General features: G+C 43.5%; 1 protein-coding gene across 1 annotated transcript; it reads right to left on the bottom strand.

Moving 5' to 3' along the window:
- Positions 1–55,743: 55,743 nt before the first annotated feature.
- On the bottom strand, positions 55,744–71,137 carry LOC104270785 (mucin-5B-like). The gene is made up of 20 exons (XM_009865250.1): positions 70,982–71,137; positions 70,296–70,388; positions 69,382–69,623; positions 68,436–68,613; positions 67,862–68,112; positions 67,253–67,436; positions 66,526–66,718; positions 65,692–65,870; positions 65,147–65,216; positions 64,207–64,328; positions 63,813–63,844; positions 63,186–63,363; positions 61,972–62,076; positions 61,414–61,454; positions 60,750–60,872; positions 59,728–59,823; positions 58,500–58,628; positions 57,589–57,628; positions 56,773–56,896; positions 55,744–56,104 (listed from the first exon to the last, which is right to left on the bottom strand). Exons 2-20 carry the CDS (start codon positions 70,378–70,380, stop codon positions 55,924–55,926), a joined length of 2,553 nt encoding a protein of 850 aa, XP_009863552.1. The 5' UTR covers positions 70,381–70,388; positions 70,982–71,137; the 3' UTR covers positions 55,744–55,923.
- Between the last annotated feature and the right edge of the window lie 659 nt (positions 71,138–71,796).

Genomic DNA, 71,796 nt, shown 5'->3' with positions numbered 1-71,796 from the left:
GGACACAGGTGCTTGAGTACTTGGTTTTTGTGGCAAGGCACCTCTTGCTGCATGTAGGAACCGACAGTGCAAAGGGTTGGGAGGGGAGCTCTAATCCCCCACATGGTGAGGCAACAAGAAAGGGCACCTGAAGGCACATCAGTCCTGCACATCTCTTGCTGGAGGAGAAGAAAATTGTCCTGGTCACCAATAAGAACAAAGGAATACACAAAAGCTTAATGAAATTCTGTTTTCATATGAAAGCATAGAAATGCATTGTGTAGAAATCAATTTTTAATGTGAGTGATGGGGTGGAAGGAGGTTTTTTTGCAGAACTCCTAAAGTGTGTTTTCATCTACTGCTTGATTATTGACTCTAAACTAGCTAAAGCAAGGAAGGCAGTGTCCTGGACCAGCTGATGCTGGCTTTTTCTGCCAGCTCAGACCCTTTAGCTCCTTTGTGAAATTGTTTCCTATGACATTTGCTGTCTCATTTAATATCCCGTTTGATAAACTAGCTTTCCAGAGGTTTCTGACCACTGCACTAGCTCTGCAGCCAGCAAGGCAAGAAACTGTAACCTCTGAAAATCTGCCGTCTCTGAGACCATTGCTGAATTTTTTACAGAGAGTGACTTAGAGGAAATCCTGCTGGCAGTACTTAATGTGGCTTTTCATTGTGTAATAATTTAATACTTAAACATAAGATAAAGATATTTATAACTTAGATGATTTTTGGAAAGACTGGAAAAGTCTCTTTTGAAGGAAAAAAAAAAATAAAGGACTTGAAGAAGTAAAGTTTAATTAAACTTGAAAGTTGAACCTAGCAGAGTAACTATTGGCCAACTCAAATTTTTTATAAGTGGGCATAGATGCACTGACTTTGATTTACAAGCACATAGAACTAGCTTTGTGTTTAGTCTGCTCTGTAGAGGGGAATGATTATTATGTCAACATATAGACAATTTTAAAACTGGATATAATGCTTTAGGATGGATAGGAATTCTTTCCTTTATCCCAAGTTCAGTGGGTGTGCAAATCTAGCTATAGAAGACCTGCATTTTTAATGTGTGATCTCCCAAAACAGAGGTCCCTTAAATGAAATTTTGGAACAAATATTGTGCTACACTTCAGTCTCACTCTTAAGCCCTCTAAATGTTTAAGTTAAAGCAGGATTCTGTCAAGGATTCTATCAGGATTCTCTCAGGATTCTATCTATCATTCTTTACTGTCTATGCATGAAAATTAAATTTAAGCCGGTGAGTACACTGTGAGTTATTCCTACACCTGTGACAGTCCTGCAATCTTGTAATAGAGTTCTGGTACAAATTGTCAAGAAAAAAAAAAAGCAAAAAAACCCCATTAATTTAAGCTAATATTTGCATCAAATGTCATAGAAAGCTGTTGTTTGGAAGAACCTGGCTGGAAAAATTCTGTTCTGTTAAGAATGGAGGTAAATTCTTGGGTACTGTAAACCAGCCTTCTTCTGTTTATTTAAATCTTGCTCAGGAGTAAGTAGAAGAAGAGGGCTGGTTTACAGTACCTGAAAACAGTTAAAAAGTGCAAAAGTGCAAAAGCTAGAAAGTGTGGAAACAAGGTGTAGTGCAATTGTTCCCTGGAACATACACAGAGGACAACTCTTTGGGAAAATATTAGTGGAAAGATAAACAGATATTTATCCAGGTCCAACGAGGGTGGATGAGTGTGTGAAATGGGCTGATCTGCTCAGCCACCACGCACCTGCTCTCCTGGAGACATTGCTTCGACTGGAAGGAGCAAATGTGGGGCAGAAATGGCAAAGCACCCTGCCACAGCCCGTTTCTGCCAGGCTCATGGCATTGCATAAGACACTCATAAAAGGAGAAACACATGGAACTGCGTGCAAAATGAAAATACCCTGCGGGAAAAACGTCTACCCCCTCTGAACATTTGCCTCCAAGATGTTACTGTTAAGGCTGGGACTAGGTCAAGGAGGGAAATGAGCTGCACGTTACCCTCCAGTTATTTGTGTTCAGTCAGTCACCCACAGCTAATGTTTCTCCTTTTTTTTTTTTTTTACTCCATTCTGACAGACCTGAGCTAAACAAGACCTGTACCATCTGTAGAAACAGCTCCTCAGTGGGCATAAGGAGGTCCCGGAGGACATCCTTCGTGATGTATTCACTGTACCATTGAAGAGGCTCTCAACCAGCCCTCACACCAAATGACACTCTATTGCTGCTTCAACAGCCATGTCAACAGAGAGAAATGTTCAGAGTGAAGAATGGTCTGGATAATGACCTTTTTTTTATTAGTATTAGTGGTATTTTTTACAGTAATGCTCCTAAAAACATATTTGACAGTGCCACACAGATCACCAGTTCCCAACAAGTTTGCTGTGCCAAGAGAAAAGATGAAGTTTGGAGCAGAGAACAATCTCATTGTAGACACTTTTGGTCTTCCCAGTGCAGACTGGAAGGTTGATCCAGACATTGCTGCTACGGTTAGTTTGTGGAGGTCAGAGGAGCAGGGAGAGTGTTGGGCTGAGGGGCGATAGCCAGGACGGGGGATGGAAGGAGGAAGCAGTCGCTGGGTTGGAAGGAGTAAGAAGAAAGAGAAGAACTCAGCAGCAATGAAACAGTCTGGAAACTAGCTGCTTTTATACACATGTGAGAGAGGTGATGTGATTTAAGCGAGATAAAAAAAAAGATTTTTTTTTTTTGAGCATAATGGGATTCACTGATATGTCTTTAAACAGCTGACAGGTTAAAAAAAAAAGATTCAAAAGCTACAGTGAAAATTAAATTGCATGCTTTCCATGGAAGATTGCTTGAAGAGCGATGAACATGCGTATTCTTAGCGTGGTGCTTTTCATTTGTGGCCAACAGGTGAAAATCGTCTGGAGAAGCTCTGAATAGCTGAAAAGCTCTTGGATCATGCTGGGTGGCAATCTGAAACAGCAACTGGAACAGAACAGTCAGTTCAGGTAAAAGGGATAACAGCATGTGATTTTTTTTTTTTATTACTGTGTTAAAGACCTACAGGTTAGAACCCTATAATGCTGAGCACCACACGTGTAGAGTGAAAATTAATCCCTCCCTAGTGCGACTCACACTCTGAATAGATGTGGATACTGAGAAAGAGCAGTCATATAGCTTGTTCTTTGCCCTCACATAAATCTATGGTGGAATTCAGGAGGGACTGCAGATGTCCTAGTGTGATTACAGACACTAGTTTGCATAATTTCCCAGATTTCCTCTCCTACTTCATCCTTTACACGCTACAAAGGAGAAAAAATAAGAGTGTTAGGGAGGGTTTATGGTTAATTTCTAAAGTTTGCTGGATTACTGATACTTAAGCAGGTGTTACTCCAAATAATTCTTGCCCTTCACAATTACATATCTTTAAATATTTAAAAATTATAGATGTTTGGTTAACAATCAACTACGTTTCTTACTGGCTTAAGGCTCATATACACCTAGTTGCTCCTAGGCATAAGCTTTGCATACTAAGTTTATGTGTTCTTTTCTGGTGCCCAGTTACAGAGCCTATTTCTCCTTAAAAAAATAAATTAAAAAATAGGACATTTCAGAACAAAGCACACAGGGAAACGTTTACAGATCTCAGTATGCAATATACATCAAGAATTGGCACGTTTTTCCTCTCTTCCCTTGGCTTTCTTCATGGTCCCTAGATGGAACCTGAAGATATCTCTAAGCATTTCGCCTCCTAGTCTGGAATTTTTGTGACAGTAACTTCTTGCCTTGACAGAGTCACAGCACAGCTAACTTTGGTTCGGCACCTGCACTCAGCTCTTTCTTGTTCGCTGGTGACCAGCCAGCTCTGACAATATCTTTTAATGGTACAGAGTAATTACGAGAATGGCTCGCAAAGAAATAACTCATCTCCACATGTGCGCAGAGATACAATCAGAGGCCAGAAATGAACTGTGTCGGAGCCTTGCTCTGCTCAGTGGCTTCCTGAAACAACCTTATATAACTTCTAGGAAAAAGTAAGAATCCCTACTCCATGTCAACACAGGTTTTTATCTTCCCATTAGTCCTGCGCGTATACCGATGGGTGGTGGATCATGGGCAGATCTCTGGGAGGAAGCTGAGCTTTTGCAAGTGGTTTGGTCCTTTGGAATTTGCTAATCACCCCTCCCCAAGTAATGCTCTGTGGGACAAAAAGATGTAACACTCCTCAGTTAACCTGTGTCTGAAATCCTTGTGATTTCGTAGTTGCACTTCTCAAAATTAGAGTTTTCTAGCCAGCAGCTCCTCCCAAAATTCAAATAGGGGATAAAGCAGTTTTATCTTTCCAAGGGGATGCAGGGCTCTGCTGCATCTCTGGGCAGAGAAGCAGAAGCAACACAGTACAACCTAGCTCAGAAGAGATATGAAGCCATAGCAGCATGGATATTTCACAGATAATTATAATGGCATGTGGTACAGAGAAAAAATGTGTCAGCTTTTTCTGAGAAACAGGTGAACTGTTTTTAGAATATAATAAAATAAAAACAAACTCATTTCCCTTTGAGACACTGATATGTCAAAGCAGAGAACTCATATCCTCCATCTGACCAATAAAAATGTTAGCAGTAGGTGGGAAAGTACTTTCCTTTGAAGAGAAGACAAAGAAAATATTCAAAAAGTAGAGTACATATATGAAATCCATAAATGTTATGATAAGGGCTTGGGATAAGTGTGTGTATATTAAAAAAAAGCAAGCCGGAAGCTCATAATAACAAAAAGGGACTTTCAAGGAAGAGGGGAAAAAAAAATTAGTTAGCATCAGCTGAGAAAATATCAAGCAGAAACTTGTCTGGTTTAAAATAAATTGGAAAAAGAAATGAATAATTTTTAAAAGGAAAAATATGGGTAGAAGAAAGAAAAAGGAGTGGAAAAAAAAAGTAGAATTATAGTTTAATTTGAAATAGATTCCTTTGGGATCAAAACTTAGAGAAGTGACCTGTGAAAGACATTATCTTCATATTAACAGGAATCAGAGAAAAACTAAAAGCAAATGTATAAAAACAACATACAGGAGTAAAGATGATGGTTATGATAATTTTTCTTTTGCAGACTTGCAAAATCTCCCATTCTTCCACCCGACATATTTTTTTTTTAACTTTTTTTTTTTCATATTCTGCAAATACATGCAAGTGCTTCTCCAAATCCCCGCTACCGGTAGCTCTGATGGTAGTGCATAAAAATGATGGTAGCATAAAAATGGACTTGGTTGCCCACTTGGAATTTACATGTCTCAACCTGCTGCTCAGTTCACGTGCAGCGTTTCAGTATCCTTGTTCCTGCCAAATTCCTTGGCTTTGCTTCTGGGGTAGAGCAGGTGTTGCTCAGGGAAGCAGTTAGACTGAGAGCATCTCTGGAAGTCCCCTTTATGGATCGAAAAGAATGAATATTCACAGCCAAGTCCAAAGAGATTTTCCCTCCCCATCAGTGGGATATGCCACACTTGCAGCAGGGCATGAAATCAGATACTTATTTCCTCTGAAGCTAGGAAACCCCACCATTTACTGTCTGAAAATGGAGGTGAACACGGAACCAGGAACCTCAAAGGAACTTAAACTCTCCCATTGACTGGAAGATGCTGATTTAATGACTCAACGGAAACTTGGCTTCCTTGACAGCTTAGTAAGGTAGGAGCTAGAGCTCATTTTCCAGGCATGACAGAAAAATGTGTAATCCTTTGTTCACCTCTGTGACACTTTCCCCTTAGAGTTCTGCTCGCTTTAAAGTAGGAAGCACTGCTGTAAGAAAATTCATGCAGTAGTAAATATGCGTAAGGGGTGTCAAATTAGCATCTTCAGTACATTCTTCTCTCTGACCTTTCAGATGTTTATGAAAGTGAGAACTGAAGAAAAGCAATTTCTCTTGTGTTTTTTATTTTTATTTTGGTTTCCTTTGGAATTGTTTTGTGGAGTGGTATTTTTGTTATTTTTTTGCTTAAGCTCGAAAAAGCTGTTTTTAAGACTAATTCTGATGAGAAGTTTTTTCATTACATTCTTCTACCTAGAGAAGAAGAAGAAGTAGAATTCCTTCCTGCTCTGTCATTTATTTCATGTCTTTCTATCTTGTCTCTGTCCTAGAGTTGATATTACTGTGAAAAGTCTGTGGTAAATCACCAGGGTGAGGAAGGAGCTTAAGCTCTTTGAAATGAATGTAGTCAAATTTATGTTACACCCTCTGATAACAACAAATTTAACATGCAAACCATCACAGACACACACACATGCAGCTAATCCGCTTATTTGCAGACTAGATCAAATATTGACAGAAGAAACCTGTGGGTAATAACCCACCACACTGATGGCAGATTGCAGCCCTAACTAGAGCTTGTGTGTGAAAAATCCTTGATGTATGGGGCTTAGCTCCACTTTTTTCCCAGCTGTGTAATGTCAATATGCATAATAAATGGGTATAATAAAATGTATACTTCTTCTGTGTTAAATTTCATCAAGTCAAAGGAGTGATCTTCCTGGGTCAGGTGTTAGAAGCTGCTTCTGAATGCTGCTTTAATGGTGTTTGCTACCCAATGGTAATACCAGGTATAGCTGTGTTACCTGCTCCAGTCAGATTTTAGTTGGGCTGAATGATCTCATGGGAGTGCCTCTCTCCACTCTTAGCAGAGTAGCACCAAGAAACTAAGTTCTGGGTTTAAGTGACTCTGTTAAATGCATTTTTCACCTCCTCTGTGGGATTCCTTATTTCATTTTGGACAGGATGCCGTGGGCTAGGTGTGAGAGGTTTTGTTGGACCAGTGGAAGCCAGGATGCGTGTGAAATCTCTGCTGTTAACTGCTTTGTGGAGAACAACCTGTTTGGTTTTATAGATGCTAGAGGTTTTGATGCGATACCTAGGGTAGAAATAGCTTATGTTTTGGAGCTACTACTATTGCATTTTTGCTATACAGAGAAGTTGATGTGATAATGTTTTTGAAATGGCAATGTTCATATGGTATTTGTAAGGTATTTTGGGGGAAAAGATGGAAAAAAAACAGATAGAAGGATGCAAATTCTTAGGCTAGACAACTCTCTCTTTGGTTGGGAGCAGCTTGGATACTTGCAAGTTCCTAAATTACTAATAATATCTTCCAGCTTTCACTCTGAATTTTCATCCTGGAGCTCCACAAAGAAGGATGTTGAGTCTGAGATGGCCCTGTATCACCATAGTTCAACAGAGGAGAAAACAGAAACTATCTTGTTATTTTTAGAAGAGGAACATTCTGCCAGGATGATCTTGCTAAAAAGATGTTTCTAGCAACTAGTCCACTCCAAAAAAAATAAAAAAAGAAGCAACTCTTCCCCTCTATCCTTTTCACCCCCAGCCGAAGGAAGCAGCTTGCCATCTGCTTGCTTGGAAGGCTCACTCTTTGCCTGCAAAGAACCTTAATGGCAAAGCCAGCAAGCAAAGACATTGCAGGTTGGTTCCCTCCCATATGTATTTTCACTTTTTTTTTTCAGCCAGACTTGGAGTGAATGTTTCTACCAAGGACATAGTACATTTTTCTTTTCTTCAAATCAGGAAGGTATGTCTGCTTTTTAATACATCTCTAATTGTGTTCCATAACTTGGTGAAGTGAAGCTAAATTTATACCTTTTGTAAATCAACTTTTCTACCTGTTTGGGTGGATGTGAAGGCTTCTGTCCTCCTGATGCCATTGACCTAGGAGTGCTAAAGGAAGTCTGTGAAAGAAAGTCTTCCCTTATCACTTGGCGTTTCTGACTTGCTAATCTGATTTCAAAGAAAAATTGTTTATGGGAGTTCCTGGTTCAGATCCTCTTCATTGTTGAAGTTGATGTCGAAGCACGTGCGACAGTAACCGGATGAGCAAGTCAAGCTCGCTGAGTTAAGACTGAGATATGCTAACAATTCACTGATTTAGCAGTGCTTGGATGCCGGTTAATAACCAGAGAAGTATCAACCCACTGAAAGTTACTGAGTCAGACACTCTTTTTCCTGTACTGGTGCCAAACCCCAAGTCTGGGTGATGTTCCAACTCAACAGATCTCGCTGCCAATGATTATATTTATCTGATGCCCCTGGCTAGATGAACTGATAAAAAAACCACCCTGCATTTTCCCCTCTGACACCCCCTGCTCCACACACACACACTTTACTTCCTATTGCTCCTTACATGGTTTTATTGCCCACACTGTCTGTCTCTTGCAGCACAGTCTGACCAAGCAAGTGATGTGGTGAAAGGGGAATGCGACTCAAGGCTACGTTTTACGTGCTCGTTCAGCCTCTTCCTGGTAGCAAGTGTGGAGTATCAGCACTAACAGTCTGCAGTCAGACACGTTAGAGAGAATACCTGCTTGGGGAAAGCGTGTGAAGGGGAGCAAGCTACATGGTACTGTTCACGGGATCAAATAGTACAGTGAGAAATAAGGTGATGAGTCCACCACCCTTTGGACAGAACAGCTAGCATTTTCCAGATGTTTTTCTTGTGCCCTAAATCAAGCTTTCAGTTGAGTCTTTTGAAGTCTGTATTCCTGACAACAATAGAATCATAGAATCGTAAAATTGTCAGGGTTGGAAGGGACCTTAAAGATCCTCTAGTTCCAACCCTGTATTACAAGAAATAGACATCTGTGGTCATAAAAAGATAAAGTTTTCATGAGTTTTCTTTTTTTTATTATTATTTAACCAGCCATATAAAATCATCTTCCTAAAGTATCAGCTTGACTTGGTCAAGGAACAGAGGCCTCAGGAAAGTCAATAATAGGACTTTGACTTATTCTTCTTTACTGCAAAGTAGCAAAGGCTTCACCTTCATGATGCTTTTAGGCTCTCTGTCCAAGCATTCAGTAAGAATCTCTATGTTAACACCCTTGGGCATGCCCACCAAGAGAAAGCCTCCATCACTCAGGGTTAGCAGGGAGGCAGAAATCTTTCGAGACACTACAAGATTGAGTTCTGCGTGGCTGGTGCCAGCACCTGGAGCCCACGGGGTTGGTCGGTCTCCTTGTCTGTGCCCATGGCAGTAGGCCACATTCCTTTTCGGTAGCACTGGCTATACATTAATTCCTTGTAGCGAAAAAAAAAAGAAAAAGTGTCCCTGGAGGTGGGCCGCTTGTATCCTGTTGGCACGCTCCACGCTCATGGTTGTTCCTATTTGGCTCCATTCCCTTGGAAGAAATGAGGAACAGCTGTGCAGCAAGTACATGATGCCCATAGTGCTCACGCTTCCTCCTCTACCAGCAAGGGCCGAGCTACACAGCCTGGCTAGACGTAGTGCTGGAGTCAATTCTCCTCGTGTACACAGCCACACGACAGCACCTGAGGGCTGCCAGAGCTGGTGGGCAGGCTGGAGATGCCCCATAGCTGGCACGATACTTCCATGGCTGCCAATGTTGCCAGAGGGGCTTGTGAGTAAGGACTTGACTCAGCCATCTCTCAGGCAGCAACCCCACAGAGGGAAAAAAAAAATAAGCTGTTTTTGTCTGAAAACAGTTCCAGTTTTCTACCAAAATATCAACAAATTTTGGTTACTCTAATTCCATTATTAAAAGTATAAACGTTTCATAAACATTTCAACCCTTTTCTGCTGATTATTCTAAACTTGATTACATGTGGGGTTGTTTCTTTATCGATTTTTCCATTTGCCACTTATCAGCACTTTCAAAAGGAAAGGGAAACTCCTTCTGTGTCACATCACCATGCCAACATTGAGCAAGACAGTAACAGGATTTAAACCTAGAAGTACAGGAGAAAATATGAAAGTAAAAGAACAACTGTTATATTTGTCCTAAAGAGAAGGGCTTCTTCAAAGTGAAAGGAAGGATCAAAAATCTGAGAATGTGAAACACTCCAGATAATATTTTCTAAAAAATGGAAAATCATAAGCTAATATGAGATGCCAGATTTTAGCTGTATGGTTGTTACAGAGGAGAGTGAAGTCAGTTTGTACACAGAAACACCATACTATGCCTTCACAGCTGAGGACATAATCTAAACCATCTCTGACTGCAAAGCTTGATTTACTCTGATGCAGACTGGCCACATCCATGTTGAGAAGTTCTTGAGCTGTATTTCCTCTAGGGCTTATGTGAGGCTTCTGTGGAACTAAAATATAATTATTCCAACTCAATACATTCTATGATCCTATGATTCTAAGATCTTACGATTCTGTGTTTGGGTCTTTTTCAGTCTAAAGTGCACAAATCAATGAGAGAGGAGAGGGATGTCTTAAACAAACACTTGAGTTGTGAATCCTGGGCCTGGGACTAGGGCATGTATACTTGCCAATGTATATTTTCAACATTTCTCTTTTTTTCCCCATTGAATTTTTTGGCAGACTGCCCACCTGCCAACTTCTGTTGGCCTGCAGAGCCCTATTAGTCTTCAGGCTGAGCTGCAATAAAGGACTTTACAAATCCATGGGTGGATTTCGTCCAGGTGACAAACACATTTAACCATTAAACACAGTGTTTCTCTGCCTGGAAATCCCCGTTTCTTTTTGGTCCAAGTGCGAGCAACACAAAAATGAGATTCCAGAGATTCTTACAACAGCTTGTGGCTCTGAAGCACTGTTAGTAAAGAAACATACCCTGCTTTACTCAAAAAATGTTGGGTAGTTTTCATTATATAGTGCCTGAGATGTGAGGAAGAAAATGGGGGAATATTTTGTAAGATCCAGTTTGCTTTACAGTGCACATACCTGTAGATGTGTTTTTCTGGTAAAACTTACCAGCTTAGCCACACCTCTGGTTCCAAATGAGCAGTTCTCATTCCCAGTCATTTACTGTGACTGTTTCTTAGCTTAAGTTTCCTTTAACTTACCTGCAAGCTGACCTGAAAAAAAGAGGAAATTATTTTTCTTTAATAAGAACATTTATTTTATTACTTTGTGTTAGCTTTCAGCTTGAGGAGTTTGCAGTGTTCATCCCTGATAGTGGATTTCAGTCTTTGTTTCAGTGGTGAGAAAAATTCATAGGCAGATCTGGCACCTGATTGACCCAAGATGATATATGTGAGCTCAGGATGAAAGACCTCACCGAAATGCACGTCAAAGCTGAAGCTACTGCATTTTGGCAGAAAATTGCTTGGATTGATCTTTAAGAAACCATTAAATTTCACACAGAGATGGGAATCTTGTCTCTGTTCTATGTGGCTGACTTTTCTGATGATGCAGTAGGTCATTGCAGTTCCAAGAGCAAATACATTGCCTTGTCATCGCAGTAGAAGGTGTTGTCACAGAGCGGTTATATGGAGTTCATGAGATCTTTTTCCATAAAGAAGAGAATAAACACAGATAAGGGAAAAATAACAAGCTGGTGGAAAATAAAGATACAGATCCATAAAATGTGACTTCCTCCTTTTTAAAATACACTTAACGAGTCAGTCTGAAAAAACACATTGCCTTTATTTATCAGCAGAGACAATTTAAAGCATTAGTAGACAGCTGGTATCATGAGGTCATATATGGTTTGGAAAATGTTTGTAATGATAGAAAAGGCAGACCTACAGGTGATGTAGGTTAATTGCTGTTATATTGGCAATGAATGTGTCTTCAGTTGTGTTAGATAACAGATACAGATATATAGCTTACTATATACATCATATTTCAGATCATCGGTTAGTTATTAATTGACAGGAATTAGTCAGAAATTTACACTGATTGAGCTGTGTTTTACTTGGCTGACATGAGATTTTTTTTTGCACCAGGATGTTGAATTTGATCTACCGCTGCAGCATCTCCTGGCCACCTAACAGTGTAAATTATAATGTACACCAAAGAATGGAGAATATACTTCAGTTTTCTTTATTTCTGGTAATATTAAACTAGAAACAACTGGCTCAGAGAATAGAACACTGTCTATTCTTTGCTTGTCAGCTTGTCAGCTTGCTTTCCATGGATTGTTTATAATTTAATTTTGCAAGCTTTGTTGGTGTAAATACAATTTATTTATGTTTTCATGAGGCAACTACAGTTGCAGTTCTGTCAGTGGTCACAGAAGAAGTTCCCAGACTGTACAGGGAGTGGGTTTGTACTTGCGATGAGAATTCATGCTCAGCAAGTGTGAGCCATTGATATACCTGTCCAAATCAAAGCTTGTGGAAACTCAGTGTGCTGGTACACCTCACATCTTCCAGTGAGATAGAATACCAAGAGCAGGATTCGTCTAATGCAGCAAGTATAGTGCCATGAAAGGATAAATATTCAGCAGCAATAATTTGTATTTGGTGTGCATCTTAGAAAGCACATTGGAAGGCCATCACATGTTCCTATTCTGAAAGAAAAAAAAAAAAAGGTAGTGCCTGTTTCTTCCGGAATGCTTACTCTTAGTTTTTGACTAATGAACTAAAAAAGAAATATTTGTTGATGTAGCTGTTTAATTGCTCCATATCTATGATTACCAATAACTTAGGCTCGGAAATTTAGGCTATTACTGTCTAAATGGCTTGAAAACTGAAGCTGGAATTTTCCATGGGCTCTCTTGACAGTGGGTCAGGTGAGACTGGGCTTGGATGGGCAATGCACCATTTTTATAGTTATAGATAAAATCCGTTATCACTCAAGAAAACTTCATACATTAACAAGGTGTTGTTAACTTAAGAATGAGAACAACTGTTTCTTCCCTCAGCACTTTGTTATCTTTTTGCATCTGGGAGCACTGGGGACTCCCGGGTACAGCTCGATTTTGGACATCCTTCTTTAGATGCCAGAAGTAAGATTTAGTTGCCTGAATATAGAGCAAACGAAAAAGCCTTGTGGCCCTTTAAATGGCCCAGGACACCTGAGAGGCATGAAAAGGGAGTTTGTGTGCTGCCTTTGCAAACACAGGCAATGATCTCAGATGCTTACGATGGGCACCGTGTGCCTGTGTCCTTGTAGCTGTACCCCACCTCTTCTGCTGCTAGGAGAGAACAGCAGGATGCCAAGTTTGACGCTCTAAATATTCCCTTGGAGGAGCTTGATTCCCCCCAGTGATGTCAGAGGGAATGTGGTCTTCCACCTCAGGTACCCGAGTTGCAGCCCTGAAGCTGAGCTTTGTGACTCTTCCCTGCTGCTGCGGAGTTGGCCACCTGGGAGGAGGCAGCAAACCTAGAAGCTCGTTATCGAGCCAGCCTCGCCACTGGTAGTGGGAGAAGAATTCAAGCCTATGGAATGAGGAGGTGAAAGGGAGACTGAATGGGCTTTATCACCTGTTTTATTCACCACTGCAAGGATTATTAACACAGGCTGTGTGACTTCCAGTCAGGCAAAGAGCTCAATATCTGCCTGAAATTCTCCAACCCCCCACCCTTTGCTTCCCAGTGGCATACAGATGCTATCATAAACATCTGTGGGGCAAGCACCCCTGTCAGTGTAACCTGCATACAGCTTGAGCAGCATACCTAAAAAGCTGAGCTGCATTCACCTCCTTGGAAACCTGGAAATTAGGTCCTTCTGCCTGACTATATTTTGCATAGCTGCCTTTCTGGAAGGCTGTTTAGTGATGTGGTTTGATGACAGGTGTCCTAATAGGAAGCCACTGAATTACAGCGTCAGTTGAACTGTGCCACGTAGCAGTCGGGAGATGGTTAAGTCACAGTCATTGGAGCTAAGCCTCTGAGTTGCCTCAGCGTAGAAATAAGACTTTACTATTCAGTATTAATTTTCTAAGCCATTCCGTACCTAAGCCATAGCCGTACAGGATAAACCTGTGTAACCCGAAATTATCTAACTCTCATTTGGACAATATGCTCTTTATTTATTATCTCATATATACTAAGTCAACTAATCTTCTTTAAAATTTGTTGCTATGCTGGTCTTCAGTATGACATGGTTATTCAGACTGTTGCGTTAGGTTACTAAGTGAGAAAAGGGTGAGTCTCGGTGTGGCTGTTAAAACCAACCCCTGATGGTATTTGCAATAAAACAGTGAAGCCGAGTCACCGTGTACTCTCTGTGCTGGGGATGCTGTACAGTGAAGCCCAGCACGGTGTAGCAACAAGTTGAACACTTCTTCCCTGTGTGTATTTGTCAGGCTGAAGTTCAATCCTGAAAGATCGATGTCTAACAGGCACCACCGATGAATTAGACACCACCAAGTTTGATGATGCTTATGAGTCCCTTCCAACTTGAGATATTCTGTGATAAGAAAGAAATCCTATTTCTTTCTGCTTTTTATATTTGCACAATTCTATGTTTAAAACCGTTCTAAAGGGCTTGAAAGTGAAACAAATGTTTCTAATATGCACAAAAGATCGATTTACAGATTTTTGGTTTGATTTAAAAAATAATTTCAGAAAGACAGTTACTGGCATGCTCATCTTGTGACTGGCTCTTGTAGCACAGTGTGGGGTTTTCTCTGACTGAAAGCATTGGCAGATAGATGATGGCTCTAATACAGAATTAATTTTTTTTATCAATGGGCTTTGCTAGGATTCTCCTATTAGCTGAATGCCTTGGCTTTGTTTGTAGTCTCATTCTTTCTTAATTTATAGACACCAAAAAAAACCCCAGGAGCTAAGAAAACTCAAAGGCACTGTTTTTCTTGTAGGAATACAGCACTAAAGAGTTAGGTGCCTAAAAGTTGTATAAAATCAAAGCCAAAGGCTTGCCTAAAGTCATAAAAAAATCCAGGTATGAAAACGGGAATTGTCACAGCCAGATCTCCAAGTTAAGAAGTCCAGGGCTGACCGGCAGCTGTTCTGAAGATAAAATGTTGGTAAAACTGTGAAATGCTTCTCTCATAATGTTCATTTTTCTTTACCTAATATAAGCAAGTTGGTTGCCAATGTAACTGCACTGGTGTTTGGAGCACATTCAGCCTAGCTAGATCAAAATCTCAGCTATGTGGCACAGGAAAATCAGTGGAACTACAGCCGTTGATGAGAAGTTAAGCCGTGGGTTCAGAATGTCACACAGCATTGCCAAGGCGACAATATCAAGTAGTGATTAGCAGAATTGCTCTGAACAGCAGACATAGCTTAAAATGAGTTTAAACCAGCTTTTTCTGAAGGTCGGAGAGGGCCACAACACTCACCAGTTGTCTTTAAGTAAACAGCACCTACAATACGTACAATATCTTAGGTTCTATAATGCACAGCATTGCCTTTGTGCTAGATATCCTATTGACTCGGCGTGACTCATATTTTATGACCTCACCAATGAGATAACACCCTCATTCGATAAAGGGCTGTATCAACTAAGAAAGCCCTGCTGTCTGATAACCTGATTAAGAGCTGAGTACTCAGGGTGGTGTTGTGAGACCTTTCATTTCTAATCAGTTCAGGCTTCTTGTTGAGCAGCTATATGGAATTATCCAGCCTTTGGCAAACTTGCGTATGATGCTTATTGCACCTAAAGATAAATTATTCTTTATTTGTTCAATTTGCTGTGAGGTGGGGCTGATCTGCTTGTAGGGATCAGTTTCCTAAGACTTGGTATCAGAAGGTACGTTTTCCATTTGAGTGTCCTTAGGGCTGTTGTGATTTTGTCATCTTTCGATCTAATAGAAAATTTGATACATGTTGTGAGACATACTGTCAGGGCTTACATTCCCTTTTCTAAGGGTGGAAACATCTATGAGGGAAATGCCATGTGGTTTACTTCATAGTTTGGTTCTCCTTCTGTTGTTCCCCTTTGGGAACTAATCTTAGGATCAGTGTCGAACTTCTAGTAACCACGGCCCCTTACAGAGCACCTCTGTAGGAAGCAGATGTGTCCCTTTCTTCTGCCGCAGTTTAAACAAGAAAAACTTGTGATAGCATTGATGTAGAGAGCAGTGAGGTTTGCTCCTTGGTAACTAGCAATATTTGGTGGTGACAGCAGGAGCTCCAGGCAGTTCTGGAAGCCACTGGTGGAGCACCGGTCCTTGGGATAAGCCTGCCTCCACCTTGCCTAACAACATGCAGGCAAACCAGAAAGCTCCCAGCTACCTTTTTTTTTTTCCCCTCCAAGATTCAGGCTCATCTGTTGAAAACTTTCCTGTTACTGAGCTGGCTTTTGCTGCTAGGATGACTGTCAGGATGTTACATCATGAGCTGAGACTCAGTTTAGTGTTTCCTCGGACAGCAACCTTTGTTTTAGAAGCTACTTAAAACAACGTCCCCTCTCTTAGGCAAACCTATTGGATCAAAATTCAGCCCTCCCAAGTCCTTTCCTCTTTCAGAGTCCTATGTCCACCTGTAAATTAATTGTGGATTAGGTCATGTCCTTCGTCTAAAGCAGAGCTTTCTTTTTAACTTCTGGTCCCTTTCATGCTTTCAGATCTCCTGAATGCTTAGGTGGAACAGGTATTTGCACAAAAACTCCTTTAGCTGACTCAGCTGACTAGAAAAGCAGCTGTTAACAGACAAATAGCAGTCAAAACAATATATACAATAATATATATGATAATATAATATATCCTGTGCTCATACATCAACTCAGTAAACTGTTTGAACAGTGCATTATTTTACAACAGTCTTCAGAATCGTTTATGTGCAGGCAGAAAAGCAAATAGTGCCAGCAGGCCTTGAAGGAAGAGAGTGCTTAGAAAAGCTCTTGCGGTGTTGGGAGGAGAGCACAATGTCAGACACAGGCTGGAATTCTGGGTACATCGGGTAGGGCTGTGGTCAAAGCAGCCACTTGCTGTTGCTGGTGGAAGTGCAGACCAAGGGAACCTCTGTGGGATGTCCAGAAGTGGAACACCAAGGTGATATGGTCCAACAAATATTCTGCTGAAAATATAGGACGCAAGAAGTGTGAATAACTGGGCGAAAAGCAGAAGATGCTTACAGAATATTGTGAAAACAGGCCATGTCTAAGATATATTATTCTTCTGGGGTGTCTCAGACATACTTTACAACAAGCAGTTTAGAAACTTCAAGTTTCAGCATGAAAACAGCAAGAGAATAAACCATCAGATATTTATACACGAGGCTAAGGCGCTTCATGAGCCTGCTCTTCTCTAGTCTACCCAGCCCCAGCTCCCTCAGCCTCTCCTCACATGACAGATGCCTCAGTCCCTTAATCATCCTTGTGGCTGTTTGCTGGACTTGCCTCAACAGCTCCATAGCTCTCTTGTACCAAGAGCCCAGAACTACACACGTGTATTGGGTTTGCCTGGCTGGACTTCAGTGGTGGTGGGGCTATAGGGGTGGCTTCTGCAAGGAGCTGCTAGAAGTTTCCCCTAAGTCTGATAGAGCCAATGCCAACCGGCTCAAAGCCCAGACCCGCTGCTGGCCAAGGCTGAGCCTATCAGTAAAGACAGGATAGGAACCCCTCTGTGAAAACATATTTAAGAAATGGGGAAGAACTGCGCCACACAACAACTGGCAGAGGGAGAGAAGAGTAAGAGTATGTGAAGATCCCGAGGTCAGTGAACAAGGAGGGGGAGGATGTGCTCCAGGCACAGTAGGTTAGATGAGTCCATCCATGGCATACCTTTCACTCGTTGTCTGCTTTGGGTGATAAACTGAGCCCAGAGAAGTTCCAGAATATGGCAGATATGAAGAGTTTCTATTTTTCAAGAAGTAAATATCAGGGAAGAGTCAGGATAGGACCACGTAGTCAAGCAAATGAGGGCCAATGTACATTTGTAGCAAAAGCAGCAAATGGAAATCGTGGAGAACTGGGACTGTATTTATTGGCTCTGGAATTAAGCAGTAAGGAAGTGTTTAATCAAAACTAGAGGATGGGAGTCCAAAAGTTGTGGAGATCTTTACAAATTATACACAACCCATTCTTGTCCTGCAGTTTTGTTTCTCCTGCAAATGTTTTCTCTGGTTTTTTTCCCCCTCTCTAGAGTAATATGCCAGCTATGCGAACATCTGACCCTGTGAACATTCAAAAATTGGTTGTGTTTTCTGGCCTTGCTGAACACAAGCCAGTCTGTGTCTGCAGAAAAACTATTTTCCAGAAGCAGCAGTGAGTACACAGGCATGCCCTCTGCTTTACTAAGGGCAGTATATATGAAAGCTGGTGTATTCATAACATTCTTAGTTTGGGTGAATGCTGTTAGCATAGTTCAGTTAAAGTTTCAGTGGGCCAAGAAGGCAGATCCCTCTAGGAAACCAGACTTTATGCTTGTGGAACTACTGTTTGGGAGATTTTTTTGCCCTGGAACTGAATGAATCCACTTGGTCATTCCCCCATCATACACTCCTGTTTTGAAAGGAATGAATGAGCTCCCCTTTTAGCTGTAAAAAAACATGTACTGAGCTCTCGGCAGCTGCTCTACCTCCCAAGATACCTGCATTGGTCCTGCTCCAAAGTTTCTTCTCATGGACTTGGAATCTTTAGAGGTAAGCTTGGTCTTTACTAGGGCAAGATTTGATACTTCTGCTAGAGGAGGAACTGTGGGAACATGATACAGGTTCTGCAGCCTCTACTGATCTCCCAGGCAGCTCTTCCCCGCTGAATCCATGAACATATCTACCATGACATTCACCCGAACAAAAACCTGCTCAAGACAGTGCTGCACACAAAGGCTTTGCATCAGCCCTCCTTGCCTCACTGCAGACTGGTGTCTCCTTTTCTTGCTGACATTGGCCATAGCAACCTTCTGTAGAGGATTTTGGTTTTGTCACACTCTCCAAGGCCAATCCTGTAGGTGACTTCTTGCCAGTCTTTAGCCCTGTACAAGAAATAGCTCCCTTCAGCAAGCTACTGCCTGAAAGATAAGTCGTGGCAGGGACTGCTCTGTTGTCCCCATAGTACATGGGTGACTTTATAGTCCATTTGGGACATGGGTTTGAATGCCTGCAGGTGAAGGGATCCTCAGTCAAATGTCTGATGGAAATCAGACAGGATACAGGCATTTCTGTCGGCGTATCAGGTGGAAAAGACAGCAGACATTCTCAAATGCACCCAGCTCCTGGAGAAATTAGGAAAGCAGGCTGGGGTATTTTAGCTCTCTATGCGACGGTATTTTCACCTGTGTTGTTCCTGGTATGACATCCACATTTCCCGCTTTCCTGCCCACTCCTTAATCCACATGCAAAGGTGAAAGAAAATCTGTTCCTGACAGGTTTATCAAAGTGCTATACTTCCTGAGAAGGAAGTCTCAAGTTGTATTTGAGACACAACAAAAAGATTTTCTGCAAAGCACAATACAGGAAAAAATACCTTTTTTTTTGTTTTCATATGCTTAGGGGACTATTTTTTTTCCACAACTTCACTGGAAACTTAACAGTGAAATTAGTTTCATTTTTATATGAAATAACGTCTTTCTGTTTCTCACAGGAGGGAGGTGACTAATACTATTTTTCTTCTTAGTGTAATGAAGTCTTGTATTTGCCTTACTGATTTAGACATACGTGATGCCTCCATACCCCTGTATTTCTTATAAACGTGACTCACTTCTTAAATAGTAATCCTATTTATATTATTCCTATCAACTTTTTGTTTTATCTACGTGTTTAGCTAAGGAGGCAATGCATCATGCAAGTTACTCAATGGAAAACAAGTTCAGCGGATGAAGATTGCAAAAATTACATGAAACAAGTAAACACAAGAGGTATGTAAAACAGCAGTTAATCTTCAGCATGCCTAGGTGAATGCAACTCTACAATCCTTATCCTTTTTTTTTTCTCTGTCAATACAAGCGTCCCTCAAGAGAGAGTAAGACAGTAAGCAGGTGGGTTTTGAGGTAAATATAGGCAAAAAGGGAGAAATACGAATAAGTTTTGCACTGAAAATCCAAAAAAACAAGAAGATTTGAAGAGACTGAGATTTCTTGTTTAGGTTAATTTTTCAAGTTTGGTTTTCATTTTCTCTTTTTTTTTTTAAAAAAAAAATATCTCAGCATCTTGGTAGATTTGGTTCTGTTTGTAATAAACTGTACACACAGGGAAAGCTTCTGAGAAGCATCAGTTTGCATACTACTTGAATTTCAGTTCAGTCCATATGCCTTTGATCTGCGTATCTTTAAGGCAATAGATTATGAAAGGGAATATTTTATATCCCTTATCTCTCTGTTCATATTTAAACATTAGACGTTTTTCTCATTGAGGACGCTGCTAGTGTCTCAAGGAGAACCTTAATCTGAATCCAAAGTCATTTTTAGGGCTCACAGAGGGAGATGTCCTCCCTCACAGGGATTCAGTCTTCCAGAGGCTGGAACTGCCTGTCTTTCCTAGCCACCCTCTGGCCTCTCAGGACATTCTTCCCTCTATCACCGTCCATCTCTCTGGGGTAAAAAATAGCCCTTCTTGGAATAAGAGGAACTGGTGCTGGCAGACTCCACGTACAGTCTTCCAAAGTGCTGGCAGTCCGAGAAGCCCTTCTGTAATTTGTTGGGAAGCGCTGCCAGGCAGTTACGGTAGGAAAACACCAAGAACAAATTGACAAAGAGGTACGTCAGAGTAACTCTGGCAGCCAAGCTTCCAAACCCTGTCAGTTGCCTTTGGCTATGACTGGCCAAGCAGTGCCTTCCAAGGCGATGCAAGAAATCTCGCAACAGACAGTGAGACATCAGGAAAAACTTCTTCCCTGTGCGGGAGCCGGAGCCCTGGCCCAGGCTGCCCAGAGAGGGTGTGGAGTCTCCTGCTCTGGAGACTTCCAACCTACCTGGACGCGTTGCGGTGTGGCTGCCCTGGGTGACCCTGCTCTGGCAGGGGGGGTTGGACTGGATAATCTTTTGAGGTCCTCTCCAACCCCAAACATTCTATGATTCTGACTCTGAGAAAGAATAGCTCACCCGTTTACTCTCCCCAGGCAGTGGAACCTGCAGGTTTGTGTAATGGTATCAGCGCACTTGTAGCAAGTGTGGGTAGAGCCCTCCCCATATCTTTGTTTGCGAAGCCTAGCCATGATGATGATGATGATGATGATGATGATGATGATGATCTTCAGTATTGGTCCACCAGCCAGAGTGACTTGGCCAACAGCTGCACAGGCTTAGGTGGTGAACTTCCAGCTCTGTTTGCTGCACTTCATGTGGTTGTAGCTGCCATGTCGCTGACTCACACAGAATCACAGAATTGTCAGGGTTGGAAGGGACCTTAAAGATCATCTAGTTCCACCCCACCCACCATGGGCAGGGACATCTCCCACTAGATCAGGCTGCCCAGAGTCCCATCCAACCTGGCCTTAAAAACTTCCAGGGATGAGGCTTTCACCCCCTTTCTGGGCAACCTGTTCCATAAAGGAGCTTCAGTGGTATTCCAAGGAGAGGAAAATACGTGGATTTGAAGGATATCCAAAAGAGAAGCAGAGCCACAGAATGGCGATGACAAGCTCATGACAGGGGCTGATAATTCTGATGGAGTTCAGGGTGAGAAAGGGTGGAGATGCAGCATGTTCTGTATGAACCTCTGTAGGTGCCTCTAATGAACCAAGGGGGTCCATGATAGTTTACTCAGGGGCTAGGGCGAGCTAGCTTTGTCGAATCTCAGAAAAAATTGCTACTGTGGTGTAACGAAACCTGTAGATTGAGACTAATACTGTGGCTGTAAGTAAACATGTTGGGTCAAAAGCACAGATGTGCTACTGTTCACGTAAATGGTGTTTTATCAGTTTGCTTAAGTGCTGACTCTTAGCTTATAAAGCACTTGAATTTACCATATAATACAGCCAACTTCGAGAAAACGCTTGTAAATAAACATTTCTGATGAAGACTGATAAGTCTCAGAGCCACAAAACCATTTTTGTTTGCCAGTTACAATTCAGTGGCCTGAAGAAATAGTAGATAAGGAAACAGATATTTGTTCTCTACAAATAGCTTCTTTTTACTTCTGGTAGTTCACGCAGGTTTGAGATAAACATCAGATAAACAGGGATAGTTTCTAATTCTTTCCATGTAGCACCTAAGGAAGGGAACCAGTGCCTTGAAGATGTTGTGCTGCCTTTTTAACCATACCACTTATTTAAGAAAATATTGCTGCAATTCAGAAACCAGCTGTTTGGGTTTTTTTTTTAAATGAGAGATCTGAGAATTACCTAAGGAAGGGAACCAGTGCCTTGAAGATGTTGTGCTGCCTTTTTAACCATACCACTTATTTAAGAAAATATTGCTGCAATTCAGAAACCAGCTGTTTGGTTTTTTTTTTTTAAATGAGAGAGCTGAGAATTTGAGAAAGAACGTAAAGCATAATGTTTCTCATGATATAGTGTCTAGTTTGTTCCATGGCTTTATTTTCAGTTGTTCCTATTTCTTTTAAAGAGCCTTATAAATTACTGAACAAGTAGTGCACTTGTGTGAATCACCGAACCCACTGACATTCCGTTTCCTAACGGCATGTCTGCCCTGCTGCTACACCAACAGCAGCAAAGCGTGGACGTACCATAAAACCTGTGGAGAATAATCCAAATTAGCCTGTCCTGCTGCAGCTGGTTTGTAAAAACATCAGTCCTTTTTACATAAGCTAAAATCATCAGTCTTTTTTACATAGGCTAAAATCTCGAAGGATATATGCTGAACCTGAGCCATCTGAAGACAGCTTTCTGACCTTGCGGGTTCATATAGATCTCCTGTAGTCCACCACTAGAAGATGATTGCTCTCTCTTGGGGTGACCAGGATAGGGGCAGTGCAGTGGTTATGGGGTCTTACGTGCTCAAACTTCAGATCCCCAAAGTTAGGTGAAAGGAGCCTTCTGCAATGTGGTTGCTCTGTGTTTCTGTGCACTCACACATGCCTCCAAACCAGGACTACACCTGTTTTTATATGATGCAAGAACTCAACAAGGCCCTTTTCAGTGTCTCTACTGCAGGTCCTACCACAGCTCTGTGAAGGACAAAGACTGATGAGATGTGGAAGACGTTCACATACAAAGTGAGAGCTGAAGTTTGTAGCCTGCATCAGGCTTTTTAATGCATCAGTACGTGGATGCAGAAGACAGGCAGCTGGTCATATAGAAGTATTTATTCACTATATCCAAGCTTCTAACTCTAACTGCCATAGAGCTGTGCAAACAGCACCCAATGATTTCTGTTTGAGAGGCCTCGCTAAAAGCTACATAATTGCTCGGACAGTGTGAACACCAGAATACTAGAAGTATATTATGGTTTACCTTAATATAAGAACAGCCAAGTGGCTGCCTTTCAAGGAATAGTACAAGCAATTAATCTTGCAGTGCATTCATATGGTAAGATTGAAATCTTTATAAATTACACAGTAAAGATATTTTAGCATCGAATTCCCTTTCAAGTCCAGCAGTATTTTTCAAGACACAAGTTAATATTTGACATTATGTTCCTAATGATATGACCAATATAAAAGTGATGCAATTATAATGTTAACCAATAAAACAAGGGGTATAAAATACAGCACCAGTGCGAGCCCCTCCAAAACAATTAATCAAATAACTTTCCCTTTCCAGCATCTACTATTCTTGCTTTTCTTAAGTGAAAACCTTTGTGGGTATGAGAAGAAAAACTGTTGTGGTATGATGTTATTACTGAAAACATCTAGAGTATTAGGGCTGCTTAAAATAGTTCCTATTGTACAGTAGTAAATACTGTATTGAAACATGATGTTGATTTTTGAAAAATAGTACTGTAACTAACCTGTCATTATTTAACACTGTGTGCATGTATTTCTAGATCATTGACTTTGAATAGTTTTAAGAGTTTGAGAGCCTTGTTTAAATGTTTAGCTTTTACTCCACATTTTTCATGTTGGTAATCTCTGACTTTTGTTAAGAGTTGAGTGTTCCTGGTAGCCTTAATAGTCAGTGTATATTGACACCGTGACATTTGATATACACTTTGACAGATGTTTTTGTGGGCTTCCATGACCACTGGTATTGTGTGCATGCAGGTAAAATACGTGGAAATTTTAACAAGTCTGTTCTCTCCTGAGCTCATGAATTCCAACCCAAAACTAAACAACTATTTTAAAGCAAACAGTACAGTATGTTGTTTTCATGTAAACCTAAAACTCTTTAGGAAAATGCCTCAGTGCAGAGAACTGGTCTGGGGAGCCCTGCTCCTGACAGAGCCCCAGGCTTAGAATCCCCGAAGCCATTAAGTGCATTCCTGGATGTCATTTTTCCTGAGAAACTGTGGCATCCTGGGAACAGGTTAGTGGTTTTAAAACACCATGCTTAAAACTCAAGTGTTCTTTGCATTTCTAGCTGTTTTTACCTTTGGTCAAAACCTTTCCTTTAGTTCTTTATTGGCATTAGCCGTTACACTGCAGTCACCAGACTCACGCTGAACTATTTTTTTTCAGTATTTGGAGGTATTAAATCTCTAACTAGGTATATACAGTAGATGCTAACTTGAAGGTTTTGTGTTATGGTGACAGCTGAAGGCAAATATTTCTAGTTTAGTTTTATTTGCTGAAAAGCAGAGACAACAAAGTAGTAAAATGGAGAGCAATATTATTGTAAGTTATTGTGTATAGAGTACCTACACCTGGAAGAAAATACAGACCTGGCACAGTCACATTCAATCAGTCTGTACTCTGATCCTTTCCCTGCTGCCCTCTTTTTTTGATGTCATTTTTAGGCCTGGATCATTCAAGAGATAGAGCCATACTGTCCATGTGGTTGTTTCCTCTGTTTTATTTATTGCAGGATGGAAGTCCAAGCAAAACTTTGCTTGCTGTCTCAGCAGTGACCACCAGTTTTTGGTGAGATGCATTCTTAATGTCAGCAATGTGGCTACTTGTAATGTTCAAAATGCTTTCACAGACAGGACGGGGAAAAAAGTCGCTTGGCAATTGGACACGGTTTTGTTTATGTCTTAGTGGAAAGGTTGTTATGTATTGACCAGAAAAACTCATTCCTTTCTTTCTATTAACCACAATCTAGCCCCTTGGCAATAAATATGTCCATAGCCAATAGGTTCAGTGCCTTTGCAGAGGTTCATCCCTGAGACTTGCTGCAATTCTTCTAAGTAATGATAATAGACTTTAAAAATAATTTTCTCCCCCCTTCTGCCCTAAAGCTAGTCATTGACATTCCTCAAAGCCAATTACAGCAATTGCAGCTCATTCCCCAGAAAGTGGTAAGATACTGAGGCAACTGCTTATGGGAAAAGTGTGTTGCAGGATGGAAAGACCTAGTCAACATCTTAGAGATTTATAACCCATTTGTGTTTAAAAGGGCTCATTCAGTTGGATCACCATCAGTAGTTCCTACCAGAAAGCTGCTGAAAGTTTTTCTCTGAAACTGGCATGGGGTATGTAGAGTTACTTACTGCTTCTGTACTCTAAAGAGACGTGAAACATTGGCAGGCTGAAGTTGTTTTGTTTTTTTTTTTAAACAACGTAAATACTTCTATTTGATTTGCAGTTGAAACTGTCCCAGGTGGCAGAGCACAAAGTGGTGTCATAGAATCATAGAATCACAGAATGTTGGGGGTTGGAAGGGACCTCTAGACCTCATCCAGTGCAACCCCCCTGCCAGAGCAGGGTCACCCAGGGCAGCCCCACAGAACGCATCCAGGCGGGTTGGAAAGTCTCCAGAGCAGGAGACTCCACACCCTCTCTGGGCAGCCTGGGCCAGGGCTCTGGCACCCGCACAGCCAACAAGTTTCTCCTCATGTTGAGGTGGAACTTCCCATGGTCTAACTTACACCCGTTATTCCTTGTTCTATTGCTGGGCACCACTGAGAAGAGATTGTCCCCTTCCGCTTGACGCCCATCCCTCAAATGTTTATATATGTTAATAAGATCCCCTATACATTAATAGGTTCACATATGTTAATAAGATCCCCTATACATTAATAGAATCATCTCGCAGCTCCTGCATGGAAGGTGTGATCCCTTGGAAACAATTGAGGAGCTGAAGCTGTTTGTTGAGGACGGACTGAAAGGAGTGGTCCTCAGGGTTGGGTTTGTTTTGCTTCTGTGTCACACAGACTGAAGGGGATGCTGAAAGGGAAATGCCACATTACAGCTGATTTACTCCAACAATTGCTGGCTGATCATTGCCACTATGAGTCAAGGGAACAAGGGGAGTTTGACAGAGATGCACCCATCAGGTGGGTGGTGGCACAGAGCTGACTGTGTGGTCATCCTGTGCTGGGGAGTCCCTCATTCAAAGGTTTTCTCTCCCCAGCAAGGCTTTTCACACCATTTCAGTGTGCTACAAGGCCATTGATCCTGGGGGGAAGGGGGAAGCTCATTGCATGATTTTTCAGGTTACAGGGGCATGAAGTTCATTGCCCAAGAGAATGTGGAATTGGGGTGGGAGAAAAGCTTGAACTCTCCTGCACAGGCGAAGCAACAAGCCTTCTTGCTTAACATCTTGCTTTGCTGCTCCTCAGCCACCTCCAGTCTCCTCTCCTGTGCTGCCCTGCGCAATGGCCTTTGGCTCACTGAGCAAGCTGTGCACCAGTGCTACACCTCACTGTCAAGCATCCATCACCCCTTTCTTGTCTCTGCTGCAGGACATGTCCAAAAGCACTGATTGCTGAAAGCCACTGAACCTTTCTGGAGATTCAGCTGTGCTACGGGCATTTTTGCAGCTCTACCTTTAAGGTCTTTTCCTACCCCAGTTTGTGGTGCTCCATGACACTGATGTACTGGACTTGGGAACAGAAGGAGGAACAGAAAAGGAGGACACTGGCCAAATGTATATATAACTGCTTCCATCTGCTGTGTGGAATAAAACCTGTCCTTCTTGTTCCAGGTTTTTACGTGGAAGTTAAAGTCATTCAGTGATGCAGCGTGGGTCTGTCTGTCTATTTGCCTGCTCTTCCCGGATAACACCTGAAGGCAGTAGCTGATTTCAGTGAAATCTTACAGAGGTATGTGATCCCAGAGGCTGGATTCTTGCACGCGCCATGAAAATAAGGGATCAAGCAAAATTAAAAATGTCCCTATTAAAAGAAATCTATAGTGTGAGCTCAGCGCTTGTTATATATCAGAGAAACCATGACAAAAATACCAATAATGCATGAAACCAGGCTCTCTTGTGCTACTGCTCATGCAATGTGTTGTCTTTTTCCACATAACCTTGCTTATTTTGCTAAATTTTACAGGTATCCCTCCAAGCAGGAAATGATTTTTCACTGGTTGTTTTTGCTTCAGATTTGCTTTGACTATATGTAGAAGTCATAAGCGTTTACCAGAACAGAAAACGTAGCTTGGCTGTAATCTGAGAGGTATAGACGTGGTGTGTTCATAGTGTTTGCTTCTGCTCTAAGAGGAACCACTCACAGTAGGGTGTGATACCTCTATACTGCTGTAATCATGGTGACATCATGGACTGTACTGGTGCAGGAATGACAAATCATGCTGCAGAATATGGCCCATGGGTTTTCTTAATTGAAGTGATGGGTAATTCTCCACATGAACTTGCCCACAAGTCAGATGAACTCGTGTTCTATAAAAGAGGTGAATGATTTGACATACGTATGAATAATGAATTTTCACCTGTCTGGAGGCTGCAGTCCAGTTCACCTGGGCAGTCACCCGTGTGACATATCTTTATTCCTCACTAGTCAAGCCTTGAGCTGGACACTGGCTTACTTTGAATTTACTTTTTATTGGGAGAATGTAACTCAAATAATCCAAGAAAATCCTGAAAATCTGTTCTACACCACACCTAGTCCATGTATCAGCTTCTATGTGGCGAAGTTGTACATGCTTTACAGACCTTTCTTTAGATATTTGTCAACATTTTTTTCTAGCGGAGCGATTTAATGTGAGACTTTACAAATTACTTCGTGCTGTTGCAGACCAGATCATCCAGATTCACAGCTGGTATAGATGGGAAATATAGCTTCTGTGCTTCTGTGACTAGGCACAACACTTAACGATAGTCACATATAGCGACTGTTCTCCCTTTAGCATAGTATTTACCTGATTGAGTCACCCGTACCAAGAGATACTCTACCCATGCATGGAAGAACAAAATTATCGGGCAAAAGTAGCCTCAAAAAAGCAGGGATTGAATGTGTAGATCTTTATCTTCAGTAACCATAACAAACCTCACCACATTGTACTGCATATTTTTACGTTAACGATATTGAATGAAAGGGTATGACGTAAAGGAGCACCTCCCGATAGATCCGTAACAACGATAAGAGTTTACAGATACAGCTGCTATTTGTAAAACGTAATCGATTAGACGAAAGAGAAAAGATTGACCTCATCTTATGTTGCATATCTGCAGTGTTTGTGTTGGTTTCCTTGTGCCACCCTCTGCACGGACAGGAACGGGCTCTTTTATGGTATTATCCACACAATGAGATTCATGACATAGTACTGAAAGTTAGATTAACTTCATCATGAAAGTCATGGTCTCAGGGCTCCTGGAAAAGAGATTGCATAGGGAGTACAGTAGTTCTAGACCCTGTCAAAGATTGTACAATCTCCTTACACTTTTGTCCTGTTTCCATGCATCTGAAAAACTGGAATTAGGTGAAAGCACAGTTAAAGAAACAAACTGAGATCATTTATATGCAATTATCTAGTTTGTTCTGATGGTGATTTCTCTTTTTTGGTGTTTAACAGTCTACAGTAAAAATACTATTTTCACAAGAGGTCAACCCAAGCTTCCGTAGTGTTTGTAGGCGCACTTATATCTGCTTATACCTTTGACTAACTGCATAAAATCACTTTTGAGATTATCTCCAAATGGGCTTAAACTTCCATTCCCTCAAACACATTTGTCAGTCATTTCTCCAGGGCACCAGCCTTCCCCGAACTGGTTTCAGCCTGCTGGATTTCAGTTAGGTCTTGAAAAATGTTGCTCGAAACCTGTTGACAGAAAAGGGAAACTCCTCTAGTGTAGATAATACTGCAGCATGCATCAACTTCGACAAAATATTGGTTGCTTGAATCCCTTTTCATCATCCCGATGCACGGGTAGCAGGTCAGTCTGCGTATGGGTGTAGACAGAACACCTCCCAACTCCTTTTGGTGGGGTAACGTGCTAAAGGCATCTATTGACCTGTGGCCAACGGATGAGCGATGTACAACAAGTCAACAGACAGACACACAGTAAATGTTTCTTGGGGCTTGGCCCACTTAGGAACTAAAAACTCAGTTTCTTGCCCTCAGGCAGGGAACTGAAAGCTTATTGTGAAAATGGGTCAACAGTTACAAAGAAGGTTGTATCCAGTTAATTCATAGAGTCATAGAACAATTCAGGTTGGAAAAGACCCTTGCGATCATCAAGTCCAACCATTGACCCTACACTACAAGGTCACCCCTAAACCATATCACCCAACACCACATCTAAACGACACTTGAACACATCCAGGGATGGCGACTCAACCCCCTCCCTGGGCAGTCGGTGCCAGGGTCTGACCCCTCTTTCCGTGAAGAATTTCTTCCTAATGTCCAACCTAAACCTGCCTTGTTGCAACTTGCAACCATTCCCCCTGGTTCTGTCCCTAATTCCCTGTGAGAAGAGACCAGCACCAACCTCTCTACAATGTCCTTTCAAGTAATTGTAGAGCTTGATGAGATCCCCCCTCAGCCTCCTCTTTGTCAGACTGAACAGACCCAGCTCCCTCAATTGCTCCTCATAAGGTCAAAAAGGTTCACTGACACATACTTTGATTGCAGACAAAAAAAAATAAATCCCAAACAACCAAATAATAAAATATCTTCAAAATGGTTGAAAACACTACTTACTGCATGTGACTGATAAATAAATGTGTGAATAAAACCATTCAGGAAGAATTTGCTGAGGCAAAGTAGGAACTGGCTGCTGTAAGAAGTTTCCAAACCAATATTAGATTGCCCTTCTGGATGAGAATCTGATGGGGTGTCACTGTAAATCAAAAGCACTCAGAAGTGCACTAGACATGGACCAAAACCTGTCGAGCCACTCTAGTACAGTCACGCAAAACTCGTTTCCAGTATCTCATCTGTGATTAGATTACGATAGGTGAGTGTTTCCATGAATCTTGTTGTCTAGGTAAAAAAAAAAGAGCCAACAGCAAGGCCTAAGTAAATACCCACAGAGATGATATGGCAGTGCCAGTAGTAGAGATCAGGGAAGATCTTTAGAAGGAAGTTTTGACCACATTGTTCTTATTTTTTCTTCCTGGGGTCTCTAAGGTTTAATCCCTGAAGATAGTGAGATAACACCTGATATCTTCAAGAGAATCTCGACAGTCCTAAGTACGCTTCTGTTATACCGACAATATTAAAACCAAATTGGAACTGTGGAGTAATTTGCCACAAAGCTGTTGGCAATTAACAATACCAGGATGCTTGCCTTCTAACCTATCGAAAATTGGGCAAGCAAGGTGGAAGTGGCCACTGGCTGATATCCATTGAAAACTCAGTAATGCACATACGAAATCACATACTTTCAGATTTGTTCCAGTGGAAAACACAGCAAAATCTTAGGCATGGTGATCTTGATAAAAATGCCAATAAAATCAGTGGAAAGGCTCCACTTGACCTCACAGTGTTTTAGAGCAGAACTACTGATAACAACTGTCATAAGTTTTTAAAGAGACTCTGCAAGAACAGAGACTTGAGAGATATGTTCAGATGTTGATTAAGACCAGCCTGTAAAAGCTTTGTTTCGGGTATCTTTTAGTTTGTGTGTGCATTTGTGAGTTTCCCAGTGTTGTGGATGTGAAGCTTTAATAAAAGTATTACTGAAGGAGAAGCAATCATGCTTTCAGGAAAGTAACCTCAGAGAACAACTGCATGTCTGAATTTAGCAAAGATTTCTGATATTTTGCCAGTAAGTGTGCATGATATCTGCAATTCCTGTACTTGCTTTTGCTGGATACAGGCTGATAGCATAATCTCAAATTGGCATTTGAATAACACCTTTCAGAGCCCCTTAATGGGTGCCAGAACTGATTCAGCAGGTGACTATTTCCCCCTTATCACAGCAGGAGGCTGTTGTTTCCCACCCATCGTGCATACAATTAGAAGGTGATGCTTTGCTGCAAGAAAAATTACACAGGTAAAACCTGATCATCAGAGGGAAATTCAGTAAAGGAGAAGACACTAATCCCATGTTGGTCTGATTCCAGTTTGGAGGAATTTTCACGGCTGGAAAACTTGCCTTATATTTTCAACTCAGCACAGAACTGTTCTCATCCTCCTTCTGCGGCATTTCCCTGTGCTCTGCACTGCCTACAAGTGGAAATCACTTTTCCACAATATTCTTAAAATGGTTTGGGAAGCTGTAGAGGAACTAATGTGAGATTGTGTTATTACTGGGGGTGCGTACGTGCTTGAAGCACAGACAATGCTGCAGGTTGCATAGTAGAAATACTTACTCCAGTAGTTTTCATTCTCACTCCGGTTCATTTTTATCCCTACCACCTAGCTTTACAAACTAGAAGGATTAAGGGGATTGAAAGACCAGCATTTTTTTCTCCAGCTATGTCAACAGCAGCGATTATCACTTGGGAAAGCTTCTGGAGGAAGCCAACACCTTGCTGCTTTGCCTAAAGCTTAACCTCTGCAAACAGTGGGGTGACCCAACGAATGCCCTCAGTGAAGAATCTGTGTACGTGTGTTCTTACCTGGTTTTGCATAATTCTGCTGTGCCAGTAAAGCCATAGCTGTCGTCGAGATCACATTGTCCTTAATGTTGGCCTTGGGCCCCTATCTGCTTTTCATCGCAACCCGTAGTGTTTTCTCTTGACCCCAAGCCGCATTGCAGCCTGACCGCAGTGGGAAGGCAACGAGCGGCAGCTCCTGCGGTTGATGGAGATGGAGACGGCTGGAAGCCATGTTAAAGAAAGCTGGGACGGTGTGTGGGGAATTTAAAACTGTAAACAAAGGTGATGGTAAGACTCCTTGGGAATGGGATGGGTTTTGAATGAAGACAACAAGGTGTTTCTCTCTTGATGTCTCTCTTTTTTTTTTTTTTTCTAAAAAAAGAGAAGGTAGGGAGTGGGGATTCTTACAGATCTCGCCTGTTTTTTCCAGTATGCCTTGCTTTTAACTCTTGGGCTCCCTTGAATTCCTGTTATTCTGGACTCAAACCAGGCAGGTGGCAGTGCTAGCTAATTCAAAGAGAATTAGCCAGTCTTTTCAAACATGTGTTCATGCAATTCCTAACACAAAATACCAGAAGTGTTATTTCAAACAACTTAAAATTTACATTTGGATAATTCCTCTCATCAGAAAGGGTTCCCAAGAGGATTCCTCGGCATATGTGTGCCAGAAGCGTCATAATACATGCAAAGCAAAATGAGGCCAAGAGAAACACATCAGATAATTTCTCATTCCTTGGGTAGAGATTTAAACTGCATGCCACAGAGCTCCCAGGAATTTGCATCCACCTAAAAATTTCCTAGCAGGGGAGATGTCATAAAAGCAACTGCCAAAAAGGATACGTAGAGGGAAGTAAAAGCTTAAAGGACATATTGACGGCTCATGTGCTCATCAAGCTTAACCATCTGTATTTAGCCAGAGTTACTGCTGCGAATAAGGTTGTGCTTTATCAGCTTGACCACAAAGGTTAATTAAACTTCTTTCTGGATTTGATATCTTCCCAAGAACATGTAGCAAATGATTTGTAGAGGCTAGCCAATTTGCTATGGGTAATGCTGTTACACACGAGAAAAGACAAATCAATCAGGGGACAGTGGACCTATCAGAAATCTGCCAAGAACAACAGGGAGTAGGTTCCACTTGCATAAAATTTCCTCATCTCAAAGGGACTACATCCTTAAATCCAGGCTTGGCATCCCTCACTATTTCATGACAAGCCTCAGAGTCCTCTTAAAGCAAACACAGCTGATGTTGAGAGGTTGCACGAAAATCTCAACTCTCCATTCCATGCAGTGACAGGCGGGTAAAGATCCAAAGTGGGCACAGAGCTGTTAATAAAATAAAACGGTGCTACGGAGGCAGAAGACCTGAGTGTTGGACATCTCCAGGTTTGATTTTCCCATTGCAACCCCAGCAGCTAAAATTGACAACTGTGTCACTGATAAACTTCCAGGGGTCAGGAGGTGTTGGCAAAAGGCAAACTGCTGAAGAGAGGCTCTGTCTGCTTGTCCGGGAAAAACTGAGGGGTGAAGACACGAGTCTTTTTTATCCAAAACTGCGTGGCTAGTACTCCACAGGGACAGCTGGGCTGGTGGTTTGATTTTACAACAAGCAAACAGTGCATACTAAAAAGGGATTTATTAGAAGATAGAAGGCAGCTTACCGTCTGCTTTCCCGCAAGTGCTAAAGCTTAATATTGTATTGACTTTATTACACTCTTAATTGCTACTTGTATGATCTTTGCTCTTCACATACCCTGATAAGGCACCATTAAGGCACGTAAATTGTTATAAATGCTTTATGTATTTTCGCTTGTAATCTTGTTATGCCACCAGCAGATAGAGTCTGAGACGTATTCAGGTGTTTCCAATGGATGTTCTATGTTTGCTCTACTAAAACAATCTGTGTTGTCCTGCTGGAAATATAAGAAAAAAATTCTTACACGGTTGCCAGGTTTCTGAGAGCCCCAGTGGGAATGAGTACACAAGCATTTGGTAATTTCCAAAACATGTCATTTTTCCTACAGGATTAAGGCCGGCATATTTTTTTGCTAGCTCTTATCATCAATTTATGGCTTAGATTTTGTCTGTTCTGATCCCCCTTCCCGTGCTCTGCGCAGGGTGGCCTAACCCCTCAGGTAAACTGTAAATCCAGCCAGACCAACATCCCCTTCATGTATGTGAATGAAATCTGCAAAATACCTCTGACCATGCTGAAACCGAACCTTTTTAAAGACTTTTTTTCAGTTCCACACACTCCTCAGCATCTGCATGGGACTTCCATGTGTGGAATTAACCCATTCATTTCACACAGCCTTAGGGTAGCAGCTGTTCCCGCAGATTTTGGAGTACTTTTTCTTTTGGACTGCTACCTCCTGTGAAGTTTCAAAGTTTGAAACAGCTCCCATGACAACCGGCATTTAGCTGTAAACTGGATTGTTTTGAATATGGGGCAGAAAAGCTGTAAACATATAAAATCTATGACTCCTGGCCATTCCAGTGGTGTAACATTTTTTTGCCAGGAGCCTGTTTGTATCAGATTTTTAAGCATCTTAACAAGAACAACAAAAAAAGAAAGTGTTATTTATGGTACTCCAACCCTGAGAGCTGTCACGTAAGTAGCTGCTATGAAGCAAACAGTATGCTCTGTATTTTAACTACTAAACCTATAGATTCCCTGGGGGAGAAAGACAACCGCCCCAACCTATAATTGGTCACATTTCCTTCACGTCTGTTTTTCCAGGACAAAAGTCTGGGATTTTGGTATAGCAACAGTCTACTCCTGTTCATCTTCAGCCCTCCTGCAGTGAAAGGCAAGGATTTCTTCTTGGCAGAACTGTCCCAGAGTCCATGTTCCACTTTGCTGATGCTCCTCAAGCCTTTTCAACCCCTTCTGTGTCAGCAGGATTTCCAAACTAATGCTGCAAGGGTCCTGGCCTTGGACGTCCACTTGTGCTCCCCATTGACAGCACAAGTGGGATAATAAAAATTAAGGAGATGCCTGCTAGGAAAACAATTCTTTGATAAGAGAAACCTGGTACTTGCAGCTCAGTAAATTCCACCCCCCCCTTGTTCCTTGCCAGTTCCTCTGTAAAATAACCCCAGGTGCCAGCACAGGTTGGGGACCGACCTGCTGGAGAGCAGCGCAGGGAAAAGGGCCCTGGGGGTGCTGGTGGGCAGCAGGATGGCCATGAGCCAGCAGTGCCCTCGTGGCCAAGAAGGCCAACAGCTTCCTGGGGTGGGTTAGAAGGGGGGTGGCTGGGAGGTGGAGAGAAGTTCTTCTGCCCCTCTGCTCTGCCCTGGGGAGGCCACATCTGGAATCTTGTGTCGAGTTCTGGCCCCTCAGCTCCAGAGGGACAGGGAACTGCTGGAGAGAGCCCAGCGCAGCCCCAGGGATGATGGAGGGATGGAACATCTCCCTGGGGAGGAAAGGCTGAAGGAGCTGGGGCTCTGCAGCTGGAGAAGAGGAGCCTGAGGGGTGACCTCACTCCTGGTTAGAAATATGGAAAGGGGGAGTGTCAGCAGGACGGAGCCAGGCTCTGCTCAGGGATGGCCAGTGACAGGACAAGGGGCAATGGGTGCAAGCTGGAACATAGGAGGTTCCAGAAAAATATTAGAAAAAACTTTTTTCCTGTGCGGGTGCTGGAGCCCTGGCCCAGGCTGCCCAGGGAGGGTGTGGAGGCTCCTTCTCTGGAGACTTTCGAACCCCACCTGTTCCTGTGGTACCTATTGTAGGTGATCCTGCTCTGTCAGGATCTTTTGAGGTCCCTTCCAACCCCTGACATTCTGTGATTCTTTGAAAAGCAGGTTAGGGGATAGGACAGGTGTATCTTGGAAGGTTTGGAGAGGCAGGATAGGGAAGGGACTCAAAGTGGTAGAGCAGACCTTGCCTGGCCAGTTATAAGAACTGATTAGGTCTAAATCGAGTAACCCAGATCATCACTTTCGGGTTACCTACGGCTCTACTTCACCCAGCCTGTCAAAGCAGACTGTCTAGCATGGACATGGACAAGTTTGTTTTTAAACAGGTAACACTGTCTCGACAAAGGAAACCTTCTGGTCTGCGTACAGCTATGCAAACACACAACCATTGTTCCATGGCTGTGGAAATGTCATCCAGCTAGTCCCTTTTATTTACCTATGACTTCATCTCCCCACAAAGGGAAGTGATTAACATTTGTCAATGCACATTTAGGTTTTGCATAACAACTTGGTGATTGTGTAAAACTCTAGGAATATCTTCTGAAGTTCTGCCTGAACAGGGTTTTTCATCTAAGAAACAAAGTCAAAGGAAGAATTATTCTTCTGAAACTGTGGCTGAAAAAAACCAACAAAATCCCAACATGTAAAGATGTTTTATAAGTCCAACAATTTAACAGTGCCCCATACTATTATTTCACAGAGTTGATAGGAAAACCTAATCCATAAAGAATGGTTTAATTTCCCTGGGTCTTGTAATACTGACTGTCCCTGCTATTTTACCTAAAGGTTTTGTGGAGGGTTGGCAAACAGGTAGAATCCAAAAGTAGGATAAAAATCTAGCAGCTGAATTTAGTAAGTGGATCTTATTTTTAAAAAAAAAGCCTTCATGAAGTGACACATCACAGAGTAGCATGAAATGAAGATCCTCAGTGTCCTGATAACACCACTGAAATAACCAAGTGAGCGTAAGATCGCTCTGATGGTGGGGTGAAGAGAGAGAGCCAGGAGGGAAATTCCCAATGGATGAACTGATGCTAATGAAGGTAGAGACCCCTGACATTTTGCAAAAATAAATATTCTTTGTAATTAATTTTATCCAGTTTGTAGGAAGTTCCTGCAGTTCACTAGCAGCGTATAGTAAGTGCACATGTAGAGGCATAAGGCCATTAGTCAATGGGTGGCCCGCTTTGTTGCTGAGTTAGTCCTGCTGTTCTGCCGAAGAAGATCCCTTGATTTCCTGCAGCCCCCTGCGTTAGATGTAGCTACAACCCTATTCTGGAGTGATTTCCCTTCGTGTCAGCTGGTGCACAGAATCACCAGAGGCAGCAAAATGAAGCTGATGATGGGATCCCAGCCCAGCTGCAGTCAGTCTTTTTCTTGACTTCTCTGCCCTTGAGACCTGACATCTTGTATAAAATGGCCAGCTTCGCTCAGGACGCTGAGACGTGATCTTTCCTGGAAGCTTACATCGCCTGAGCTTCCGTGAAGTGCCACTGGTCATAAGAGCACACGAGACGGGTGATGTTAGCATTGGGCAGCTTTGCAGAACTAAGAAATGGGATCAGTGACTGCCTTTGGAAACCCAAGTACTATGTAACTTGACATTTGACGGCAGCACAACTGAACTCTGTTTTGCCAAAGCTACAGGAAATTTCCTTTATCATGAAGTTACTACCATTTTTATGATGTCTTTCCAGCCTTCACTGAGAGCCTGTAATCTTCACGCAGACCCATCTCCGGATGTGCTGTGTTTATTGCTGTATGGCTGAAGGTAAATGCAGGTTAGCTTTGTGGGCAAGAGGGCTTGCAAAGCCTTCGGCTCCTCTGAGGAGCACACAGAAGGAGTTGCAAAGAATCTGGACAATAAATTGCAGGATAAAGAATGGAATGTCAAATCTGGGGCCTATTCCTGGTGAGATCTCTCTGTATAACAGACCACTGGCATTTGATGCGTGACAGGTAGAGAGGCTGAGAAACACTTTGAGCTCACTAAGTCAAGGCTGGAGCCCTGCTGAGTATCTTTAAATGATTACTCATGGCAAAATCTAGTTCTAATGGATGCCAAAAGCTTACCTGACAATAAAATATGAGGGCTCTAAATACACTCAGTCTGACGTGGGCGCTTAACTAAGGTACTTAAATTAGGGCTTGAGTTGGTGGAGTGTAACGCAAGGACATTTGTATCTCCAGTGGGCTGAACTGCTGTAGTGGAGTGTTGACTTGGTGGGCAACGGGGTGGGTCTTAACTCACTAACACACTTAAAGAGATGAAATTAGGTATTATAAGCCCAAGGTGACATTAGGGGTATGCAGGATCTGGCCTCATCTATACACATAAAACTCAGAGGGGATCATAGGAACCAAAGTCTAACTGGATGAATCCCTGACACTCAGAAATATCTATATTTCTGTGCAGTCCCATTGAACTGGGGAAGTCTCCTTGAGCTCTGTAGCTGTGAAATACTGCCTGAGACCTGACAGCTGAGCTGATAAGAGTTTCTTTCATGCCTAAGCATTGTTATAATACATTTAATAGACAAAAATGTCTCTTGTTTCACAGGGCTGCGACACAGCATGCATTTTTCTTGGGCTACGATACACTATGCTTCTCCACTAAGCAAACTTGTGCTCCAGCTCTTCTTAGGCACCTGGCTCATGTAAACAGTGGAACAGATGGAGGAAGGATCTTCATGTTGTCACACATTGGGCTCCACAATACTTGTGATCAGTGCTGATATTGTGCCAACCTACGGCTATGCAGGGTAGGTCAAGCAGCCACTGTGTTTTCTCATTGAATGGGCTTAAACCAGGGTTCCTATGGAACTGAATCGCTGAGTACCCTCATGAGGAATGCAAGTACTTAGAAATCACCTTGGGAAGAAGTGGTCGTCTAGGGAAATACAAGAGAGAGTAAAGAAACTGAAAATGAGATCTACTGGTGAACAAGTGAAGACACTGTCACGTATTGTTTCCTACTGGGGAATCTGCACATTTTTTTTTCTGGAACCGCTTCTAGCTGCACTCATTTCTTTTTCCGGGTAAGTTTCTTTTCACAGACAGTTCTGCATAGCAGCAAATGTTGTGTTGACCAACTGGATAACATCTTTCTCAGAAGCGAGATTTAAGAGGCTGTAAATACAATGGGTAGCCATGGGGAGTGATTCACTGTTAAGATTGCTGTGGCTGTGTGTACCTCAAGGCTCTCTGGTTGCCTTTCTAAACACTCACCCCTTTAAGCTTTGGCCAGTCACTTCTGCTGCCCTCCCTGGTCAGCAGAGCAGAAAGACTCAGGCTTCCATCCAACCAGCCAGCACATTTCTCCCTTCCTGTTGCTACAACTCCCATCATAGATGTTAAATTCTCGCACCACAAGTGTTGTATCTTCATCAGGAGCCAAACAACCTTGAAAGTTTCAGTTTACCTGGGATTGTTTGGAGTAAATTGCTAAGTTATTTTTTTTTCTAAATGTGTGACCAAACTCTACCAATCCCAACTGCCTATAACAGGAAAAGTTTTGACTTTCCCTGTACGAACCATTAATCCAGAAAACAATGCCTCAGTTCTTAACATCTCCCTCCTCTCAAGTTGCTTGTTGCCGTCTTCCCTTCATTAACTCTTGCAGCTCTACAAATGTGGCAATCCTGGGGCTCTGAGCATGGGCTGTGAGGCCCCGTGCTGTTCCTGCCATTGCATCACAAGCACATGATATGGGAAAAAATGAGTGGAGGAATGAAGATAAGCAGTGGGAGAGGCCATTCAAAAGGAGCTTGGCCTCTGCAGTGCAAAGCTGCATCCTTCCATTTGCTCATTTAGAGGGGCTGTGAAACAGGGAGGGTCCTACCTGGAAAAGTCAGAATGTAGAATTTGAACCCTATAAAGTTGGATTAGTTTTGGTTCCAGGATCTGGCTTGAGAAACACCAAAAAAGTGACATTTTAAGGTGTGGTTTGTGTTTTTTTTTAGTGATTCTGCTCTTTTTGCTCTGGTTTACCTTTGAAAAGAATGCTATAGACCCATAGCAACCCTGGTTATCAGCTGTGCTGGTGCTGTTCTTGGCAATGAACGTAGGGAGACTGGAAAATGCTTTTATTGATGGAATTTCCTCAATGCCTTTGGCATTAGACACAATGGGGTGAACACAGCTCTGACGTAATAAATTCACTGGGATATTTGTTTAAGACCAGCCCTCCATGACTCTTGAATGTACTTCAATCAAAGCGGGGGGATAGCCAAGAAACTCAATAATTTTTCAAAGGGAAAAAATGTTCTTTTTCAGAAATATAAACAGCTTTAGGTTGACAAACTGAGAATTTTTCATTATTAGGACAGACACGGTCCATCAAACACTTGATACTTCTGGTATGGTATCAGCAAAAATGTAGTCAACTTCCGTGTGCATTTTGATGTCAGAGCTGCATGATTAATGTGGAGAAATTCCCCTACAAATGTAACAGGTTTGAATTTTCTTTGGTCTTAAACCTGTCTCTACCTCTTCCTTCTACCTCCTGCTTCTTGCACTAAGCTGCAAAGGAGGGGCAGGGACAACTCTGGTTTCTGAAGAGCCTGTCAGAAAGAATCATCGGTTAGCAACTGGTTCAAGATCAGACTAAACACTGACTAAAATTGAATAGTTACCAGTTTTCACTTACTTTCCTGAAAATGGCTTGAGTTTGGAGCAGTGGAATTGACACAAAGCAGGACAAAAATCATGGGAAGTGTGTGAAAAGTCTTACAGTACTGAATATAATGCCTGAGGCTAGCAAGAGGGGCAAGAAGAAGTAAATTTTGGCCATGCAGAGCCCTGTTCCTGACCACAAACTCAACTAAGGTCAAATACAATTCATTTGGAGGGCAGCGAGACAATGATTCAGAGGTCAGCTGTGGGTAGAAGATCCGGTATGTGCTGCAGTAGAGAGACACAACTCTTAGTTCCTGGAGAAGCTGGACTTCGATGACACCCCCCATAGGACCGGACCTGTCCAGGGCCACACCAAGCCCACGGTGTCCCACCACACTTGTGCCTTCTCCAGCTGGAGTAGCGACTCTCTGCCTCTCCACTCTTCCTAGTCCTCCCTCCTCATGTTGGCTGACCCACACCTCCTTCGGGAAGAGGACACCAGTTTAGAAAGGAATTTCCCCTGTTTCCTGCTGGCCAGGAGTCCCACAAGATGTGAGCCAATGTACAGGCAGCAAGTCCATAGCTGTGGCTTCGGATGTTCCATGGCAATTTCTACCTGCAGATGCCCGGGCTGGGCAATGAACTGCAAAAAAAAAGAAGCAAAACAGAGGGGCAGAGGGGGGGATTCTCCATGTGGGTGCATGCTGTGAAGCTGGTGGCCAGGTGTAATGTGGTGAGGGGTACAGATGGTCTACAGGACTGCCAGAAGGTCAGGGCTCCAGGCAGTGGCCTACATTGCTTATGGCTGGAGCTGCCAGAAATTCATCCATGGCCTGGAAGAAGCTTTTTGGGTAATCCTGAACAGTTTGCAGCCGCCACTTCCTTGCCGCCCTTTCCCACCCCAGCAAACGCTCCTACCATGAGGCAGCTGGGATGCAGGACTCAGGGTGAGGGAAAGGAGGTGGGGCAGTCCCTGCAGGCTTTTGCAGTATCATTCCGGGGACACTCCCATCTCCCCTGCCATGTAGCTGTAGCTTTTTGTGCTATTTAAAGAGGAAATGCGTTGACAAGACTTAGCAAAGCCTGACTGGGATTACTGTAAATCCAGAGTTGAAGATCCTGCAGAGCAGATGGCGATGCTGGGGATGGTGATGAAGAAATCAGCCCCAGGGCTCTTTCACTCCTTCTAGGAGAGAGAGAGAGGGAGATTGTGCCAAGAACATGCGTCGTGGTTTGACCCCAGCCAGACGCTGAGCTCCCCGCAGCCACGCGCTTGCTTCTTCCTGGTGGAAGAGGGGAGAGAACAGGGAGGCTGAAAGTCAGAAAACGCGTGGGTTGAGGTAAAGACAAGTAAAGCAAAAGTTGTGCACTTAGGCAAAGCAAACTGAAGAATTTATTGCCCACATCCCAGGGGCAGGAGGGTGCTCGGCCATCTCTGGGAAAGCCGGGCTCTGTCACGTGTGATGGTGACTTGGGAAGAGAAACGCCATCACTCTGACGTTCCCCCCTCCGTTCTTCTTCCTCCCCAGCTTTATCAGCTGAGCATGACGTGACCTGCCGGGGGACATCCCTTGGGGCAGTTGGGGTCAGCCGTCCCGGCTGCGTCCCCTCCCAGCTCCTTGTGCCCCCCAGCCTCCTCTCTGCTGGAGAAAAGCCCTTGGCTCGGTGTGAGTCCTGCTCAGTGGTAACAAAAACATCCCTGACTTACCAAAGCTGGTTTGGTCACATGTAGTAAACCCAGACCTGTAGCAGCTGCCATGGAGAAAATTAACTCTGTAAATAACAACCTGTAGTTGTGGGACACGGGGATAAGCCAACAGTCATTCCTGATCTGCCCGGGGAAGCTCGGAGCCAACCACTGTAGGGCCCAAGTGCATCAGGATGGGGCCACCCATTTTTTAACTTGCAGCAAGTTAAAAATCAAAACTAACCAGAGTGGAAAAAAAACACAAATTGCCAACACTGGCTTTAAAACACTACAGAACATGCAACAGTGGGGTTTTCCCCTCGGCTCACATGTGCGAGGAGCGTTATGTAACCTTTTGTAAGCCTTTTGTAAGGCTCCTGGCACTGAGGAGGAAAAAAAAATCTAATGTCTGCAAAAATGGGAGAGCCAGGAATGCTTTATACAGGAACTGGTCTTGCCAAGGTAAGCAAAGTGCAAACATCCCACACTTCCCAAATTATCTTTCTTTCCTGCTTAATGTGCTTTAAATGAAATTCAATTGGACTTTGACATCATTGTGGACTGGATTCAATCCCATTTACATTGTACGTAGATAGGAACTAATGCTATACTAATACTGTTTGAACACATAGTTCACTTCCTTTGCAGTAATTCTTACAATTGTTAACGTATTAATAATTATAATCATGTGCTGCATTCATAATAGAGCCTTTCTTCACCAAGAATCCTAATGTGCTTATGAAATGAAGTGATTGCACTGTGCGCGTGTTATCTTAACTGAAACATATCCGACATCACAGCTCTGCCTGTAAATTATGCTTAAAAATGTAACAAGATTAAGTTTCCTATCAGTCCATTGCATTTTCGGTGCTTTCTTTATTGTTAAGTATGTCTCTGCTCACTCTTCCACAGAGCTTATAAAATGCTTTCCAGCAAAACACACAGTTGCAAAATCTGCAGCATTAGGGGAATCTTCCCAGAGGAACGTCTTGGTTCTTTTCAGTTAAGTTTGATTTCCCTTGAAAACCCAACAAAAAAAACCCCACCAAGACAAAACTCAGTGGTGGTGGGGGGGAAAAAAAGACTCCTTAATTATAATATTATTATTTCAATTGTTCCATTAAGGGTTTACTGTTGATGCTCTGGGTGTGCAGAACACCTGAGGTGAGCCCTGAACTGCCCAGTCGTGAGTGAAGCAGAAAGGTTTTACTCCAGAAAGGGATGTGACCTCAACCCTGGCAAAAACACTCCTAAAAGCCGCTCGTGCTGCTTAATGTCAGCAGACTACACAGCCTGGCAATTTAGGCCAGGCGTCTCAATTAAAAATGATCCGTGCCTAAATCTTTATGTCAACAGACTAACAAAACCCCTCTTAATTCTTACTTCCGTACAGACAGACGTGCTTGCAAGGCTCGTATAGTTTTGTTTAGGTCCACGGGGATGGTCACCTGCAAAACTAAAGCATATGGAGAGGTGTTTAAGGGCATTTCCTTAAATCCAAAAGTAAAAATTTCCCAGTGCAAACTTAGTATGAATAATTCCTCTTTCTCTTACTCAAGGCTTAAACACAGATGCTCCGGAGAACTTTGTTAGGACAGTGAAATGTTTTCCACCCCGTGTGGCACATAGGTCTTGTGGATACACATTGCTGCCTCGACATCTCTGAGTGACAGGGATGAGAGTGCCACTCTCTGAGAAATTAATTGTTTTTCTCTCTTAGGATCTGGGAGTAACTTTTTATTCCCGTTAGCCAAGGTAGATAGTAGAAGCAGTCAATACTGGCACTGCTCACGAGTGCAACATCAAGACTTAATCGACCTCTGTTCTGCCTGGTGTAGAATTTTCATAGAATGGCCTAAGCTGGAAGAGACCTTAGAGATCATTTTAATCCAGTCTCCCTGCCACCAGGGACGCCACCTCTCGACTAGATCAGGCAACACATGAGGACTGAATGGGAATCGAACCCACGACCTTAGCGTTGCTAGCGCTACACTCAACTGACTGAGCTAACCGACCCCCTATTGTGATCGCAAGTTAGTATGCTAATTGCACCTACTGGCCCTTTTTTATCGTATCAAAAGATCAGAAAACATGGAAAAGAGAAAAAAAACGGCTGTCACTCATGGTGAAAAAAAAGAGTCAGCGCAAGAAGTCAGACTGCATTTCTGAGCAACAAAGCCTGGAAACTCTTTTCCCAGTTAAAATCCAAACCAGCCAAACAACCCCCAAATCTCTCGTTGGCCACGCGTGGAAAAAAATGTCAATTCCTTAGGTAAATGTTTAAGAGCTAGAAGAATGAGGGAAAGATGGCGTTAGCGAAAATGTTTTGCGCAGGGGTGATACAACGAGCTTTTCCTTTGCCAGGCAGACGGAATAGCAGTATGAGCCGTAGGAATGCCCTGCCCTGCCGGTCCGCAGCCTCACAGGGTGCCTGGTGCCTGCCCGCTTGCAAAAAAGCAGCGAATTCTTGTAGCTTTGGCTGCAGGAGCTGAAACAACAGGGCTGGCGTGGGTAAGCATGAACGGGCTGGAATCTGTTGCCCGCAAATAAGGAAGAAACCTAAATGTTGTCCAAAATTCCAAACTATTCCTAGAAGGCATATGGGGGCAGCAAATAAACATCTTTTGTCTCATTTTTGGGTTGCGGGAAAGGTGGTGGATTTGTGCTTGATGCTCGTGTTTTCCAACCCCCTCTTTTGAGCATCCCAAACTAGGATTTGGCTGTCCTATGACCCTGTTACCTCAGTACTTTGTAGATAAAGGTAATTCAAGGGGAGGGGAAAAGAAAAAAAAAAAAGAAGAAGAAAGCAGCTTTCTGAGGCTGGAAAGAGTGTCTTATTCTGAATTGGCTTTGTGCACAGACCACTCTAAATTCCCAGATAAGAGCAATCACCCAGGAAGCCAATCAATGACAACAGCACAGTTTAAATTCATACACCTACACCCTTAACTCAAATTCACTTCCGTAAGGAGATAAGCTTTCAGTAAGTTCTCTAATCAACCAGCATAAGTGGAGAAAGCAGAATGCGAGGTGTGGTTTCACTACGTAGTTTATTTTCCAGGATTTATGTTTAATTTAAGCCAAAGGTAAAAGTGCTCCTATACTCCTTCTCATCATAAATGCATTTTTTTTTTCAAGAAGCCAGTATTTGCTGATAAACTCGAAAAAAAATAACCTGAGAGCCAGGACGTAATATGGTTGCAAAATTATAAATGACCATGCGAAAGGATGGGCTGAATATAAAAGAAAAAGTGAGGAACCTCAATAGGCAGCAGCTTTCTCAAAGCCAGCGGTGTCACTTGAACCATTTGGAACATTGGTGATGTGCAAAATATCTGGCAAGCTCCAAGGCAAACCCTCCTGAATTTGTTCCCCTTTGACATGCAGCTCACTGGTACATGGTGAAAAAAGACTCGGGGCTGAGCACGGTTAGGAAGGATGAAATCCATAGTGCCTTAAAAGCTGCTCAAAACCCCAAAGTTCTGTGTGGTGGAGCTTTGCCCTGCTTTCAGAAATGCAATGACTTCAAACTGTAGCTGCTTCCTTGTAATTAACCACGCACAAAAGCTGACCCCGTGGAAATTGCACTGCAAACACTGCTGGGAGATGGGAAAGAACAATGAGGGCACGGGCTCCCATGCTAAAACCTAAGTGCCACACAATATACGACGTTTTGGGGTGATTCCATTGTGCTGGCGTTTGATTTAGGGAGAAAGGGTCGCTTTTGCCAACGCAGAAACAAATTTTCTCCTGCCATTCTCTTTGGGCCCCTTTCCACCTCTCCTGTTTGCCGAAGTCTGCCCGGCCAGTCGAGCAGGAGGTTAGCTGTGCCACAGCAGACATGGGGAAAGCAATTAAATGATTTATTACCTCTATTGAATGCAGGTTTAGAAGAGCAAACATTGTCCAGAGAACACCCCTAGTGACACGCAGCAGTTTGCTTCATTCGTGTTTTCGTTTGGGACCTCCCCGAGCACGGCAGAACCACGCTTGGGTCACACTGAATCAAGGAGAGAAAATGCTGCTGAGCTGGCATGAAGGAGATGCAGACAACTTTCCCGCAGTGCAGACACCCAGGAGAGTCCGAATTTGTGACAGTGAATTTCAGACAACACTTGGACCACACAACAGTCTTAAGCCTCCACCACGCACAGCAAAAATAATAAAGTTGGGTCACTTGGTTTAACTTCAGGCTTTGAGATCCCCATGTTCATGATGAAGAAAGGCAAATATAAGATAAAGTGACATTCAGTGACATTACTGTAATTACAATAGAAATCACGAAGTCAGAGTTCAGAAGAGAGCAAGGAATGCAAGCGGGGGGTGAAAGCTGTGGTAAGAGCTCCGGCTGGCAAAGGTCCTGGATGTGCCACTGCCGCCACGATTTATGTCAGCTCGTGGCCCGAAAGCACGAGGGTGGGGTTTGACTTGGGCCTGTCGTTGCCACTCCCGCCACGATTTATGTCGGCTCGTGCACCGAAAGCACGAGGATGGAGTTTGACTTGGCTCTCTGGACAGAAACACGCCAACGGTCGGGAACATGTTGTCCGAGCAGGCAATGTGGACACTCGTGTGTGCTGAAAGCATCAGCGTGGCCCTCCTGACCCGCGCCGCTCAAACGTGTGTCCCTGCTCCGCCTGTGAAATTTGATCAGCACTTCAGCGTGGAGCAGAGTTCTGAGCTCACCAGTAATCTTGTCCTATCTAGAAAGAATCATATCGGGTAATCTCTCATGAATGTGTTGAACTCTACCTTAAATTCAAGGGGTTTTTTACCTTTGCCGTTCCCTAAAATAAAATGGTGACAGGGCCCTTTGTGTTCGCTGGCTTACCAACGATGTCTGATTGCAGATTAAGGAAGAAAAACCAAATACCTCTGTAAAAGCTGTTGATTATTCCACCCTTCTCGTATTGACTTTCTGGGTGCAGATGGTGTGTGCACCAAAATATGCAAATGGATTCTTTCTCCTGCACCTGAAAAAAGTCTGTCAGGTCTTTTCGTTTCTCAGCAAACATTCCTATTTACAGACAGAAGGATTGCAGCTGTAAATGGGAATTAGGAGAACTGTCATTCAGGGTATGTGAGATGATAGGGCTGCTGTGCAATCAAAGGGATGCAGTACTAATAAATCTAATGCTTTACTGTAAATAAACACTTTTTTATTGTCTCACTGAAGTTTCGTTGAATTTTTGACCTAAGTAAAAGCAGTAACAGTGCAATAGCAACATGGATTATTTCAAACGGGTAATGCAACCAGCAGAACTTAATATTTTCTCTCTGCATGCATATGCCATGCGAAAACTGATGTGAAGTTATCCATAATAAGATGTTCTATATATAACTGATGATATAAATGAGAGAATACTGACAGTAATATGACTACACTAGACCCTGGTGCAAACAGAAGAACTAAAAAAAAAAAAAAAAAAGGATATCAAAATACATTTTAAGAAATCATAAATTGTATCTACAAAACCAAAAAATCATTCAAGAGTAATTAGGTATAGCCATAAGGATTATAAATAAAATTCTTATCATGCTAAATATTCCGACGTTTAGTGAAACAGAAAGCCATCAAGTAATTTATCTCCAGAACTGGTTTTAAAAGAATTTTCCTCCATGTTTCCCTTAAATCTAAAAATAATTTCCAGTAAATCAACAAAATGTTTCCTTAAGATTGACACACACAAACTGTGGGTTTGTTGTTTTTTTTTTTTTCTTAAAATTGCATCTTTGTGTATGCAGCTTAGTCCAATCCTCTATCAAAACACGAGAAATCATCTCGGTACTTGTAGCTACAACATAAACTTCTGGCTTTTAATTTATTCTGTTAATAGCTTCATGAATTGTGCTCTTTGGATACTGAAAAGGGAAGATCAGGACCTGCCCGAGTGAGTGAACCGCCCTTTGATAAAGTTTCATTTCTGGAACACCGGCAATACCCCGGTATAATTTAAAAGCCAGAGCACAAATAATATTATGAATATAGCAGTATAGTAATCTAATTTAAGGCAAACAGGTTTTTTATAAAAAAAATAGTTTCTGGACTTTTTTTCACCTTGGCAATTTAAAAATACTGCAAGAGGTGCAGCCCAAGGTGATTTTTGACAGTGTTGCAAATTTTTGCTCCACGACAAGCAGGATTTAGGTAAAATAAAGAAGGTGCCACGCTGAGTGCTTGTAGTGAGCCCGGGAGTAACAATGTCGCTGAAGGAGACGGGCAGATTTGCAAGAGGTTTCTGTTCCAGAGATGCAATTACGCATAAAATTAGAAATTATTAGCACTTGTGGTTACTTTACTAATACAAAAGTATAGGGTATGACTCTGCAAAAGGCTGACACCAGCTGGAGGTTAAACATCTTCCTGTGTCACCTCCTCTGGGTGACGCTGCTCTGGCGGGGAAGTTGGAGTACGTGATCTTTCGAGGTCCCTTCCAGCCCCGAACACTCTGTGATTCTGCCCTGGCAGGCTGGAGACAGAGCCCCAAGCAGGGAGGAGTTTCGGTGGTGGAGGGAGCTATGGGTGTGGTTCCCCCTGGGCAGGAGGGATGCCGTGCTGTTCCCTGGGCTTTCACCAGTTGTTGTTGTACGTTCTGTGGAAGAGTGTGTCTGTGCAGAGCAGAACACTAAGGATCATCAGTTCACAGAGTGATTTGGGTTGGAAGGGACCTTCAAAGATCACCCAGTCCAACCCACCCTGCAGGGACACCGTACATTGCCTCAAGTTGCTCAAAGCCCCGTCCAGCCTGGCTTTGGACACTGCCAGGGATGGGGCAGCCACAACCTCTCTGGGTGATGACCTGTTCTAGTGTCCCACCACTGTTGTCATAAAAAAATTCCTCCTTCTGTCCAATTTAAACCTACCTACCTTCTTACAGTTTAAAACTGCTGTCCCTTGTTTTCTCACTGTAGGCCCTGGTAAAAAGTCTTTCTGTACCTTTATTAGAAGCCCTCTTTAAGCTCTGAGAAGCCACTCTAAGGTCTAGCCAAGAGCCTTTTCTTCTCCAGGCTGAAGAGCCCCAACTCTCCCAGCCTGTCCTCTCAGGGGAGGTGCTCCAGCCCCCTGAGCATCTTCTGTGCTAAGGATCCCAGAGCTGAACACAGAACTGCAGGTGAGGTCTCACCATAGCCACCTCTCTGGACCTGCTGGCCAAGGAGCTCATGACGCAGCTTTCCAGGTCATGAGCACACATTGCCGGGTCGTGTCCAGTTTTACATCCACAACCAAGTCCTTCCCTGCAGGGCTGCTCGCCACCCCTGCATTTCCCAGCCTGCGCTGGTGCTGGGGGTTGCCTGACACTTGCAGCAGCCTGAAGCAGTCCCTCTCGAGGAAGGGGAGACTTCACCGTCCCCAGAGTAAGGGCACAGGCTTACCCGGGGGAAGATCTGGGAGTGCAGACGGGTCTGGGCAGGGCACGAAAGGTGTGGGGTGAGCCTGCACCTGCAGCCCAGAGCAGACCCAAAGCCAGACTGGAGAGGCAAGGGGGAAAAGGAGGCTTCCCAGGGACCCTGCAGAGACCTGACAATGCCCAGAGTGCTGGGAGGGGCTGGGGGGAAGGCCACCTTCCTCACAAACACAGCTGACCAGGCACCTATTTCATCAAGCCTTTTAAAATCAGATTAATCCAGCAGCCCTGCAGTTCCTCTGCTGAGAGCCAGCCTGTCGCAGGTTACTATTTTGTACTCTAGTGAAATCCAGTTGTAGGAGCTGGAAGTATCTGGTATGGTTTTGGCACGGGAGAGCCCTTTTGACTGTAAAAACATTCCACTTCAGTGAACCTGCTGGCCAGGGCTCCTGCCACACCACGGGTCTGCGGCATCATTGCATCGCTTCGAGTGTCAGCTCGGATAGAGTGGCCGGTTGGGTTTTTCACAGGGAGCAAGGGATTTTTCTCACGTTCAGCTTGTGCTTCTGTAAGCACAGATTTCACCCTAAAGGGCAGCCCTGAGCCAGCCGGTGCCTCCGGCCACAAAGCTCATGTGGGTTTCCTTCACAGCAACCTGTGCAGCCAAAGCAGGAGCTGCCAGCCCAGTCAAGAATCCATTAGCAACAAAGATGACATATTTCAATGTCTGCTCCGTTGTTTTGACTGCAGGAACAAGGAGAAACAGTTCTTAATTACTCAAGGATCCCTCGCATGCATTATTAACAGGCTATTTTGTGCAAATAGTTGGAGCCTGCAGGGCTTTAGAAGCTCCTCATACAAAGTACTCATCTTTGCCGACGGTAATGAAAAACCTTGTTTTGTTTGGAGAATCTTTCTCGAGCCAGGCAGCTCACCTTACGAGGGAAATAAGGATTAAAAACATAGTTCAGTTTTAAAGCTGTAATAAAAAGTTGTGATTAAAAGGAAGAAAATTTTAAAAAAGATGATTTCTGAATTATCCCTGATCTGTAAAGCAGAAACTAGAAGAGAACCAGCCCCAAAGCTGTTAGAAACCAGAGACTCCAAAGTCATTCGGTACCAGTGAAATGTGACTGTATTATGGAATCACCCAGTATCCACGAGCAAGAGTGATATTACACGGTCACGGTCATCAAATAAATTAACGGCTCATTTCTTTAAAAGTTTTTAGAACAAACAATTTTGTCAGCAGAGGTGCCATGCTACCCCAGAATCAGTCAGGTAGACCTAAGACATTGCAGCAACATTCATGTCCAGGATGCAAGAGAAACTCCTTTCACTGTGTCTTACTTTGGAGTGAAAAACTAACATCAAAAACTAACATGAAAACCAGGCAGCTTAATTCATTAATTCTTAATAAAAACGTGTCAGGCAAGTTGAGTTCACCCCCAAGCATTGCTCTGAGAGCAAAATATGAGACTGCTGGGAAAACTTGGGGTTTTTTTTAACTTGCTTGCTTTTTTTATTTTTGAGATGTTTTTCAAGTCATTGAACTTGAGGGAAAGGTGAATTAATAGGCATAGCTTCTGTTTCTGCCAGAAATCTTTGCATGACCAGTAATCAGATACTTAATTCTCCCATTATGAAAGTGTGGATGTAGGGTGAGAATGTGCCTGAAACCGCTTTTCCTTTTACAAAGGGTCACTGCTGTAACCAAGCCTGAGCAGCACAACATTGGACACGACCGTGCCAGCCAAAGGACTACTTGCTGCTGGAAAGGCACAGATATCGTGACTGGAAGATGTTCAGTCCAACTTCTGTGGTGATGGAGAAGAACAAGCATCCACAGCAGTGCACAGAAGCTATTCTTGTTCTCAATAAACAGCCTCACCGTACAGAGTGAGCGTTGCAGGCTACAAAAAATCCTTGGGGGATTTCCCAAGGAAGGCTGTGATGAATTGCAGCAGTCCCTGAAAATTTTCCTGGGGTAACTGTAAAGAAAAATAGATTTTTAGGATGTATCGCATACCCAGGAAATCTTTTTCCGTGCCTAACCTGAAACAGTGCCATCTGAAAAAGCCGGAGAACATCATCAAGAACAAATGGAAAGTGTAAGTGGACAAGCTGGGAGTAAATTGGGGATGTAAAGACGACTGCTGTGGTCCTGAAGAGAAATAGCCCTGGGGGAAAGGCCAATTCCAGGCCATAAAAGAGCAGCTGGTAGGGCTGCAGTGCACTTTGGTAGCCTTTTGTTTATCAAACAATGCACACTGAGGGGCTGATTCAACTCTGGTTTGCAGCCAGGTTTTTATGGCTTTCTGGGAAATGGATCGGTCAATTCAGAAGGAGGTCTGGATATTTAAAGAACTGAAGGCAAGATGCTGTCAAGGAGTGGCAAAGGACTTGCCTCGCCACTGTCTTTGAGTAGCAGTGCAGGCAGAGGAGAAAACCATTTCAGAGCTGGAACACAAAAGGGTTTATGCACTTCAGTGGCCTTCAGAAATTCAGGCTGAATCTGATTTACATATAAAACACCTGGGAATGGCACCAAACTCCCTGCCTGCTAAATTAGCCCAATTTTGGTTTGCTGGAGTCATGCTAAGCGACACTGGTGTGGATCAAAATATCACTCTGTCTGTGTCAGGGTTGAAAATGAGATCAGTTGCTAAGAGCTATATTTACAAAGCCAAAAGGGAGTAAAGGGAAAATTCACAAGACCACTACAGGTGTTAAAAGCAAGTGTGATGAAGACCTTGCCAAAGAACTTATCAAAAATAATGAAACTGTTCTTAGTATAATTCTTATTAGAAGTCAGGGTGATAGGATGCTTCACCAAAAGTTGCAAGAATGTTGGAGAAGTTCAAGGAAAGACACAGGGTTGGCAGAATTCGTGGTAAATATCCAGCGCTTCCCATTACAAATTTATAAAACTGGCCTTTGGGATCAACTTCTGACATTGCTTTAAAGGATTTAGATGAGACAGGGATGTACCTACCTGCCTATGAGGTCAAAAGAGGGAGCGGTGGCGCCGTTTCCAGAAGACCGTTGAGCTCTCAGGTAAGATGCACAGCAATTTTCAGTAACTGCACCGAAAGATTACTGTGCCTCAAATCCTAATTTGGACATACAGAGGTGTTTTTTAGGTAGATGGGCTGAATCAGAGCCTCCCCTCCCAGTCCTTGATTTTTTCCACTCATATCAATGGGAGACATCACGGGACTGGGCCCTTTGGAGGTTCAGTAGTTAAATGATTTTCTTCCAACAAGGAGGATATTTTGAAAATGAGCCTTCACAGAAAGCAAGCTTGAGCAAAACAGTTACAGAAGACCACTGGACAATTTCCTTTGGAATTAAAAAAAAATCATTAGATTAAACCCAGTGAATATCAATTAAAGTGCCCTAGAGAGTGCTGAGGAAAGCTGGGTCTTCACACCTGGAGAAAAGTGACGTGTGTAAGAAATTACTACCTCTCTGGAGGGCTGTGATCAAGCCTTTTTGAAGCAAAGCCAGCTGCCGGGCACATTGCCCACGAGGTGGCTTTCCTGAGAGAGTTGGCTTGTTTGGCAAAGAATGAAATGGATGTGAGAATGGGTAAACTGAGACTCCATTGTTGCCCGAAAGATCCCGAGAAATCAGATCCTTTGAAGTGTCAAAAAACCAGAAAGATTTTCACAAGTAATACATCTGTCTTGATACCTTTGGAAAACTGTTGTGATTCTTTCTCCGAAAGGATGTTTGGGATGGCTGACAAAAGGGAGCTTCGAGTTTGCAAATAGCTCATTTTGTGCTACTGCAAAAAGGTTTTATGGACTTAAATGTTACAATCATATAAAACAAACAAAGGCCTACCTTTATCCTTATCTTAGATCAGAAGGAAAACAGAAACAAGGCCAAGAATGTGTATTTGAGCACAGGAACCTGCAGAAGAGCCAAGCCCAGCTCTCAGACCACCCAGTGCTTGGCCTCCCCCTTACCTGAAAGACCATCCCTCGAATTTGCCGGATTGTTTTCTTTTCTGGTTCATTACTAATCAGATAACTTTCTGGAGCGATATTTAGACAAATTTTTCGTGTTTACACTGCAACTTTCTAATTGTTAAGCCAGTATGCTGAAACAAAATAGGCGCTGCATTCTTTTAAACAATCCCTTCTGTATTAGAGGGCACTTACAGTTCACAGCCTTTGTTTTCAGCCTGAGATTCTAGATACCAGAATAGATCGATATTGACACAACACACCGTGGATAACGCTAAAGAGCTGATTCCACAGCCAGAGGATCCACTCAGTGGAAAAATAAAATAAAAATGCAGAGCACACCTTTCATCTTCTTCTCCTCCTTGCAAACGCCAACAATTGCTAACAAAAGCCAAACGAAAATGTAGCTAAACTACATCAAAGTGGTGTTGGGAACTGACCTTTCCAAGCCACAAAGCAATAGGCAAGTCAGAGTTCATCTCATAATGGCAACCCAGGCTCGGCACGCCAGTGACGTGATAAAGTGTCTTGGGGCTTGTTCATCCGACACGAGGCAGTATCTCCAGCAAATATTTGTTTTAGCAATATGGGACATAACTTCCTGGTGTGTTGCCTGAGGACTGTGCAGCAAATGCGAGTACCATCCTCGCATGATAAGAAAAGAATGGCTACAGGCTGGAACCAGCTGAGCCCTGGCCCAACTGGCTCAGCTGAGAGCTGGTTCTCCTGGGGTTACCCCCTTGAGGTGGACGCTGGTGTGAAGCATTCACACAAAAGGAAGAAACAGTGCTTGGAGCAATGCCACTGATCTTTTTTTTCCTACACCAGGGCAATGTTTCACTTGCAGAGACCAGTCACTAACTGGAAGAGATGGCCTGGAGCTACAGCTTGACTCTGTGCACATGAGAAGCAGCCACAGAGCAATAGGATCTTGGGCAAGCAAGCGTATACCAGGAAGTTTTTCCTGGAAAAGCCTAGGAAGGTCTTGGACAACAGCCTAAAGAAGGACACACAGACTTTAGCTGCTGCCCAGCTTGGTCCGTGCGAGTGGCAAGGCTGCTGCACGCAGGGGCAGAACCACTCGGCAAGAAGGGCAACCTGCAAGAGGGTCATCACCCCTACTTGTTTCCAGCAAAGCACTTTTCCTGAAATCAAGCAGCTTTCAGGCTGAATTTTGTTCCTGTGCGTTTGTGCATGCAGGGAGGTGTTTGACCCGTGGCCTCTCTCTGAGCTGAGGAAGGTGAAAGGTCTTAATAAAGAGAAGTTTCTCTGCTCTGCCCTGCTGGCCCCATCTCAGAGGACCTCAGGCTGCGAACAGAGGAGCAATGAGTTCACTTTAATGCCAGGCTGTCAATAAGATTGCACAGGCCAGTCAGATGCTGGACTGAGCAAGTCACTGAAGAGAATGGAGAAGGAGCCCATGAGGTTTCACATGATCCTTTTTTTCAAAAGCACTCTGGACGTGGGAATATGCCTGTGGTTCCAGCATGTCCCTTGCCTGAAAAGCAAAATACATGCCCAAAATGAATAGGAAAACGTGCCTGTAAATCCATGCTATTCTTAGTTTTCCTTATAAAGTCTCATTATCACTAAAGCACACAGGAGAACAGAAATCTAAGTAGACCTGGTAAGATCAGATTGTGTTTTATGCCCTTGCCCCACTTGCAGAAAATGCAGAGATGGGAAAGGTTTCTGATCGTGTTTTTGCTAAGCCATCCTGCTGAGAGTGATTAATTTGCAGGGTTTATATGAGTGTGCATCTCAATACTTAGAGTCTGTTTACTCCTCTGATGACAGAAGCACTCAAGAATGGTTTCTTCCCACTCGGGGAAAGGCAAGGAGGAAAGAAAGGAATGTCTTTTCTCGCTGCTGTTCTTTGCACTGTAAAAGCCTGCACACACTTGATTTGTATCGTTAAGAATATTTTCTGGGCTGATATGAAATTTATACATGAGCTTCACTGCAAAGCAGTTGCAGGGCATGCCTCCCAAGGGATTTGCACTGCACTGACAGTTAACTGAATTATTTGGAGATTCCTGTCATTTATAATCAAGCAAACTGGCCCACTGACTAGTGCAGAGGCTGGGTTCAATTCCATGATCCTTATGGGTCCCTTCCAACGTGTAATATTCTATGATGCTATACTTCATTACTTCAACACAAACACCTCGTTGGATTTTGTTGTCCATGTTTCCCAAAGGTACCTGCAGTGGCCCCGTTCCCACTGTGAGGGTTAGGTATACCCAGCAGCTCTTTCATTGTTTTTAAGGAGACAGAGTGAAAAAGAAGGATCAAATTCACCTCCTCTGACTGCCTCTAAGGCAGCTACCCTGGCTCTCAGAACACCCAGAGCTGAGAAACCAGTAACTTCCCAGGGGCTCTTACGCCTGTCTTAGTCTGAGATAAATAATTCCAGAAATGGGCTGGAGAACAGGTTAATTAAAACAATGTGAGCTGAATCCCACAGAGGCATAACTGAGGGATGACCCAGTCAGCACAGGGCTCTCAGGTGAGAGAAGAGGAAAACACGTACAGTTCAGCTCCTACGCCTATGCCGACACCAGATGAAAAGATTTGTCACAAAAAAAAATTAAAGATTACTTGGGGCTCAACAGCTGCAGCATTTTAAAATATCTCCTTGGCTGAAAAGCGTTCCCTTCAAAACAATTCCTCAAAGCCCTCACCTGACACACAGCTCAGAGTTTGATGTTGGCAAATAATAAAAACCACCTGCGAGATAAGGACGCACAATAAGGGTGCAGATTTAGTAATTTTGTAGGTTATGTGTAAAACAAGTTTTTAGGCTCCGGATGTGGTGCTCACTGTGCAGAAGGACCCAGCTTTCCTCTGGTGAGTGACCGGGAGCCACAGCCAAGGAAGTGTGAGGAGCACCAGGATGAAGAACGCCAACCTGCCCCCGAGCTGAGTCCTTCCGGCTGCGGAAGCGATTGCTGCTTCCCTTCTAAGGGCAGTGAAGTGATGCCTGTGCTTATGGTCTTAAAACCTGCCCTTTCTTCGAGCAGGATTTTGAAAGGCATCAGCTGTCTCTAAAGTGTTTTGTAATTACCTTGGTTTATACACCACTGTGGGATTAAAGACATCTCCTTGTCTTGTTAGCAGCATCACCGAAACAGGAGAACAAGGCCTCTTTGAAATGCAGTTTATTTTGAACGAGATCTTTAGCTAATTTCCATAACTGCATATAATACCAGAAGGAAAAAGCGCAAGAAAGAGGTATGGTCATTTGGAGGTTACTCGCAGCCACTTTCTAAACTACTCACTTGCTAGGGAAGCGTTTAACAAGAGTTGAAATGTTTCCTTTAGTTTATGCTCGAGTTGTCCTCTTTGGGCATTTTGTTTCTACGCACCCACATTCATCTACATGCACATATGTGAATGAGACTCTCTTATGCTCAGAGCAAACCAGTTCCAGCTTCACTTTGTGACTCCTTTTCTCATGGCAGCAAATGCATTTGTGTTCCATTTCACTGGCCTCAAAGGAATACCTATGGAAATGAGATTTGCACGTCAGTCTGCTATTGTCCTCCCACACTGATGGGTACTTACTGCTCCGAATGGAGGTAATTCTAAGGAGCAGAGGAGCAAAATTCCAATTTATTTTTCTGCTTATTCCTAACGGTCTTTTATTGTCCTCCCACACTGATGGGTACTTACTGCTCCGAATGGAGGTAATTCTAAGGAGCAGAGGAGCAAAATTTCCAGTTTATTTTTCTGCTTATTCCTAACAGTCTTTTATCAAGACATTATTGGGCCAGATCCTCTGACACCAATGGGGAAAATCACAGTAACTTCAGTGGCTTTTGGATTAGGTCTATTCCACTAAGGCAGAAAGGGACAATTTTTGCAGAGACCAAAAGAGCAGGAAAAAACCCTCCACTAAACACCAGAGTTGTTCAGAAACTGCTTAAGGATATGCTTAAGACCAGGTAGTTAATCAATTTAGCTGTTGCCTTTTCTGAGGGACCTGTTTTCCTAAGATAAGGCACTCCTGTCAGGCTGAAGACGTTCAGTCACATCGCTGACGTCTGCTGCTCTGCACGTCCAACCAGGTCCTTTCGACCAGGAGGAAGGGGACAAACAGCTCCAGCCCAACGGTGACAAAACCCTAGGAGGAACAGACGTGGGAGAGGACAGGGAAAAGTTTCCTACTTACACAGAGTAGGTACTGCACGTCCCTTCGCAGAAGGGCACGGGGACTGGAGCAACCGACTTGCAGTTGTTGTGGACGATGTACTGCTCTTTCACGTTGCGCTTGCATTTGTGGGGCAGGTCGATGCCTGTGTGGGAGAAGGTTTCTGTGAGGCTTCTTCAGACTGGGTGGGGGGAAAGTTTGAAAGGTCTCTGCTAGGCAAGCAAGGGCAGATCGGCCTCTTCAAACTTTTGACAGTTCAAATGCAGAACCAAAGTAACAACCGAGAGGGCAAAGAGGCACTAATTAAGCAAAGCCATTTCCTGCTGGTCAAGGCACTTTTTGATTTGTGGACCAGCTAAAATGAAGACTTATGTATAAGTGTATGTAAAGTCCGTGTCGAATCAAGGCCTAAAGGAGACATGAAGGGTTTGTTTTTTAAAAAAATGATCTAAGTGGTGTTTGTGTCTCTATAATAACCTGTGATTTCTGGGTAGATGCCGCTGAAAAAAAAGACCCTTTTATTTCTGTGCAATTTCCAGATGGAAAAATAAAGAGTATTTTTGCTACAAAATTTCTTATCAGGAGTATAGTTCAAACTAACAGTATTTCAGTTATTCAAAATGACAGAAGTGGAGAATGAAGAATTTTAGGGTGTCCACAGGAAGATGAAGGCAGATTTTTAGCCTCAGCGGTGAGGTACAAAGCAGCTCAGCTGCTGTAAGAACAGTCTTCCAGTCTGTGGAAGCTGCAGATCCTCAGTGTGTGCAGAAACGGGACTGTGAGCAGGGGAGACCCTAAGAGTACTGGAACAGAGGATCAGTGATTTAAGGCACTCACATGTCTTGCAACAGCCGTCTGAAGTCACATCCACCGTTCCCTGCATTGCAAGCACACAGAACGAGAACAGTTCAGACACATCACTAAGCAGCCAGCAGCACGAACGAGAGCTCAGGTGCATTCCCTCATCTCTAACCAACACAAGTTCCTCATCAGACCTGTTCATGTATCAATTATACAGAGAAAAGCTTCAAAAAAATCCACTGAGGAAGGGAGTGAATTTTTTTAAAACTGTATAGCTTGTCACAAGGTGGGTAGGATGCGCTCTGACACGTGCCTGACCTCGTGTAGCTCCTCTTGAAGCCAGCACTAAATACGCGGCGCCAGAGAAAGGCAGCTGCTCCTGGAACAGAACAGTCTGACCTGCGCAGAATCTACCCCAAAGCTAATTCAAGTCAACATCTGTCTTTGTCCCTGGTTTTCAGATCTGCTGCAAAGCCTCATGCTGTTTCTGAAAGTTACTTCTGAAAGTTCAGTAAGTGCTGAAAGCCAGGGCATGAATGAAACCGCCTGCTCGTCTCTGTACCACTGCTTTGCTTAGTGAGGCACCACACGTCAGGAGACACCGATCAGACCCCCCCAGGGCTCCGCAGTGCGTCACCGCTTGCTCAATTGCATTTCACAACACTGGTGTTTCCCCAAGATGAAAAATCCCACTTTGCTATTGCCCTAGTACTCTTCTAAGTCCTAGTGCTTATCCCACAACAAGTAAAATGTGTGTGTTGTCTGCAAATAGTTTTAATTCCATGGGACACTCCGTACAGGAAAAGCACATTTCCTTCAAACAAGGATAATCAGCTCAGAAAAATCAAGAAATACCAAAGTGGCTCATTCAAAACAGTGAAGAAAAGCCCCAGACCAGCAGCAGTGCTCATTCCAAAAGTCTTTTTTTCTGGCTACGAAATACTTACTGGGACACAGTTTGATTCTTCAAATGGTAGGCAGACCTTTACTGTACTAGTCAAGGAAAACTGGCCGGCTGATTCAGTGCATGTGTACTGAGTACAGTTATCGTACGGAGCTTTATAACTCTTTCCAACCTGAATAAAAACGGGGGGAAAAAAATCACACCCAACATAGTATAGCAATAAAAGTACAATAATGCAACTGTAATACAGTCAATGAACGGGCAGAGGGGCTGGATTGTTTGTATCCATGTGACAGGGCTGAGATATCTGGAACTCACATCTACAAATTACGTACCAAGCTCACCCATTACCAGCCTATGAAAATCCCTTTTGTGGCATCTCATTGGAAAGAATCAAAAGCTAGTGGCAGAATGGGTATAGAGGTATGAACAGAAATGCAGAAAGTAGGTGTGTTGATGTATGTGGAGTAAAACATACAGAAAAGTAAAAATAGTTCTCTTAAAGGATTCCAGCAGACTTCTTTATTAATTGATGGAAGAAAAGTAGAAGTGTGAAAGAGGAGAAACCTCATTATAAAGGTCAAAGGATAAGTGCAAAGCCTCCTCATGGAAACGTAAAAATCGTGTATTGGCACAGAGAAGGTATCCTTCCAAGATAAACTATCAAAGAATAAAAGGATGAAATAGAAGAGCCACAGACACAAGCGCTACCAGAGAAGCAACTGCCTGTAAGACAGCGGTCACTGGTTGAGACAGCGTCAGCAGTAGCAGGCTGTAATAAAACCAAACTTAGCCTGAGGCTCAGCCCGTGTCTGCCCAATGCTGAGCTCGCAGGACGCGATGGATTACCGGGGTGTGTTACCAAGGCACTGCAGCAGCTCTGCCACTTCTGATTTCTGCCTCAGCGAACGCAGAACCAGTGGCAATACAGCTGTGTCAGCCCTGTAAGTGCAGGGCAAGGGAATGACACTGTTCCCAGGCTGGAGCAGTGTGATGCCAAGCCAGTATCTCTGCAGCAGCAGTACTGTACACTCGCACCGTCCCCTCCAAATTCTCTCTCTCTGTTACAGGTCAGGAGGAGGAGCAATAAGATGATTTCCATTCCTGCCAGAGATGCATCAACATCTACATTCACTCTGGAAATACGGGCATTTTTAAATCTCCTAGAGGTTCATTCCCAGCCTCAAAATGTATGACACCAGCTCAAAAAATGCTGAGGTCTGTTTGATAATTCAGCCTTGCGTGCAGAGAGCGAGGGAGGGTGTGCTTACCTCAATGGTCACGTTGCCAAATGGAAAATTTGCCACACATGCCACTTGCTGGCACTGGCTGCAGCACTGACCCTCTGCTTCCACAAAGCGGAAACCCTGTGGGAATGAAGTCTCCCTTTAGCCACGTTACCTGATGTCTTGTTCATAATATACCTCTGGATCAAAGCCACACTGAAGATGGCAGAGGAAATGAGCCAACCTTCTGGTTTCATTTCTGTCTTATTTTAGGAACCTGCTGGAATCACTTTAAGGCTGTCAGTCAAAGAGGACTGTTTCTTTCCCTTATTGAACCGTGACTTCTGGGCACTTCGGTTACCGTGAGGATCCTGTCATTGGTTGTTCTTCGGGCTAACACACAAATCAGGCCAAATAAATTAATTCAGCATATGATTACTTGTGCAATCTACCACCAGTGTGTGGTCTGATATGATTATCCACAAGAATTGCTACTGTCAGATGTGAAGATCATGCACCATTTGTTTCCTTCCCTGTGCTTGAGGTATCCATTGGTCTCTTGCCGGATGGGCATGGGATAAAGGATAATGGTTTTACCCTTTTTTAGGTTTGGTGGTGGGTCTGCCTTATCTGGACAAGAATGCAAAAGAACCACTCTTTGCTTATACTCAGCAACAGACCGAACAGTTTGTGTTCGGACTTTCAGCTCAGGAGTACTGAGAAGTGGGTGGTAACATCTAAACCACCGTGCAGTTCTTTTACAGTCAAATCTTTGAGCCGACAGCTGGCAACACCAGCAGAAGGGCACAAGCATCTTTCAGCAGTCAGACTTCTCTTTACCAGGCTTGCAATTGTTCTCCCTCAAGGCACCTTTCCAAGGGTGACCTCTGAAATTTGCTTGAACGAAAATTACCAGCCCTCTGTAAAGAACTTTACCAAAAAAAAATCTAACAGGCGTTCACATCCTGCTGTATTTCAGCAAGGAAGCAGTCACACTATCCCCCTTCTAGCGTACGTCCCCTCCGCAGCCACTGCTGGGGTCGGTGTTGGTGGGTGGCAGCGCTGACCTGTGGGCAGGTGGTTTGGCACTTCACTGGCACACACTGGATGAGGTTGGTCTGGGTCATGATATCCTGCTCGTCTGTGCACACACAGTCCTCGCAAGAGCCTTTAGGCACCATTGCCCCGGGCTGGAAATAGAGAGGAGAGAGCCTGTGGCAAGAATTCAGTGGGTTCTAGAATAAAAAAGTGTCCCCTAGGCTGCCAACAATGAATGCTTCTGCCTGGGATTTATTTTTGGAGCAACTTCCTTAGGTGAATGGGTCCTGATCTCTAAAGCCTCGCACCGTCATAATGAACGCAAGGCTGACATTCCCAAAGGCATCAATCACCTTAAGTGAGTTATTACGTTATCTCATAAATTCCGTGCATCACTTCTTGCTCAGTTTGACCTAATGATTAATCCTACAACATCCAACCAGATTTCAAATTTGTATTCAATCACAATTCTGACTTCTTGAGTCTAAAACATAGGTAAGATCTCATTTAGGAAGCAAGTTACTGGTGTCTAACATTACCTATTCATCCAATTGTACATAAGACTACTGGCAAAGAAAAATTACGAGGCATTCTAAGCCTGCTTTTTATATGAGTGCTGACAATAATAACTTCAGAAAATTTTGTCTCTGATAGCATTAACCTGTGCAAAGAACTGTCTGGAAGAAGACGTACCTTAAATTCAACTCCTCCAGAAACACAAACACTCTTTGGTACTGTAAGAAAAAATAAAATTAAAAGGAATTATGTGAACAGTTACTGTACTTATCTCTGAATTGTGAGCTATTTAGAGGAGACAAAGAGTAGTACTGAGTTTATTCACTAGCCTTAAGTCTCCTCAAAAGGGGGAAAAAAGTAACTTGTACATAATGCTAACGGGGAAGCCCACAGGTACCATCTGCTCAGATGTTATGCGTGAAGTGGGGTGTATTTCTATACACTTGAAACTGGTAGCAGAGCCAACAGGAAGCTGGGTCAGGTATGTGAATCTGGAAATATAATTTGGCAGCAGAGCTGCTGGATGGGTTCAATGTAACCGACACTGAGTATCTGATCAATAACTTGCACTCACTCAATACCAGAGCCACAGAGAACCTGCACCAGTTACTCCATTTCTCAAAAATATAAAGCCTGAGAGGGAAGGGGAGAGGCTGCTTATGATTTTGATTGATTCAGAAAAAACAAAACAGTTCAAGGAATAAATAAAACACCTTAAGGAAACATAGTACTTACTACAGGAGAAGATAGGGCAACAACCATCCTCAGATATAGCAACCACTGGTTGGAAGCCCAAGTCACACGCTGTTTTGTTGATAATGCAAGTTTTTATATCACATTCTGCAATAGAGAACAGAGATTAAGTAAAGCCAAAGCATCTTGTCCAGCAGCATTCCTTGCAGAAACAGCCTGAACCTCCAAGAAATTGGGTAAAAGTAGAAAAGATGAAAAATGGTGGAGTCACCATCCCTGGAGGTGTTTAAGGAAAGGCTGGATGTGGCACTTAGTGCCATGGTCTAGCCGTTGTGATGCTGTTGAGTCATAGGCTGGATGTGATGGTCTCAGAGGTCTTTTCCAGCCTCAGTAATTCTGTGATTCTATGGTTCTGTGATTCCTGAACCATGCATTTTTTGAGTTTGGGACATATTTAGGAGAAGTATCTCTAAGCTTGCTTTAGTAGAAAGCTCTTCCTTGGACACACATTTTGATCCTGCTTCTCTTCCCACACTGGATGTCATCTCTCAAATACCAAACACCCTCATCTCAGAGAAGTGTCAGGGTAACAAGTTGAGATAAAGGTAGATGAATCAGAGGGTGAAAAGCATGAAGAGGCAAAGATGTAAAGGTTGGGACGTGCAAGGCGAAGCACCCTGACAGCGCTCACTGCTCCCTCAGGGCACCCAAGGAGCCTAAGGGACCTCTGCCTTATGAGGGAACATGCTCCCACTGCTGCCAGGATCCCTCTCCTGCATCTTCCGAGAGGTGCTGTGAGCAGCCAGGGTGAGGAGCAGACTGATGAGGAGGTCCTGTGCCGTGAGCATTTGGGACTGGGAGGATGCTAATGGAGAGGTGAGGGCAAACAGATCAAGAACCTCCACAGCAGGCCTTGGGGGAGCCCGGAATTTGGATGAATGGATCTCAATGCAAAGATCAACCTCTCATCTCTGAAAGGACAAGAGCCAGAGCATCCTGGGAAGGACCTAGTGGTCCCAATGGTCCATAGGGATTTTCCAGTGTAAACATCTGGCAGGTCTTGGCACTAGTTTAGAATACAAGCTGGACCAGAGGAGGTCTCTTCTGAGAACAAGAGTTGCTGGTATGCACATAGAAAGAACAACCACTCCAGCGTCTTTGTTTGAGTCTGGTATTTGTGGGGTACCAGAACGCACGTGAGGATTGCTGCTAAAAGCAAATGATGCCACATTGTGACACCTGAATTATCTACTCACCGCAGACTGTCTCTGTGCAGCACGGGTCATCGAGTCGTGTTTTTATTTTGCGTACAAAGCCCTGCTTCGTGCAGTTGACGGGTGGAGATTTAGCGCAAGGGCGGGGAAAGCAAGAGATATTCAGGGTCGCTTCATCACAAGAACAGTTTTGGCAGTCGTGCTCCCAAGTGTCTCTAGGCTGTGAAAACAATAGGGATAGTTCACAGAGCAAAAACTGGAAGTGTTGTATTAATGAATGCCTGCTGCAAGACAGGGTAGGGCTGGGTAATCCTAATTTCTTATGCAGGGCAATCAGAGTTCAAATGCCAGAGGGAGGAGAAGGAAACAATCAGAAAAAATGTTATTATCTGCCACCTTCCTTTGCAGGTTTACATGTTGGCAGAAGGAAATTTCTGGCAGTTCTACAGGAAACAGAGTTTCCCACCAACTGCTATTTCTGCTTCTGTACTTCAAGTGATTAATAAAGTTCTGGTGTTAATAAAATCTGGGGTTTTTTTTCTTCTCCAGTGTCATTGTAGTTCACTGGTATTTAAGTTTAGAATTAAAAGAAGAAACTCATACAGTCATTTTTATAGGAGGTGACAGCATCCAGCTACAGTATTAAGACAGTATTTTCCTTTTTCTTACCTGTTTCACTGACCCATCTTGTGCAGTGCAACCTGTGAAATGAATTACAGATGCCTTTAGTGATAATTGAACCAGGGGAAACAACAGAAGCAGGAGGACAGGAATAGAAGAAAGGTCTTGAAATTTAAGAAACAGCCATAAAGAGAAAGAGAGTGAAGGCACGAGTTGTGCACCCAAAACGTCTTTAAGATTATCCTCTTTGTTCTTTTGAAATTTGCACTCTCTGTATAAGAGCAGGCAGAAATTGCCAATCTGAAACAATTTGTGCCTAACTAGAAAGGGTCAGTATCAAGGTCTTCCCCACTTCCTCTGTACCCAGAACATGCCCTTAATGTGTATTTCTAGATGGGCTCTGATCTCCAGTTCCCATCTCACTATTTATATTGTTTCTTACCGCAGACAGAAACACAAATGCCATCTTGATCATTCAGTAGAGTTTTTCCATCGGGACAGTAGCATCCCTCAACAAACACTGGTGTGTTATTTTGAGAGGGGAGGGTGTCCGTAGTGGTTTCTCTGCACAATTGGAATATAATTGAATTAGAATGTAAACTGAGAGGCAGAAATGTACCCTAGGGCAATCAGACATCTAAATCCCAGGGGAATGTGAACTTAATTTTCCAGTTATGAACTTGAGAAGTGTCTTAGGACATGACCCTAAGACACTTCTGGTGGGCAGCAGGATGGCCATGAGCCAGCAGTGTGCCCTCGTGGCCAAGAAGGCCAATGGCTTCCTGGGGTGTGTTAGAAGGGGAGTAGCTGGTAGGTCAAGAGAAGTCCTCCTGACCCTTTACTCTGCCCTGGTGAGGCCACATCTGAAATGTTGTGTCCAGTTCTGGGCCCTTCAGCTCCAGAGGGACAGGGAACTGCTGGAGAGAGTCCAGCGCAGCCCCAGGGATGATGGAGGGATGGAACATCTCCCTGGGGAGGAAAGGCTGAAGGAGCTGGGGCTCTGCAGCTGGAGAAGAGGAGCCTGAGGGGTGACTTCATTCATGGTTATAAATATGTCAAGCGGGAGTGTCAGGAGGACAGAGCCAGGCTCTTCTCAGGGATGTCCAACGACAGGACAAGGGGCAATGGGTACAAGCTGGAACATAGGAGGTTCCACAAAAATATTAGAAAAAACTTTTTCCCTGTGCGCGTGCCAGAGCCCTGGCCCAGGCTTCCCAGGGAGGGTGTGGAGTCTCCTGCTCTGGAGACTTTCAAACCCCTCCTGGACATGTTCCTGTGCGATCTGCTGTAGGTGATTCTGCTCTGCCAGGGGAGCTGGACTGGATCTTTTGAGGTCCCTTCCAACCCCTGACATTCTGTGATTCTGTGATTCTGTGACCCACCTGCTGAAGCAAGTGTTCCTTTTTGCGGTCCCGCATGGCTTGTATACCTGGTCCTGTGTGCAGACGGGCTCTGCGGAGCGTTACAGTGCACGGGTTAGAAAGCCCAGACCCACGCTGAACCCTTCAACAGCTGAACCGTGCACACCGATGCAGCCCACCCCACGCGTCCACACAGCCTGGGCTGCTGCCCTCCAAGGGGGTCTCTGCAGCTTCAGTAAAAAGGGATCGATGGATTCAGGAAAGCGCCTGCGGGTCGCTCTTACCCTTGAGTCACTGGGTCCCCCTGAGCAGGGCACAGCATGCAGAAGGAAGCTGTGTTTTACCATCTAGTGATGAAGCTTTAGGTAACTCCTTGGCTGAGCTGCCCAGGAGAGACTGCGGGCCCATTTCCCACTAGTTTTGCAGCAGTTCTGGACTGGAACGACCTCTTTGAGACGTTCCTTTTTCTCAGGTCTCGGGAAAGATCGAAGCCCGATGATGTGCAGGAAGACAACTGGGTGTGCAAGTGAGGAAAGAAGCGAGGGGAGTTGCTCTCCCAGGCTTACCGCACTGTCCCTTCGCCTGCCTCCGCCAGTCCACGCAGACGCCGTGGAGCCCGCAGAGGGCTGCGTACGTCTGCATGCTCTGGCACTGGGTGCTGGGGTGCCACTCCGAGCAGCCGCTGGCCACGCATGCCTCATAGTAGGGCTGAGGGGGGACCACGCCGTGGCACTCGGTCAGGTTCCTTTGCAAAGCAAGGAGACAGACAGGACTTTGTCCAAGGAAGGACTCAACTCGGAACCAAACACGGAGAAAGCCTCAAGGTAAAGGCACGACTAGAAATAGTCCTGATAGCCAAGGCGCCCGCTCAGCTTAATTAGGAATGAGATTTTCCTCTCAGTTTTTTACAATACTGGGGAAAGAAAGTAATTTTTTGTTGGACTGCTACCTGCAAAGAAAAGTCTCCTGCACAGCTCATATCTATAATTCTGTATGCTGACATTCTCATGCCAACACGTTTGACGTTCCTGTTTTAAACCACAAAATTGTTTTAAAAACAGACACACGCATCTGCTTACTATATTCTGACTGTGTTCCTTTTCACCCAGAGCTTTCAGAAACTGAATTACAGCTGGTTCCTGGCTGGCTTCTCCAGACCTGACAGGCAGAAGGAGTGTCAAAGAGCAGACACTCTTAAGGAGGGCTGATAATGATGATACAGCTGACAAATATCTCCCAAACTCAGGAACATTCACAAATCACTTCACTGCTCGGGTTTCCAAGGTATGCTAGACTTCACATTTTCCTCATGTTCTATAAGCAGCTCACCCAAGTCGTGTGATGAAGCACAAAATTATCTTGTGGAGTTATTTTTCTGGCACTTTTGGGAGTTGTCTTACCAGATGATTTTACACACATTGGAAGGCTCACAGTGCTGATGATATTCAATTTCAGCTGATTCTGAGACGCCTGGGTTACAGTATCTGTTGGTAGGATCTGGGACTTTCCAATCTAACGCCATCTCTTTGAAGGACTCAATAACCTCACCATTCCTCTTCATAGCATCATCAGATTTCCGGTTGGTGCAGGTACCTGGCAGCAATATAAAAGCAAAGTGACCGTTTGAGGACAGTTCATGCTGATGAAGCTACTTCTAGAGAAAACCTGGAGGGAAGTTCTTCTCCCTGTGGGAAGGTAACAACCTTGTGGGGTCCTGGATGAGTTCACAAGTAGGAAAAGAATGCTAGAAGAAATAGTTTGCCAGTTACTCATGAAAACCAGAGTTGAGGCATTTATCCTGGTGGCTAAAGCAACTGGGATGGCTCTGTTTGGCACAGGACTCTCCAGACTTTGTACATTCCTGTACAGAGCAGATACGATCAAGAGGAAGGGCTTGGAAGGAGCCTATCTCCATCCACCAACAGGCTGTGAGCAGAATGAAAGGAAGTGACTTAAAACTCCATCTGCTGACTGTGTCCTTCCACCAAATAGAGATAAATTCATTAAAATTGGTGAGAAGTGAAAATCAGTGGAGTTGAAAGCATGTAGAGAAGTTTACAAGGGGGTGAGAGAAAGAACGAGGAAAAATTATTGCATTCCTTACTGTCAGCTAATGAGAACACTCACCACACAGTCCCATGGTATTGTTATAAAACTTTCCAAAAGGGAGTTTTATGTAAAAGGCAAGTCGACTGTAGGAGACATAAACTTCTAATTCAGGTATTTCAACTATGACATAAAGACCAGAACTCGTTATCCTGATCCCATTCTTGGAAATGTCTGAAACAACTTTCTTGTCATTAAACAGAATCTAAAAGAGAAGAGAAACAAAAGGTCTCTATGGCCATCCTTCCCCTGAGTAAAGATAAATTATATGGCTATTCAAGTATTCCAGTAAGGAAAGAAGTGCAGCAGAAATTCACACCCCAGGTGCATCAAATGAAGTCGGTTAAAGGCAGACATGTGAGTGCTTCTCTGTGATTCCTTTTCAATACGTTGCACTTTCTATTTGAATACTCATGTCAACTTTCACTTAGGTTATCTTCCCTCAAGTTTTTTGAATATATAAATTTTTGTTGACTTAAAGGAAAAATAAAGAGAAAGCAATGCCATTGCATCTCCTACCCGTTCTATTTTTTAAAAGATTCATCCTTTGTCGTGACAGGACATTTGGCAGAACAGCAATATAACTTCAGCAAAATAATACTGAGAATCCGTTTTAACACAGTACTTTACCAGGTTTGTTTCTTTTCCATGTTCCATTGCTTGTGTCAGAATAACGACAGAGTTGGAGTGAAAAATTAGAAGGGACATTGAACAAATTGCTCCCTCAACGGCCGCACAGTAGTAGTTGTCTATGTGAATCCAGAATTTGTGAGTGTCAGGATGAATTGACTTCACGAGGACATAGGTGCAGTTTTCTTTAAAATGGTAATATGTTCCATCAAAAGTCACATAATGCTCATTTCCCCATCCACTGCAAATGCCTGGAAGATAGAGGGACAGACTTCAGCTTTGGCTTCTGAGCTCCCTGTAAGCACAAGTTTTAACTATTTTACTAACAGTAAACACTGGTTTTAACTATTTCACTCGCTTTCAGTGAGAGCTGAAATAACCAGTTTGATAAAGAAAAACTCCTCTGGCAAAGGACATTCTTCTCTGCTCTTAAAAGCCAATAGTTTAGATGGGACGTCTGTTCCATGACATCCTACTGAATTAATATGAACATAATAGAGATGCTGACTTCTCTTTCTCAAGGCCCAGCTGAACATAACACAGATTGCAGGAATCCCCCCGCTGCAGTACTTACACTGGCACTCGGAGACTTCACAGCAGCCGGTTTCATCATGGTGTTTCGTGAATGGGAAACCGTTGACACAGAGTTTCGTTTGCTGAGTAGGGCAAGTCATGCTGGACAGTTTAATATTGTTTCCTTCTCCCAGGCAAGTGGCAATCTGGCAGTTTCCAAAGTTCCATGTTTCATTAAACTGTTGAGGCGTTGAAAAAAGAAGAGGAGAGGCACGTAACAAAGTCATGTAGAAAAATCTTTGAAGTCACAAGCAGCAACTACACTGCATTCAGTCAATTGTCTACTATGGCATAATTTGCTAGCTACTCTTCCTCTGGCAACCAGGCAATATGAAACATCTAGCAAGCAACAGAGCCTTGGTATCTACTTCTGTTCTACAACATTGTGTGTAGGACTCAATATTAAGGTCCCGACCTCTTCTGATGATGGGACCCAGTGAGATGTGGTTCCCTAGCCTTTGTTCAGCTGAGGTCGTTCTGCCCGTGTACAGTTGTTCCAGGTGAACATAATAATCTCCAACTTATTTCCTCAAATATTTGGGGGCTTCTGGTACACTTCTAAATAATCTAATTCAGCTGTAGTGAATACTAGCACCACGGTTACTAGCACCAGGGGAGATTACCAAATCTTGGCTGCAGGAAATGCTGTAGCTGAAGAAACACATTTTCTTGTTTAAGTTGAAGAATAGATTTAGACTGGATCTTAGAAAGAAATTCTTCAGTACGAGGGCGGCAAGACTTTGGAATAAATTGCCCAGAGAAGTTGTGGCTGCCAGAGAAGGTTTGGCTGCCCCCTCCCTGGAGGTGTGCAAGGCTAGGTTGGAGAGAGCCTTGAGTAGCCTGATCTAGTTGATTTTGAGGCATCCCTGCCCATGGCAGGGGGCTTGGATTAGATGATCTCTAAGGTCCCTTCCAACTTAGGCCATTCTAGGATTCAAGCATCTCACCTTTCTGGGAGGAATGAGCCCAAGACAATCACTCGCAGGAGGCCCCGTGGAAGCAGGAACTCGCCTTGTCACGCTGGGAGCAGATGTTGGTGGGCAGCCTTCGGAGCGTGGGTCACAGATCTCGGCAGCCTCAGTGTGACCAGTTTTACACTCCACCCAAATTAATTCAATCTGACACGACGCATTGCAAGTGGTGTAAGCACAACGACCTGATACATTCATTGGCAGAGAAACATTTTCTCCTGCAAGGCCAAAACTCAACTGTTAGTGCTGGATTGTGCATGAAACTGGTGACTCGTGAGGGCGATGCACCCCAGATTGGCCACATATTCAGCCCTGCGTTTAACTGGTTGGGTCTGCCCCTGCCCGATGGCCACATCCAGGGGTCACTGCCTGCAACTCCTTGAGCTCAGTGACTGAACGTGGAGTTCAGTTCATCTCAGTGGCAAAGGCTGAGGGAGGGCCAAAGGCTAATCTGAAATTGTGCTCTTAAGACATTAGTGGGGTCTGAAATTGAGTACAATCTTTGAGCGGGTCCAATCTTCAAATACCAGGAGAGAGGTGGATCAGGAGGTACTAAGAGGTGAAGCAGAGTCTTCCCTCCTCTGTTTTTGTGATATGACTGGATTACAAGCCCGTGTTCAGCAGTTTAGGGTTCAGGGTTTGTGCTGGAGCTCACTGCAGTTAGCATCTGGTAGAAGCTCCCTGACACCAGGGGTGTCCAAACGAGGACAAAGTCATAGGATGTGGGAGAGTTGTAGTTCTGAAGGAGTTAGTTACAGGTCAATGATGCAACAACTTGTGATAATGTGTAACGGTAACAGGCTGAATAAGCACTTGCTGAAGCACTTTTATCAAGCAGTACATCTTCCCACATCAATGGTGCAGAAAGAAAAAAAGGCTTGGTTTCTCACCCATTTGTATCAATTGCCCATTGTTGTTGCAGAAGCAGGGAGTGGCTACCACTGACGGTGGAGATGCGGATGTTGCCACTTGCATATGTGCTTCTGCAGGAAATAAAATCAATCGATATTCAAATCCTCTGCTACTCTACTTTCAAGCCCTATGGCATCTATTACATTTTCTGGAATCCCAAAAAGAGGAAAAAATAATCATTTTCATACCTCCAGCACATCCTGTACACATACATGTTAAAACTGTCCTCCTGGTGCTTATACACACTCGGTTATACTATATGCTACTCGAATGATACACACACACTCCCCCTTGTAGTTGTTTTCTTTCTACGTAGAATACAATAAACCACCCTTCTATTGCCATTTATTAATTCCAATTTAAGGTTTCTCTGAACTTTCTAATCCTGCAGGACTTTACCTGGCTTTGGAGAGCTGATTTCCAGCGGCACTCCATTTGGCTTTTTAGTGCCTTGTTGCAAGGATTCTGTTGGTTTAAATACAGGCAGATTGTTTAGACATTTTACTATACCACCTACACTCTGCTTTCAATAGTCCTTGCTTTGCTTGCTGTTTCTCCGTTATATTTCTTACTCCACTTGTCAACACATTTAATAAATACCAAACACACGGGGTCACCATCAAGCCTCTTCCAATCACCACCAAACCTCTTATAAATCTAGTACCTTGTGCTGGTGTGGATGGTGTTCTGCAAGGGGTGAGCGTCCTAATGATGACTCCGTCAGGGCCACAGACAGCATCACCACACTCGGGCCCATAGACTTGGCTGTATATAGTTTCATTTAAGGTGTAGGTCCTTCCATTGTAGCAGCAAAGGCAATCTGAGGCACCAAAAAAAAAGTAATGCTCAGCAGAGGGCATTTGTAAGATGAACACAAATGGAAAGAAACCCAGATTTTGGCTTTACCCTCCTTGTATCATCAAACACAAATGACCTGGCGGAAAAACTTCCTTGGTTTCTACTTGAGAAGTTGCACGGGGAGTCTACCTCATTTATTTAAAGAGAGGGTTGAATTTTTGTTGTTGCTGGTGTGTCTTGTAGTCACCTTGCACAGAGGAATTACTGGTTGGTGAAAGCATCAAGGCTGGCCCTGTCTTCACCCACAGCTACGTGCCCTCTTGGCAGGGAATGGGACTGGGATTACTGCCTTGCAGAGGGACAAAGCACTGGCTCAGAAGGTGTTGCACAGCCATTTCTATCTCAAGGAACACACAGTGTTAAACAATTCCATTTAAATATATGAGAAGCTCTCCAGGTATTGGAGAATGCACGTGCAGGAGCTCAAGGGAATGCATTTATACTGTAACAAAATCAGCAAAACTAAAGACGTGTTGTCTGCTGGGCCACCCTGCATTTCGGGATGTGGGTTCTCCCAGGTAAGGGAATGGACTGACACCATACCTTAAGCAAGTGTGTCCTTTAGACGCACAAGCATGTTTCTCCTAAGACAGGCTTATTATGAAATTAGTGGTCAGGAAA

The sequence above is a fragment of the Apaloderma vittatum genome, unplaced genomic scaffold, assembly GCF_000703405.1.
Source record: "Apaloderma vittatum isolate BGI_N311 unplaced genomic scaffold, ASM70340v1 scaffold4190, whole genome shotgun sequence".
Classification (NCBI taxonomy): Eukaryota; Metazoa; Chordata; class Aves; order Trogoniformes; family Trogonidae; genus Apaloderma; species Apaloderma vittatum.
Note: the sequence above shows the minus strand (reverse complement) of the source record. Positions and strands in the feature narration are given on the sequence as shown.

What these genes read in the sequence shown, in the direction of transcription:
- LOC104270785 (XM_009865250.1), bottom strand. Translation starts at nt 70,380, where the DNA reads ATGCAAGTGGCAACATCCGCATCTCCACCGTCAGTGGTAGCCACTCCC. An exon ending in AATGTGTGTAAAATCATCTG is followed by an intron (nt 65,871 to 66,525) that starts GTAAGACAACTC and finishes TGCTTTGCAAAG; the next exon opens with GAACCTGACCGAGTGCCACG. An exon ending in CATTTGTGTTTCTGTCTGCG is followed by an intron (nt 63,845 to 64,206) that starts GTAAGAAACAAT and finishes TTCATTTCACAG; the next exon opens with GTTGCACTGCACAAGATGGG.